At 45.6% G+C, this 72,089-nt stretch overlaps 2 protein-coding genes across 2 annotated transcripts in view; both read right to left on the reverse strand.

The window, feature by feature from the left end:
- Positions 1-17,440: 17,440 nt before the first annotated feature.
- On the reverse strand, positions 17,441-51,977 carry LOC136652324 (keratin, type I cytoskeletal 19-like). The gene is made up of 9 exons (XM_066629258.1): positions 51,890-51,977; positions 51,654-51,859; positions 50,259-50,341; positions 49,745-49,901; positions 49,423-49,584; positions 48,621-48,746; positions 46,907-47,133; positions 45,746-45,849; positions 17,441-17,652 (listed from the first exon to the last, which is right to left on the reverse strand). The coding sequence occupies exons 2-9, from the start codon at positions 51,831-51,833 to the stop codon at positions 17,441-17,443; spliced, it is 1,251 nt and encodes a 416-aa protein (XP_066485355.1). The 5' UTR covers positions 51,834-51,859; positions 51,890-51,977.
- Positions 51,978-65,789: 13,812 nt separating this feature from the next.
- The window catches only part of LOC136652325 (keratin, type I cytoskeletal 19-like), a 10,402-nt gene continuing 4,102 nt past the window's right edge, over positions 65,790-72,089 (reverse strand). Inside the window, exons 3-7 of the mRNA XM_066629259.1 lie at positions 70,793-70,949; positions 70,501-70,659; positions 70,039-70,164; positions 68,800-69,030; positions 65,790-65,891 (exon numbers count right to left, since the gene is read on the reverse strand). Coding sequence (XP_066485356.1) covers positions 65,790-65,891; positions 68,800-69,030; positions 70,039-70,164; positions 70,501-70,659; positions 70,793-70,949 — 775 coding nt within the window. The remainder of the gene's footprint in view (positions 65,892-68,799; positions 69,031-70,038; positions 70,165-70,500; positions 70,660-70,792; positions 70,950-72,089) is intronic.

The raw sequence follows: 72,089 nt of genomic DNA on the forward strand, positions 1-72,089 counted from the left end.
TGGGAACACAGCTCTCAAGGAAGCCCTGTCAAAATAAGTGTGCTCAGGAGCAGGCCACAGGTCTGCACCCATAACAGAACAGTCTGTGAGAATCTAGCATATCACCCTAAGAAGCTCTGATGACATCCCATCAGAAAAGCCAATTGCATGTGACATGGTTTAGTTTTACAGAGCTGCCCTACTGGCTTGTCACTCTGTCTTCCTAGTGCCTGCCACAACTTCTGCCACCAGTTATCATCTCCCCTGTCTCAAAATAGTAGTATCATGGATCATGGACTTCCTATTTTTCCATTTCCTGTTTCACCTTGGGACCAGCTTGCACGGGTATCGCACTGCTCTGATCTATTTTAGCACAAGGCAAGGGTATGGATTTGCACATGGCTCTTACGTATCCATGAGCTGTGGCGCTTCCAGATTACCCTCATAAGGCAAGATCCCAAATCTGAAAATGTACCAGTCTGCTTTCCCTCTCTCGCTGGTTCAACGAGGCCCAACGAGATTGTATTTTTGGTAAGACTGAAGCAATTGAGACTGAAGCAACTTAGCTACAGCTCCATTATCAGTCTTATTGGGTGTTACTCATTTGATGGGGGGAAAAAACAGCACCACGGTATCTCTTAATAAAATGGGCTGTACCATGGTAAGATCTAGCAGCTGATAACAGCAGCGGTATTTTCACCTCCTACAGTGAACACACCCAGAGTTTCCTCATCAATTGGTATTTCTTACTATGACGATCCATTTAGTAAGCTCTTCCTGGTTGCTCTGGATGTCTAAACAGCCAGGGCATGATCCTCAGATGTCACTTTTGTCAATTCAAACTACATGGTTACTCTAGCATAAATAATGCCCAGTTTTCTTTCCCTCTTTGTTCCTTCATTGATACTTTGGTCAACCAATTCAGAGATCCACATTTTTTGCTCGAGGCTAGTTGGGTTCCATCTTGGGAGTTGCCCAATCAAGTAAAGATATAATTTTAGGAGGATCTCCTGGGCTGATGGTTTTGCAACCTCTTTGAAGATTTTCTCTCTCCATGATGACTATCTTGTCATTTGCAGTGCACAGTCACCTTGTGGTGAGGAAATCCTTTTAACTCCTTTATGATCCAGTGAGCGCTTGCTCACAGTCCACAGTCCAGCTGTAAGGATGATATTGCTAACTGGTTTTTGGTCATCATCGGTTGCAGACCTACACCTGACATGATGATTCAGTTTAATAAATGCAAATAAATGGTTCTGTTTCCAATTTCCTCTCCTAAGGGCAACTTTAGATGTTCCAGCAAGTGTATGCAGGCTGTTTTAAAATTCTCCCTTACAGACCTGTCTTTTTGGAGCACAGCTACATGTTATGATGTAGGAAGCAGCCTAGATCTGCCTGTTTTGGAACTCTGAGCACTCTCCAAGGAAAAGAGCCCCCAGTCCCTTCAGGAAAAGAAAACTGATAGGCCCAAATGCTCACTAGTTCATTTTGTTTTCCTGTACTCCTAGAAAACAGTCATTTTCCCCAAAACATTATACTTAGCCAGGGTTGTTCAACTGTCATGCTGTATGTGTACTAATTTATGTACAAACAAAATTAGGCACCTGTAACAGAATTTGGATTCCTAATTACACTCTTTTTGTGTGCGTTTTCATTAACAGAAATAATCAAGTGCCTAGATCTCATGGTTGGGAGGATACCCTAGAACGTACCTAAGCGATGTCTGCAGCCCACTGTTCAGGGTATAGAAAATCTGTTATAAATCTATTGAATGACATTGAGCAGAGAGAATGGAGCTGGTGTCCACTTGGGAGTCAGCATTAGTGAAGTGAAGCTTCCCTCAGTTCATACAATGGCCTTAGTATCCAGATTCAAAATGATCTTGATAAACTCTGGTGCTACAGCCTGGTATGCCAGAACATGAAATCCAAGCTGAACAAACACTTGGGGCGGGGGGGGGGGGGGTCAGGACACACTAACAGCCTGATGCATACTTATTCAGAAATACATTCCACTTACAATAGGAAGTTACTATGCAACTTATAGCCTAATCCTAACCTCCCCCTCTTTTTCGTATGTGTGTATCAGTCTGCACTCCCAAGCAGCTGGCCACTAGACTATAACTCTGCTGAAGAAGGTCTAAGCATGGATCTTTATGGTAGATGGAAATGGCAGGGGGAGGCAGGCAGCCAGCCAGCCAGGCAATTTTTTTAAGGCTATCACAGATAGATCCACAGTACCAGTGAGAAAATGTTCATTGTTTGGCATGGCTTCATGCTACAACATGGCAGGGGCTAGGGTTTGGGCATGAGTTTCCTCCCAAGATTGATGTGAGCAAAAATGGGAGGAGAAAGAGCATGGTAGCTCTTTGGAGGAAGGGTTTAATTAAAGTACCAAATTACGCTAGTACCATGTTCTTTCTTCTGGGACTTGAATTGGCCTTTGTGATTGCTTACTGTTCCATACTGGAGAAGTTGGGTGCAATATCAGCACAACATCTCCTGACAAGCATGACCAAAAGGGATGCACCACTGAAAATGTGACACCTGTTTTGGGCAGAGAGCAAGAACAAATCTACACGTAGTGGGGTGGGGGGGCACAGAGGTATGAATATTTCAGGCTGCTGCTAGGAACAGATCCCCAAAGCAGCAAGTGTTAAAAGCCCATCCCATCTTTCCCTGTGGGAGTGGGTCCTATTTTGTACCACTGCTGCCTATTCAACAGCATTTTTTGGATTGTACTACACAGCTATAGCCATCACAAGAGCGCTAGAGATGAACAAACTTGTCATCGCCTGCTTCAAGGGCTGTGATGTTGGTTGGCATCTCAGGGCTGTGTGACAGCTGGTGCATGCGCCATCCAATCCCCTCCTGCTTATGTCACAGGCACACCTTGACTTACATCCACTTGACTTTCATCTCTTTGCTCTTTCAACTGCTTTCAGTTATAACTACATTCAAATTTCACCCACCTGCTTTCCTCTTTCATCCGATTTCATCCTGGTTGGTTGGCAACCTTCAGTCTCGAAAGACTATGGTATAAGCCCACAGCACCCGGTATTCCCAAGAGGTCTCCCATCCAAGTACTAACCAGGCCTGACCCTGCTTAGCTTCCAAGATCAGACAAGATCAGGGATGTGCAGGGAATATCTACAGGACCTTCATGAAATTCTTTTTTATCCAATTTCATCCAATTTCATGTCATTTGTTCTATGTTCTTAGGTTTATTTTTCTTTTGTTTCCGTTTATCTGAGATTTGCATGCATTCATAGGTGTAATACAGGCTCAAATCCTAACTAACTTGTCAGCACTGAAAAGGCGTATCAATGGGACTTGTGCTGCATCCTGCAGTTGGGGGACAGTCACGGAGGCCTCCTCAAGGTAAGGCAAGGTTTGTTCCCTTACCTCAGAGCTGCATTGCCCTTACCTTGGTGCTGGAAAGTTGGTTAGGATTGCACCCATAGTTAGATATTTGCACTTTTCACCCGCCAAAATAAATTTGCAAGCCGAATAAGGTTATGCCTTGACATTCATTTATTTTTGACTTTCATCCATGTTCTGGTCCCTAACCAGATGAAAGTGCAAGGCAATAGTGCACAAAGGACACAAGAAATAGCTACACAGAGGGCAGCAAGGAAGGCAGGAAAGGGCAGCAGCTCTAAGATCCAAAATAACACAAGGAGTCCTGGTTGTTAAGAATTAAAGATTCTCCTCACTCTCTTCCCCCCTTTCCTGTTCTGAAAGTTTTTGGTTCTCTTTCCATTCTAGTTCTTCCCAGTAAACCAACCAGCAAGCACTGACAAATTACTTACTCTTAAATGCTGCAATTACTGCTGCAATTAATTATCTGCACTCCTGAGCACTTTGATACTTGACCCTAAAATTAAACTTACTCTCTTTGCTTGCTCTGCTGTTGAGGCCTGCTCAGTGAATCGTGACACCCCAGACGGCAACAGAGCAGAGAGGTGAGATTTTCTTTGACCTGGGGACATTCCACAGCACTTGTACCAACCTGTGCATGCATGAGAAACCATGAAACTTCATGGAAACATCTGATAAGATCCAAAGGGTTGCACCATTTGATGCTCATTAAAATTAATGAGCTGTATGGCTGTATTTATTTTTTTGTTTGTATAGGAAGTTCTCCTTCCCCTCCATGATGGAGACACTCAATGGTAGACCCCACCCAGCACCAATGAGGGCTTTGACAGCTGCCTTCATGCTGCTGGGAAGATGGATCCAACTTCAACGTCCTTGGCCTGTGGTGAATTATTTATTCTTTATTTTTCACACTTTAATACCAGCATTTCTCCAAAGAGTTCGGAACGGTATATATGCCCTCCTTTTGTCCTCACAACAACCCTGTGAGGTAGGTGAGGCTGAGAGGAAGCTTCATGGCTGAGCAGGAATTTGAACCTGGGTCTTCCAGGTCTAAGTACAACTCCCAGACCACAACACTCATCCTGGCTCTCTCGAAGCTACCCTCAAGAACAATGAACATCTAGCCATTTCCAGAGAAAGAGGTAATTCCATGGACCAATCTGCAGTCTCTGGAAGACCAGCAGCAGACCAGTCCTCTTGGTCTTGGGGAGCAGCAGAGATGGGGGGGGGATGCATGAACCATATCTTTGGTCCAGTGAAGAAGTCCTGAGGACAGTTAACGCCCAGCCATTTGTGGCCATTTCTGAAGAGGGGTTGTATTTTCCTGAGCTGATCTAATGGCAGCAGGTTGCTCCTGATGGATCATCACTTAAGGAGTGACACCAAAGGAGGTGACTTCCTGGGGTCACCATGAGGGTCAGGTGACAGGTCACCATGAGGGTCTTACCCTTTGGTCCCAGACTCAGTGAGAGGGGGATTGGAAGACATATGGGGCAGTTCATGACATTGGGAATGGGATTGTGCTTTTAGACCCCAACCAAGCCTAGATAAGGGGTGGAAGCGTTCTTAGTTTCCACTTAATTCAAATTCTGCACTTCTTGGTGAATGCACATGGGGTGTGTAGTTATTCTCTGACAGTTGCTCTGTATTCTATTGGTTGGGGTGGATTCTGGTTTGAATTGCAAAATGGTAGGAAAGGGGAGAGAGGAGTAGGGTGCCACCATCAGCCAGGTGACAGGCAGGGGGAAGCAGGGCAGTAGGAGGTGGAAAGACCATTACAGGAGGAGACCTAGTCATGATTATCTTTCTTTCTTTCTTTCTTTCTTTCTTTCTTTCTTTCTTTCTTTCTTTCTTTCTTTCTTTCTATGCCACCTTTCTCATAGACTCAAGGTAGTTCACATAGGCAGAATGACCATAAACCCAATTTTTACAAAGGGGTTTTTTTTTTACAAGTGTTATCCTATGAGAGAAAATCATAAAACCCTCCCTTTCTCCAGATGTTTTCCTTCATAGTGCAGTTGTCATTCTGACTGAACAGCTCTTGCCTTCCACAAATCAAGCCTTAGACAGGTTCTCAAGATGTTCTCCATTTTCTGCCAGCTGACACCTCCACAGTCCACACTCCTCCATGGAATTCCATCAGCAGCATTCCAGTTGTCCATCCAAAGTGAAATCAGGGCTGGTCCTGCTTAGCTTCTTCAGGCATGGTGGCAGCTCAACTTCCAGATCACACCTCCTGCCCTTTTTCTGATTCCTCTTCTAGCCTACAGATCGCTAGTGGTACCAGCCACATTAGCATAAAGTTGCTGCTTTTAAATGCCAAGTCAGTTAACAACAAGACCACTCTCACCCACAACTGCCTATGTTACCACAGAACATGTTCCAAAATGCTGCTCCTGATCCCAGCCTACCTTGATGGACTCTGGCTGGCAGACCTGAGGCTGCCCCAGCTGCTGGAGATGTCTCCACTGCATTGCCTTGCATTTCCTGGTTTGGAGTGGCGGCATGGTAACTCTACTCACTGGGCCACACTCCCTTCGTCTGCTGAGCCAACACAGTGGCTTCTGAGGGGCTTCAGAGGCCCCACCAGGATGTGCTGTGGGGTTTGGCTGCTGGGGAGATGACTTGCTTCTTTGTCAAGTGGCACTTATCCATAGGTAAGTTGGAACCCAGACAATGTACTTTGCACATATGACCAGTGATCACACACATATGCTGCATGAACAGGGTCCTGTCTTAGGACCCGGCTGCTGATGAACAACTTTAGTAGAAAGTTGCTGATGAACAACTTACACCCAGCTTTGCACATTGGAGTTTTGCTACAGAGTTGCCAAAAACTGCGCTCAGAGAACAAAGGTTTGTTTTCAGTTTTATCTCAGTCTCCTCTGATCATGCCGATTGATTTAGGTAAGAATGGGTGTAACAGAGAACTCTGCATCCCCGAGGGGAGGTAGCCTTGCTTAGGAAGGTGCCAACTCAGCACCATGAGCTGAAAGGGCATTGCACCCAGCTTCTCCTGGGTGGGGTCAGGCTCAAAGCAGAGGATGCTTTTGCATAATCAAACCAGTGTAGGAGGATGAATCACAGACGTCACTTAGCAGACACCCACTCTTGTATTCCAAGTCGAAGTTTGGGGTTCCACATGGAATCAGTGCCAAGAAAGCCACAGATTAGCCACCCTCACCCCTACCCTCTCCAGCCAACACCTGATTTTCACTATTTTTTCATTTTCTTTTGCTAGTATCTGCAGTCAGATCTACTACCTGCATATCTACTACCTACCTGAGAACATTGTGGCACTCTCCAAATTATAAAGCAAGCAGTGCCTTTTGGTACCTTAAGCTACTCTGTCCTTGTTTTGATGTTTCTGGAGACTACATTTGGACAGTATTTAATATTTGACATGCAATATGGTATAGTATTTCACTACATTTGATAGGTAGCATGCAATGGGATATAGTATTTTTCAGCTCACAAAATTTCATATTGCATACAAAATCAACCAAGAGATTCCAAAAAGTCTAAAACACTTGAATGGAGAACTCTGTATTGGACTTGGACCAGGAAGATCTGAGGAGGAAGAAGGACCATTGTAGCGGCTGCTTTCTCTTTGTGTTGCCTGATAAGGGATGCTTACCAGGCAATGGGGGGGGGGGAGCAACTGCCACAACAGATTTTAATGGCAGCATGAAGGGGAAATCTGCCACTCTGCTGCCCAGAAACGTCCATCTAGAAAAGCAGTGAAGACTGAGCATAGGTGCAAACAGTAGGAAATAAATAATTTGGGGAAAATAATTCTGGGAAACCATCACTGAATTTCCCACCTTCCATCTGGCTCTTCCCCAGGACTGGAGATTTCATCAACGACTGCTTATAATCTTCTGTACCACAATGAGGGCTAGAAACTTGAATTTTATTTTAATGATCGAATAATGGGTTCTCTGTCAGGCACTAGGGTTCCATGTTTGCATATGGATATAAAGAAAAACAGTTGTAGCTGTAGGGCTTCAGCTTGCTCGTGCCTCTCTTCCTGACTTTAAAAATAGTTTCTTTATTTACAATACACATTAACATTATAACTTTTTAATTTATGTGATTAGTTTACAAGAGCACGTCTGCCATGGAATGCTACACTAATTCAGACCAGGAATGGATGGGGGTGTTGTTCTCTAGGTGTGGTTGAAGAATAATGTTTGCGTTCTTGCAATACGTCCCACCCAAAATGATCATGCAATGCTTTGCAAACTGTCTGTCATCAGACTTGTTGCTCAGTGCAGATTGTGTGTCAATACATTGTACTCTTACACAGTGCGCTCATCTGAATATTCATGATGAATCTCTGTTGTGCCAGTATAAAAATTGGATGCATCCTATAGACAAACATGAGAGTTAAGAGAGGTCGGGTGCCTGGCAGGTTGTTGCCCCATGATTTGGGGCTTTGCTTTCATTTTTCTTCACCTCCTTTGGGCTCGTCTCCTCTGCTGTTGCTCCTGAGGGTCTTTTGAAAGCAGCTTTGCTCTTGGCACTTAGCTCCTAGGAAGGTGTGACTTGTTTTTCATACACTGGAGAACTGAGTCAGAGAGTCTGAAGGGGTTATTATACTGCACTGGCTGCTGGTTGCAAAAACACCAGCCTCCTGGAGAGAGCTTTGAGATGGGGCCAGGATCAGCAGTGGAACCTGGTGGGTCAGAGATGAAGCCAGGAAGGAACAGGGTGAAACGAGACACACCCTAGTAGAGAGCTATTTATTGGATTTCTCTCCTATCATGTCTCCAAGGAACTCAGGGCAGCATAAATTGCTCTCCTTCCCTCCCTCATGCACATTTTACCCTCACAGCAACCTTGTGAGATTGGTTAGAGAGAGCTTCTGCCTTTTTATCTTCTCTTCCTGACTTAGAAAATGATTTCTTTACCATGCAGATTAACTGTACAACTTGTCGATTACATGATTACTTTACAAGAGTTTACAGGCTTTTACATGTTGTAAAAATAGCTTGGAGTTTGCCTCTGTTCCTGCCTTCCTTTTTAAATATTAATGCTAGTCTATAGGATTGAGTCAAAAACAAGCTGGTGGCAGTGAGTGTGTTGACCCTGAAGTGCTGAATTTAGGCTCCACACAACAATTAGTAACTTAACAGGTTTATTAAAGAGGTTATATACACCTTTTTGGCAGAGTTCTTGGCCCATTTTTGCCTGGCCCACAGGTGTACACATTTGGTCCCTATTGCGTATACACATTTGGTTCCTGTTATGTATATGTGACGTTGGGCAGGAATGGTAATGTAGGCCTGCAGCAGGGTTACTCCAAGAGATAAACATAGGAAGGGTCCAGAGCAGCCATTTTCAACCACTGTGCCGTGGCACACTGGTGTGCCGCAAGTGGTCCTCAGGTGTGCCACAGGAATTTGGGGAAAGGTCATTTATTAATAGGGCCAATGGGAGATGTGAGCCTCCACTGGCAGCATGGTGTGCCTTGTCAATTGTCAAAAACCTGGTGGTGAGCCTTGACCATTTTAGTGCCTTGACAGTGTGCTGTGAGATGAAAAAGGTTGAAAATCACTGGTCCAGAGGCTAGGTTTTTCTTAAGGACACAATGCACAGTGAATACCACACAAAAAGATCTTCCTTTCCTTTCACGGCCTTCTCCTTTCTACTTTCTGTCCAATTTATTATGTGGTGTCCTCTGTTGTGATTTAGAAGTGGCTGTGTAGGTAGAACATCTTAGATGTATGATTAGATGGGAAAATGCTACCCGTAATGATTGTGAATGAGCTTTCACAGGCAATTGTAGACTTGAAATAAACAAGTTCACTTTGCAGATAAAAACTACATTTTGGCCCTAGAAGTCTAACAGCCCAATCCTATGCATGTCTACTCAGAAGTAAGTCCCATTAGAGTCAATGGGGCTTACTCCCAGTAAAGTGTGGATAGAATTGGGGTGTTAGGGCTTAATCCTAACCTTTCCGGCACCAACATAAGGGCAATGCAGCTCCAAGGTAAGGGAACAAAACAGTCCCTTACTTTGAGGAGGCCTCCATGACTGCCACCCAACTGCAGGATGTGGCACACACCTCATTGGCACAGTTATGTCAGTGCTGGAAAGTTGGTTAGGATCTGGGCCTTGATTTGGGAAATAATCTTCAACTTTCATTTTTCACAATTCCCTTGATGTGGAAAAATGTTCTTGGTGCCAGCTAATGGTTCAACTATCTTACCTGAAGTACAAGCTAGCTTTGCTATGTTCCTTACACATAACTGGTGTATCCCATATGTGAAACCAACAGTGCATGAGCGTTCAGTGAGGATAAGACTATTCAGTGATGGCTTGATGGAGGAGAAAGCATGGGTGCTAATGATGGGTGAGGAATGGAATATCTACAAACCATGCCAACAAAGGACAAGACCCTAAAACTGTAACTCTGGAAGGAGGGGAAGTGATGGAAACTAACTTCCTCTCTCAAGGCAGGATCTTTTACGAATTAGCCCTCTACAACACCACACAGATCTAAGTAGGCCAGGTACAGAAAACAGCCATCATGCATCATGCACCTCCAAATCAGAGAGCCTCAGGTGACTGAGGGTACAACTTGATGCCCCTATGGGGTGCCAGCATGGTGGACAAGGACCAGGGAGCCTGAGGTTCAAACACCCACCTAGTGGTTGATGCTCTCAGTCTAGGTTTTTGTGAGGACAAAATGGGGACAGGTGAACCAGATATACCACCCTGAGCTTCTTAGAGCAGTGTTTCTCAAACTGTGGGTCAGGACCCACTAGCTGGGTCATGAGCAAATTTCAGGTGGGTCCCCATCCATTTCAATATTTTATTTTTAATATATTAGACTTGATGCTGCCATGATATGTGACTGCATTTGGGGAAATGTTACAGAACTATACTTTTAACAAGCTACTATGTATATTCTTTTAACAATGATTGTAAATGGTACTGACTCATGGGTAAGTGTGGGTAGGATTGCTAAAATTTTCCTGCTTGATGATGTCACTTCCAATCATGACATCACTTCAGGTGGGTCCTGACAGATTCTCATTCTAAAAAAGTGGGTCCCTGTGCTCAATGTGCGAGAACCACTGTCTTAGAGGAAGAAAGGAGGAAAAATAAATAAATAAGGGAAACACTGGGATTCCAGTTCTATGTGTACCTCATAAAGCTAGCATGGGGGGGGGAGTGAGATAATTGGCAGTGAGACAATGATCTTAATGGTTGTTTTTCATCTGTTCCCCAATGCTCCCCAGCTCTGACTGAGGAAAAATATTTTGGGAGGCATACACTTGCCAGTGGTATCCTACAATTGCCTCACTAAAGGGAACACATGTGGGCCAAGAAAACATGTCCCTCCAACCTCAGAATGCCAGAAAAGCTGTGGTGAAGTTTTGTGGCCCCTTCAGAGCAAGGCTAAAGAAAGCCCTGGGAAAGACATTTCAGTCAAGCTGGGAGCTTGTCTGAAGCACAAGGGTGTTGTGATTCAGGTCAGAGAAGCAGAGGCTGAAGAAGATGTGGAGCTAGATAAAGGAGGAGTCAAAGGGAGAGGCCAGTGAAGGATTTGGTAGATACAGGTGTGTGTCATTAGCATTAATTAGATAAGCTTAATTGCCAAATATGCAACCTTGTTCAAAGACTTCTTTGTAATCTGGAGCATCCTCCAGGATCTAAGATTTCTACTGTGGCTTCATTTCTCATAAGAACATGAGAACAGCCCCGCTGGATCAGGCCATAGGCCCATCTAGTCCAGCTTCCTGTATCTCACAGTGGCCCACCAAATGCCTCAGGGAGCACACCAGATAACAAGAGACCTGCATCCTGGTGCCCTCCTTTGCATCTGACATAGCCCATTTCTAAAAGCAGGAGGTTGCACATACACATCATGGCTTGTAACCCATAATGGATTTTTCCACCAGAAACTTGTCCAATCCCCTTTTAAAGGCATCCAGGCCAGATGCCATCACCACATCCTGTGGCAAGGAGTTCCACAGACCAACCACACGCTGAGTAAAGAAATATTTTCTTTTGTCTGACCTAACCCTCCCAACACTCAATTTTAGTGGATGTCCCCTGGTTCTGGCGTTTTGTGAGAGAGTAAAGAGCATCTCTCGATCCACTTTATTCTTCCCATGCATCTCATAAGGAGATGCCCCAGCCCAGTAATCATTTTAGTCGCTCTCTTTCACACCTTTTCCATTTCCACTATGTCCTTTTGGAGATGTGGTGACCAGAACTGGACACAATACTCCAGGTGTGGCCTTATCATAGATTTGTATTACAATATTAGCTGTTTTGTTCTCAATACCTTTTCTAATGATACCAAGCACAGAATTGGCCTTCTTTACTGCCGACGCACATTGGGTCAATACTTTCATCGACCTGTCCACCTCCCCCCCCCCAAGATCTCTCTCCTGATCTGTCACAGACAGCTCAGAACCCATTAGCATATATGTGAAGTTTTGATTTTTTGCCCCAATGTGCATGACTTTACACTTACTGACATTGAAGCGCATCTGCCATTTTGTTGCCCATTCTGCCAGTTTGGAGAGATCCTTCTGGAGCTCCTCACAATCACTTCTGATCTTCACCACTCGGAAAAGTTTGGTGTCGTCTGCAAACTTAGCCAGCTCACTGCTCAACCCTGTCTCCAGGTCATTTATGAAGAGGTTGAAAAGCATCGGTCCCAGGACAAGTCCTTGGGGCACACCGCTTTTCACCTCTCTCCATTGCAAAAATTGCCCGTTGACACCCACTCTCTGTTTCCTGGTCTTCAGCCAGGTCTCAATCCAGGAAAGGACCTGCCCTCTAATTCCGACTGTGGAGTTTTCTCAGTAGCCTTTGGTGAGGGACCGTGTTGAACGCCTTCTGAAAGTCCAGGTATATAACGTCCACGGGTTCTCCTGCTTCCACATGCCTGTTGACCTTTTCAAAGTATTCTAAAAGGTTCATGAGGCAAGACTTACCCTTACAGATGCCATGCTGATTCTCCCTCAGCAAGGCCTGTTCTCCCTCAGCAAGGTTCTCCTTCATCTTTCTCCCACCTATCCTAGATCCAATCACAGGGGTATGTTCAGAAGGAAAAGTTAGGGCCACTTTGTAACCAGAGAACCTGGCAATTGGCATTGTCCCTATCTGGGAGGTGGAGCAGCTACCCCTCCTATCAGTGAAAATCACAGCTGAAAAGATGACTTTAACAACCGGTTTGCAGAGCTTTAACCTATGGCCAGTCATGATTTCTCTTTTTAGAAAACTGATTTCTTTTGCAGGAGAAAGATTAATGTGAGGATTGGTGGGGAGGGGGGGGAGCATGTAAGCAAGCTCACTGTTGCGACCCACAATATCAAGACACAATGTATGACACTCCCCTTGAAGGAAACAGATTCACAATCTGTGAGAGCTTCTGAACTGAGCAACAGTTTGCCCCTGTACCTCAGTGGTTACAAGAGTTGCCGAAAAGGCTGTGGGCCAAAATGTTATTTTTTAAAAAGGAATCACTTGGAGACACAGGTTTCTAATTGCTTCTTGCAGAATTATAGTTTTATTGGAACAGCAGGTACAGAAAAGATCAGCTGCAGAGTAAAGACTAAACAGAAAAGGCAGATAATATCAGAGGCAGGAAGGGGTTCCATCTGCCTACTCTCCAAGTGTATATATTCCATATGGAAGAACATTAAAATGAATTTGGGTCAAGCCTTCTTAAGCAAATTTTGTTACTTTCAATGGGATTATGAACATTCGAATTTACATTCCCCTATGTTGATTTTTCAACATTCCCATTACGGGCATTACTCAAAGCCAGTATTTAAGGGACCAACCACCATGGGAAATGACAGAATATCACATTGATACAACATTTTTACCTCAACATTTATCCATAAGAAAGTTCAGGCTTGTATCTTTTTCTCTGTGTCTCTCAAGCTCAAATTTCAAAAATGAAATATGAGAATGTTTGAAATTCAAAAGGTCCACTTCTAATTCTGAAATTTGGCTGAATTTTGAACCGATGCACAATGTGGCCAAGAATAAGAAATTCAGGCTGCAATTTGATGCACCCTTTCTTGGGCGTAAGCCCTTTCCTAACTAGACTACCACTCCTGCTGATGCAGCCCTGCCAATGGAGCCAATAGGATGCCATAAGATTGTGCTGCTAGTCATAGCCAAGCTAGTCATAATGACTAATGAAACTTAGGGCGCAATCCAAACCTGCGCTGGAGCAGGCAAACCAGGAGGCTTGCGCTGCATCCAACGCAGGTTCGTTGGCTGCAGCGGCTCAGCCAGAGGCAAGGGGAAGCTCTTCCCTTTACCCCTGGGTAAGGGCTGTGCGCCCCAATGGGTCTCCTCGGACCTGCACCACCTCTGGAGTTGGCATAAGTCCGAGGAGAGCGGAGTGGCTTGAAGCCGCTCCGTTCTCCGCAGAAACAGGGATTGGGATCCGGCATAACTGCTGGGTCTCAGCCCCAGCCCCAGCTCTCCGTGCACCCGCTCCCAGGGCTGCCCATCGCCTGTCCTCCCCCTGCCCAGAAACACCCCCCTCCTGCCTACCTTTGCACTGACACAAGTGGCGAGGAGGAAGCCGCCATGTAGGCTTCTACTGGCCTCTGTGCATCGGCACATCTACATGCGCCGATGCAGCTTCCTCCCATGGAGGCGCAAACGTGCTTTCTGGCATGTTTGCGTCCGTCCCAGGGCACTTATGCCAGCCTATGTGCTGGTTAGGATTGCGTCCTTAGGACTTTAACAGACACACTAGTCTTTTGAGGCTGTATTTCTACGAAATATTGGAAGCATGTTCAGATGTGTAGTATCAAAATGGAAAATGCATGTTGTGTAAGCAAGGGGAAATGGAAATTTTTGATGTAAGAGGTCTCAAAAAGGCAGCACATTGGCCACTAGCTATTACTATAAGGCGGACCTCAACAGGTGGGAAACCCTGGCCTTTGAGCGGCCCGCTTGGAGGCAGGCTGTGCAGCATGGCCTTTCCCAGTTTGAAGAGACACTTGGCCAACAGTCTGAGGCAAAGAGGCAAAGAAAGAAGGCCCATAGCCAGGGAAACAGACCAGGGACAGACTGCACTTGCTCCTAGTGTGGAAGGGATTGTCACTCCTGGATCGGCCTTTTCAGCCACACTAGACGCTGTTCCAGAACCACCATTCAGAGCGCGATACCATAGTCTTTTGAGACTGAAGGTTGCCAACAATAACCAGAAAAAGGCCCTCAAACATTTATCTCCATGCTTGCAAACTGCAAGAGCTGAGCTCTTTGCAGGGTAATTACCAGCTAAAGTATTTGATTTTTGAATAGCCTCAGAACTTGAGGCAATTAGTTATCTAATCACCCTTTGGCAACCCACCAAAAACCACATTGTGACCCACCAGTGGGTCCCAACCCACAGTTTGGGAACCACTGCATAAGGTCTAAGCTTTGGTGCTTGGGCTCTGCCACACTGCCAAAACCTAGTGTGTTGCAACATGTAAAACAAGGAAACTGATTCCATCTTACCAATGCTGGAGGGAATGCATGTGGGACTGACCCCTTTGAATACGTGGTAGCAGTGGGATCAACAAACAGGAGGAAGTACAAATTGTATTTCTTGTCCTTTGCACAGTTCACTGTTGTGTTTCATCCATAGATCTCTTGGGCAGAATAGAGTGCTCCTGTCTGTGATGACTCAGCACTTCTGAGTATAACCTGTTGAAAGAGAGAGGAAAGTATTTCTGCATGTTGAATTTCAGGGATGCCATCAGGGATTGGCCAAGGTCCTAAGCCTATCAGAGCATCCACCAGGCTGGGCTGATCTTGGAACCATTACTACTTTTGGCAGTGGTAGTGCCTTATGTGCCATTGAGGCTGAAATCCTATACACACTTTCCTAGGAGTAAGTTCCACTGAACACAATGGGGCTCAGTTCTGATATGCATAGGCTTATGATGTGGGTCAGGTATATACAAATATTTCATTTAAAAAACCCAAAAGTTTCCTGAACCATTTCAGGAGGCACTTTGTGGAGACAGGGGATCATGGAGAGTTTTTTGGTCTAATTTTGTTTTTTTGTTTTTTTTTTTTGTTCTTAAATATATTTCATGTGAAACAAATGCTGCTTTTGTAGCATACCAAAGATGCAGGTATTAATTCCAAATCATTTTTATGCCTAACTCTAGCACAGGGGTTCTGACCTTGATGACCCACTGAGGCCAGGAAACTGCAGAATAAATTGTGTACAACCTGGAAGTCACTTCTGGGGCATGCCTGTGCACTTCCTGCGTCATCGGCTGTGCCACACCTCGTTGTACATGTCGCGACACAGAGGATACTGGGAGTTGCCAGGATATTGAGATACTGGGAGCTGCCAGCTTCAATTTCCTTTGAAGAAGGAGAAGTGAAGGAGGCAAGTCCCCCCTCCATCTGTCCTCATTCCCCCTCCAAGAACATGGATTGAGAAGAGGATGAAGCAGCAGCAGGTGGGGCAGCTGAACAGACAGCATGCCAAGGGAGGCAACAGGGAGGTGTGAGATGCAGGTCATACCCAGTCAGTACACCCAGCCCATCGCTTAAAGCAGTCACTTCACCCTTCCTCACTGGTGATCTGGCCCTGTTTGCTCACAGTAGTAAATATGAATGCAGGGTTAGAATTTGTCTTAACGCATTTGGAAGTAAGCTCTAACCATTTCAGTGGAACTAACCTTCAGCTAAATGTTGCATCACACTGTAGTCTTGAATACCTAGAATCTAGCTCCTAGCTCAAACTCCCAGCTAGAACCAACTGTGAAATAGCTCAGTCGTGGTTCTCTGTGGGGCCTGACCTTTGACAAGTTCTGCCACCTGAACCCTATAAATAATCACAACATTTTCTGGAGCATCAAAATATAAATGCTAGTTATACTATAGGTCTTACAGCTTCTCTTGAAACTCCTCAGGTGCTTCACCAGAGGAATTTTCAAATCCACCAGATTTTACAACCATTCATTGATTTGGTTTGCTGTATAAACCACTTTGTGAACAACCACTTTTGTTAATTATTATTATTATTATTATTATTATTATTATTATTATTATTATTATTATTTTGCAAAACCATTTTGCTTCTCTTGAAATTTGAAGTTCTCTTTAAATTCCTCAAGCTATTTTGCTTGAAGAGGAGCCTCAAATTCAAATTTTGTCAGAAGCAAAATCTCAGTGAGGAATCCATTACAAATACCACACATTTGCAATCACATTTAATTTGTCACCCTCCCCAGTGGCATAGCTAAGGTGGTGCAGGGGGTAGCAGTTGCACCGGGCATCAAGCTTTAGGGGGGCAACAAGCTGAGCTTGACACTAGTGACTAAAATTGTGAAAATTTTGGTATGTAAGACTAATACCATCATGCTATATATCATTGGAAAGGTAATTTTATCCTGAATGCAATGCAACAAACTGCACTGGAATATCTGTATTTTATCAAAAGTTATTCCTAATTAACAAGAAAATGAAAACATAACTGCCTTGTGGAACAAAAAGTCGATTTGCTTAACTCCAAACTGACCTATGAGACTTATTGTTCTGAGTGCCAATGAGATGTTATTATGATACAGCATGGAAGCAATAACATTTTATTTATTTAATTAAATTTGATTTTGTCATGGGGGGCTACAAAATCTTCTTTGACCTCAGGTAGCAGATATATGCCTTAGTTATGCCACTGACTGGGGGGAAGCAGCAGAGCAAGCAGGTGGTGAGCGGCTGGGGGGAAGAGGTGGGTTCCTCCCAGTGTGCACTTTTTAAAACGCCCGGGCATGATGTCACTTCTGGCACTGGGCTACATGATCATTAGCTACACCACTGACCCTCCCCCAATGGACAGTTTTTCCAGCAGCTAACAGTTTGATAATATCGCTAAAATGTAATGGGAATTTGGAGCTTGGTTTATTTTCAGGTGTCCATAGTTTACAAAAAAATAAGGAAAAGAATCAGCAGAAATCATGGGACTTTACCTTGCTGTCCACAGCAGCCACAAGATCCAGACTGAGTCTGGCATGAGGATTGGCATTGCCCAGCTTCTCCTTGTGATATTACACCATAGGACTGCCCTTCTCATGAAATTCCATCACATCACAGGATTGCCTTCCTCCTCCTTGTGGTATTCCACCGTAGGACTGACCCCCTGCTCTTCCTCCTCTTCCTTGCGATATTTCATCACAGGACTGCCTTCCTTGTGATATTCCACCATAGGATTGTTCTCCTTTATGTCCTCCTCCTCCTGAAATTCCACCAAATGATCCACTGCCTGAATCTCCACCACATCCTCTTTGAGGCGCGCTTTGATAAATGAAACAAAAGAGATCATGTTAGAAAAAACAGAGAGAAATAAACTGCACATTTTAAAAACAACCACAACCACACACCTATGTTTGTAGCAACATCCGTTCAGATATATCATGGTGCCCCACTGGACAAATTCATGGAGGCCAGATCTATCAATGGCAACAAGTTTTGATGGCTGTATGCTGCTTCCAAGTTCAGTGGCAATATGCCTCTGAATATCATTTGTAGGTGAGCAATGGCAGGAGAGAGGTGTGCTTTTCTCTTCTGCTTGAGGACTTCCCAGAGGCAGCTGGTCCATCATTGTGGAAAACAGGATGCTGGACTAGAGGGGCCCAGTAGCCTAGCTAGAGGGGGTACAAAGCACTAAGTTTTGCACAGTGCCTCACCGTGGTGTGCAAGCAGCCCTTTGGAGCCATTCCAGGCAACACGTTTGTTTTGTTCTAGCGCAGAGTTTCTCAAACTGTGTGTTGGGAACCACTAGGTGGGTCGCGAGCCAATTTCAGGTGGGTCCCCATTCATTTCAATATTTTATTTTTACTATACTAGACTTGATGCTCCCATGGTATGTGACTGCATTTGGAAAAATGTTACAGACCTGTACTTTTAACAGGCTACTATGTATATTCTTTTAACAATGACAGTAAATGGGACTTACTCCTGGGTAAGTGTGGGTAGGATTGTAGCCTAGGATTGTGAAAAAATTTTCCTGCTTCATGATGTCACATTCAGTCATGACATCACGTCTGGTAGGTCCTGACAGATTCTCATTATAAACAGTGGGTCCCGGTGCTAAATGTGTGGGAACCACTGCTCTAGCAGCCTGGAATGTCCCTTGACACCCAAAGGGGTAAAAGAGAAAGTAAAGAAGAAGAAAAAGGCCTGGAATGGCTCTGAAGGGGAAGGGCAGGGGCCGCTTGCATATCACAGTGAGGCACCCTGTAAAACTTAGTGCATTGCACCCCCTCTAGCTAAGCTACTGGATGGATCTTTGGCCTGATCCCGTAGAGTTGTTTATACATTCACCCTGGCTTTATCACTAGAGACAGATTTAAATATATATATATTATACTGAAACAGAGACGCCTGCGTTGGCTCGGTCATGTTGTGAGAATGGATGATGGCCGGATCCCAAAGGATCTCCTCTGTGGAGAACTCGTGCAGGGAAAGCGCCCTACAGGTAGACCACAGCTGCGATACATCTGCAAGAGGGATCTGAAGGCCTTAGGGGTGGACCTCAGCAGGTGGGAAACCCTGGCCTCTGAGCGGCCTGCTTGGAGGCAGGCTGTGCAGCATGGCCTTTCCCAGTTTGAAGAGACACTTGCCCAACAGACTGAGGCAAAGAGGCAAAGAAGGAAGGCCCATAGCCAGGGAGACAGACCAGGGACAGACTGCACTTGCTCCCAGTGTGGAAGGGATTGTCACTCCCGAATTGGCCTTTTTAGCCACACTAGATGCTGTTCCAGAACCACCATTCAGAGCACGATACCAGAGTCTTTCGAGACTGAAGGTTGTCAAACAGGCCTTGCTGAGGGAGAGTCAGCATGGCTTCTGTAAGGGTAAGTCTTGCCTCACAAACCTTATAGAATTCTTTGAAAAGGTCAACAGGCATGTGGATGCGGGAGAACCCGTGGACATTATATATCTGGACTTTCAGAAGGCGTTTGACACGGTCCCTCACCAAAGGCTACTGAAAAAACTCCACAGTCAGGGAATTAGAGGACAGGTCCTCTCCTGGACTGAGAACTGGTTGGAGGCCAGGAAGCAGAGAGTGGGTGTCAATGGGCAATTTTCACAATGGAGAGAGGGGAAAAGCGGTGTGCCCCAAGGATCTGTCCTGGGACCGGTGCTTTTCAACCTCTTCATAAATGACCTGGAGACAGGGTTGAGCAGTGAAGTGGCTAAGTTTGCAGATGACACCAAACTTTTCCGAGTGGTAAAGACCAGAAGTGATTGTGAGGAGCTCCAGAAGGATCTCTCCAGACTGGCAGAATGGGCAACAAAATGGCAGATGCGCTTCAATGTCAGTAAGTGTAAAGTCTTGCACATTGGGGCAAAAAATCAAAACTTTAGATATAGGCTGATGGGTTCTGAGCTGTCTGTGACAGATCAGGAGAGAGATCTTGGGGTGGTGGTGGACAGGTCGATGAAAGTGTCGACCCAATGTGCGACGGCAGTGAAGAAGGCCAATTCTATGCTTGGGATCATTAGGAAGGGTATTGAGAACAAAACGGCTAGTATTATAATGCCGTTGTACAAATCTATGGTAAGGCCACACCTGGAGTATTGTGTCCAGTTCTGGTCGCTGCATCTCAAAAAAGACATAGTGGAAATGGAAAAGGTGCAAAAGAGAGCGACTAAGATGATTACGGGGCTGGGGCACCTTCCTTATGAGGAAAGGCTAAGGCGTTTGGGCCTCTTCAGCCTAGAAAAGAGACGCTTGAGGGGGGACATGATTGAGACATACAAAATTATGCAGGGGATGGACAGAGTGGATAGGGAGATGCTCTTTACACTCTCACATAATACCAGAACCAGGGGACATCCACTAAAATTGAGTGTTGGGCGGGTTAGGACAGACAAAAGAAAATATTTCTTTACTCAGCGCGTGGTCGGTCTGTGGAACTCCTTGCCACAGGATGTGGTGCTGGCGTCTAGCCTAGACGCCTTTAAAAGGGGATTGGACGAGTTTCTGGAGGAAAAATCCATTATGGGGTACAAGCCATGATGAGTATGTGCAACCTCCTGATTTTAGGAATGGGTTAAGTCAGAATGCCAGATGTAGGGGAGGGCACCAGGATGAGGTCTCTTGTTATCTGGTGTGCTCCCTGGGGCATTTGGTGGGCCGCTGTGAGATACAGGAAGCTGGACTAGATGGGCCTATGGCCTGATCCAGTGGGGCTGTTCTTATGTTCTTATGTTCTTATGTCAACCGATAACATTCAAATTTTACCCACATACTTTCCTCTTTCATCCGATTTCATCCTACCTTCATGAAATTCTCTTTTATCCGATTTCATCCAATTTCATGTCATTTGTTCTGTGTTCTTAGGTTTATTTTTCTTTTGTTTCCGTTTATCTGAGATTTGCATGCATTCATAGGTGTAATACAGGCTCAAATCCTAACTAACTTGTCAGCACTGTCAGCACTGAAAAGGCGTATCTGACTGAGGCAAAGAGGCAAAGAAGGAAGGCCCATAGCTATAGCCTTTGGAAGGCCAAAGACTGAGGCAAAGAGGCAAAGAAGGAAGGCCCATAGCCAGGGAGACAGACCAGGGACAGACTGCACTTGCTCCCAGTGTGGAAGGGATTGTCATTCCTGAATTGGCCTTTTCAGCCACACTAGATGCTGTTCCAGAACCACCATTCAGAACGCGATACCATAGTCTTTCGAGACTGAAGCTTGCCAACAACGATTTGGGAAGAGGAATAAACCTCAGGTGACTTCTCCCCCATCATATACCATGCCATCAGTACCGAACTTGGTCAACCCCTGATGCTGCCGCAATTGTCATGAAGATGACTCAAAGGCTTGTCAAAGCCTTTGTACAATGACAACTGCTACAGATGCACCGTGCGACCTTGAAGCAGCTGACAAGCTGAGCTGAGTTATTCCATCTGCTCTGAGCATGGGAGGATGGAGGCCAGAATGTGAAACCAGATCACAAAGAAACATCTGAATGTTGTAGTTCTTGAAAGATAGAACCTTCTTTCAATTGTAAGAAGGATTTTACAAAAGATTTTACAAAATCCCTACAAGGATTTAAATAGCCTGCCTATGTAAACCGCCTTGAATAAAGTCTGAGGAGAAATCTGACGACCAAGAAAGGCGGTATATAAATACCTGTATTATTATTATTATTATTATTATTATTATTATTATTATTATTATTATTATTATTACAGATGTGACCCAAAATGATTACAAGATTTTAAAGAGTGGGAGACCTTTTCCGAGAAGTCACACTCCTAGAAACAGCAGATGTCTGTATTCAGCATACACAATGGGTGTAAACAGGTGTACATGAGCACCTTCACCATTTCAACATACACAAGGTGTTTCCCTTCCTCAAGCAACCGACAGTACTGGTGGATCTCTCGTCCCAGGAGGGTCTTGATGCCCACACAGTTCAAAAGTTAGTGATGTATACATCAAATGCAGGGACAAGGAACGTCCACACCCAAATTGGCATGCCATAGAGGGCAAGACATGATGTGGAACAGTGGGCAGATGGGGACAGGAGAAGAGGTGGCTAAGATGGAGGGAGGTTGAAGATCATTTCCAAGTCTGGCTTCCCTTCTCATGAGACCCGCTGAAGCTACCTAGTCTGGCCAGGCAACTGGCAGTAGCAGCAGTAGTGAGTACATGCACTACCTGATCCAATACAGCTCCTTCTCATCCTACCTTTTACACCCCACTCAGTCACACTGGAGAGTGTACCTCTGGAGAGTATACCTCAGCATTTGTAGGCCATCTGCCCTACTGCATCAGAAGCAATTCAGAAGTCCCTTGCGCAACTTCTAGCCTGGTTTGTGCCATTCTCTGCATGTTCTGAGAGTGCACTCCCAAATCCTGTGTATAACTGCAAAGGGTAATGAGGTGCACCTCTGAGCACACTGGGCATTGTTCATGCCACACTTTACTTTACATGGGACCCTCAAAAAACATTTAAAAAATCCAAAATCATTCTGCAACCCTAGATTTTCAAAGTGAACTTTTAGGTTGCCACATATCCTGTAGCAGCCATGGGGCAGATCAGCAAGAGCCCTTCAAGGGGGACAAACACTCTGGAATGTGCCCAGGGAAGTCTGTCCTCTGACACTGCCACAGACAGAACCAAAAGCTGGCACATACAATGCTGAGTTGAGACTGTAGCTCAATATGTTGCTGTTGGAGGTCCATCACTGACTTGTGGCTACAGTCTGTCTCTTGGCTAGTCAAATTCACTTGCTGATGAACTTCAGCTACCTGGAAAAGACAAATAGGGCTTTGCACACAAAGCACACACACTCCACAGTATGCATCCTGTAACACATTTTGCAAAACAGAGAACTGGCGCACCGGTTGACTTTTCTTTTCATTTCATTTTTGTTACCCATGTTATCCATTATACAGCGAGGGAAGATGCACTGCCCTTAGTTTAGTTGTCTTCAGCAGTAAGCTGCACGATGATGTACAGCAGCGTCATTCTGAACCAATGAGAGGGATGGAGCAGATTTTTGATCTCATTCTAGGACAGTGTTTCTCAATGTTTGTCCCCAGCCATACTTCTTTGCATGGTCCACCTATTGGAAGTACCACCAGAAGTAACTGGCAATGATATCATCGCCAGCTACTTCTGGATTGGGAGGCCAGACGCAACACAACCAACTCCTCTAAGAGGCTCAGGGCAGATAGGAGGGCCTTTTCAAGCACATGAAATGCATACTTTGGAGCCTCTTACTGCTGCTTATCATGTTTCATTGCTGGAATCACTGCCAGGTAGCAGGGTCTGGGGGGTCCCACAAGTACCACCAGACACCACCTCAAGTAACTCTGGTGGTACAAGTACCACTTGTTGAGAAACGCTGCTCTAGGGAATCATAGGACTTAAAAAATGGCCACCGCTAGCTGCCAGGGCACTGATGTTCCAGTAATTTTTGCCTCTGAATTCATACACACCCTCAATTCTCAAAAACAACCCCCCCCTAACTTTGCATCTTGTGAGTGGGATGGTGAAATGGGGGAAGGTTTATTTCAAATCAATCCTCTAAAACAGGGGTGCCCAAACCCCGGCCCGGGGGCCACATGCGGCCCTCAGGGAGCCCCCAGTCTCCAATGAGCCTCTGGTCCTCCGGAGATTTGCTGGAGCCTGCACTGGCCCGACTCAACTGCTCTCAGCGTGAGGGCAACTGTTTGACCTCTCGCATGAGCTGTGGGGTGAGGGCTCCCTCCACTGCTTGCTGTTTCATGTCTGTGATGCAGCAGAGGCAGCAAAGGAAAGGCCAGCCTTGCTTTGTGCAAGGCCTTTTATAGGCCTTGAGCTATTGAAAGACCTTCATTCATTCATATAAGTTCATCTTTAATATATTCATTTATGTAAACTTATACAAATTTATTCAAATTTTAAATGTAAATTAATTGTTTTTCCCCCCGGCCCCTGACACAGTGTCAGAGAGATGATGTGGCCCTCCAGCCAAAAACTTTGGACACCCCTGCTCTAAAACAAAAACCCATGCTTTTACATTGGCTCTAAAAAAAATGCTCCCAGAGTAACTCACCTTCATATCATATCATTGTTTAATCTCCTGATGATTCTTCCCAATTATCTGTTCATATTCATGCCTTGAGTCATTCAGTCTCTTTTTCAGATCCAGGCCAGGTCCAGAATTGATTTCAACAGTAACATCTCCACTGGACTGGTGTTGCAAGCTTGTCTTGCCTGCAGGTCCAAACAAAAGAAAATTAGCAAACATGCCCTGAGAGACACACCTGGACGTACCTGCCTAGCTGTAGTCATGTGCTGAACACTGAAAAAGCTGAGATAGCAGAAAAGATGTATGTACACATAAGTCTTACCTCTATGTGATATACTTATTTAAAAGGCCTCTGATTTCATTTCAGGCAAGGAGGAGGGAGAGTCATCATACCTCCTGCAAGTCCTTCTTGAGATGAATCAGCTCCTCCTTAAGTGACTCATGATGTATTTCCAGGTCTGATTTCTCCAGAGTCACCTTATCCAAAAGTGTATGCAAATTTTGAAGATCAGTCTCTACAGTTTGATGCAGAACACATTCAGCCTGATACCTAATGCATGGATGAGGAAGATGAGGAAGTTAATCCTAAAGCCTCCTAATATTTAATCTGGTCTTACCTATTTTTGTTTGCAGTAAGACCAATATATGTTTTTTAAACAAGGCACTAAATAATAATAATAAATAGTGAGGGTAGGTTTTCTAAGTTTTTCAATAGCTTGCTCTTTCATTTGTCATACTATGCTTACAGGGCTGGCCTAGAGCTCCCCCCCCCCATGTCAAAGGTGACAGAAGGAGCCACTGCCCCCCCACCCATGCACTGATTTGCTATACCAAAAGCTGCTGGCAGCATGCTGGCACTGCAGTTGCTACTTCTGCTCCCCGGATTTTAAAAGAAAGGTAGAAACGGAGTGGAAGAAAAGTGAATGGTGGGCTAGAGCAATTCAGCTTTAACCTCTCACTCACTTACACATTTCATCTTCCACTCCACTTCCCTCTTCTTTTTTTATAAGCCAGGGAGTAGGAAGAAGAGCATAAACTGTTGTGATGGTGTTGGGTAAGGCAGGTACTGGGTGGAGACTAAGCTGGAGATGCCAGCAAAGTCCTCCTCCTTGCAAGAGACCACCTAAGGCTGAGGTATTCAATCTGTGCGTCCTGCCTCACTAGTGATGCATGGCTAGCCTCCAGGGGCGTCACCAGGCATCTCGGGGAGAGAGGCGAGACTGCTCTGCTGCACATGCTGCCTGCTAACTTGCTGCTTTTCTGCAGCTGTGAACGAGGTGAGTGAGGCTGGGAGGGTGTGTGAAACATGGTGGGAGGAGGTGAGAGGGAAGGCTGGCTCGGCAGGCAGAGGTACCGCATCTCATCATGGAGCTCTTTCCATGTGCAACCTCACCCCAAGGACTACATTTCCCAGTATGCCCCTTGCCCTGGGCATCCTGGGATTGATCAAGGCTGGAGGAGAGAAGAGTGCGGAGGTGCTGCAGCTCATCAGCACAGGGCACGCTCCTGGCAGGCTTTAAAGTAAGTACAGGCAGTGCAGTGCTTTCCTCTGCTTGGGAAGGAAGGAGCCAGCCTGCTCCTAGTAGGGGGGGTGTCCAAATGCCCCAGCCTGCATCCCTCCATCTTGCCTGGAGGGAACGGGGGGGGGGGCATTTGCATGCTGGGTTTATGTGTGAGCAGCCCCCATCTACTTTAGAGTGAGTTGTAATCTTGCTGGGTGTGGCTGCAATCCTTTCCACACTTTCCTGGGAGTAAGCCCCATTGACTCAAATGGGGCTTACTTCTGAGTAGACCTACATAGGCTTGGGGTCTTAATGAAGGCTCCTCACCTTTCTCTTTTTCCTCCCCCTTTAAAAAAGAAAAAAAGCCACTCTTGATGGCTTTGTCTCCAAAAATTGATTAAAAATAAAAATCCCCATTCCTTTCTAGCCATTCCCCTTTTTCCTCCTGCCTCCTTTGGGGGGGGGGGGTTACTCTGTTGGCTGCTATTGTAAGACAAAAGGCACAATCCTAGCTAGGTTTACTCAGAAGTAAGTCCTCCTACTATATTCAATGGGACTTACTCCCAGGAAAGTGGGGTTAGGATTCCAGCCAAACAGTCTCTAGGTCTCAGTTTGCATCAGTTTGCAATTAGCAGATACACCCAAAACAAAGTCTTCCCTCCCCCAGCAAATTCATCACTTCCCCCCTCCCTTTCCAAAACCCTCTAGGTGTGCTGCTAACAAACTCAGGGCACAATCCTAACCAGGTCTACTCAGAAGTAAGTCCTATTTTGTTCAATGGGGCTTACTCTCAGGTGAGTGTGGTTAGGATTGCAGCCTCAGAGTGCTGGCAGCCTTGTTTCTAGTGTATAATTATAACACCTTCATCCCCATTTCAGGGGTAACTGGGGTGAGGTGCTGTAATGGGGAGCCGTGGCCAATGGCTACAAGGATCAGGGGAGGCGTGAGCCGGAAAAATTTGAGAACCACTGACCAAAGGTAATGGCCTCAGAGAACAAGTACCTCTGTTTACACGACTTCTCAGTTTTCTTTGGATGTATTTTGGATGGTCTTTTTCTATTAATCACTTTGGAGAATTAGCAAAGCAACTTTGCTCAACACCTCCATATATAAATGATTTACAAAGGTAGCTCCAGTTTAGCCTGCATACCTAGATCTTATGGGGGATCTTGGAGGTTGGGGGTGGGAGGAACCAGGACAAGAGAAGCAGCAAAAATGTACTTTATACTGGGATTCTTGTTTCATTGGCTTTAACGTCTTTTCCAAAATCATGCTTTAATCTCTATTGCAGAAACCTGGATCTCTTCTGAAAGATTTATACAATAACAGGAGTCCGCAAACATATTTTGGAGAAGCCATTTGATATTAGAAAAAGGGATATAGTAAAGCTTCAGTCTGTTCTATTGCCATGAAGCTAGAACTTTCTTTGACCAATCATCCTTCAATTACTTCTCTGCTCATTCCTTAGTCCATAGAAAAATGAAATAAGAAAATAAGTAGAAGAGAGTAAACCACTGAAAGATTACTTCAAGTTTGATGTCATCAGCAGTCATTTTTATGTTATGGAGGTCAAGGATGATCTTACCATCTGCCTTCTCAGAAATCAGCTGCAAAGTGAGAAAGTGTATAGATTATTATTTCTAATCCTCCTGCACTATTGTGTTATATTTTTTTCTCTGTGGAAAAGGAACAAAATGCTCACCCCAATAGCATTTTCTCTTTGAATCGTGTGTAGGAAGCTAACTAACATTCTGATGACTTCATAGGAAGCAACCAATTTTGCAGTGGAGGCTCTAGGTACCACTGTTTGGGCCAGGTTATAAATCTCTACACCTTCCAAGCAGAGCCAGGCACAATATCCTTAAGAACAAATCACTAGGAGCTGGCAGATTTTAAAAATGAAAAATGACTGTAGCAATCCAAAAGGACATTTCCATTTTGTATTTAATACAATAACAAATATAGAACCCATCCACTGCTAGTAGGGAAATAGTAGGTAGCTATTCTAATAACTGTATAGAATAGTATAATAGTTGTGATTGCTGGGTAAGGCTGATGGGTGGAGGCTGGCTGGGTGCCAGCAGAGACCTCCCCCTTACAATCCCCCCCCCCAGCTGCAGGGGATGCATTCTTCTGCTCCTCCCCACACATACAGGAAACAATGGATAAGGGGGACTCTATCTCCATGACACTCCATGCCCCCATCACCTGTACCCATTACATTCATTTATGTTGTTTATAGTCACACAAAGGAACTGTGTACAGTACTTGCTTTATTGTTGGCATCCTTCAGTCTTGGAAGACTATGGTGTCACGCTCTGAATGGTGGTTCTGGAAAAGAGTGTCCTCTCCAGTGCGTGAAGCCTGGGTAAAGTAGGTATGGAGGATAGGCTGTTACCCATGCACCAAATCCTCCCTCTCCACGTCGCTGAAATGGTCCAATGGAAAGGCAGAGGCCAATACGGTTGGTTCCAGCGGCGTCGCAGGAGTTGCCAGAACGTGACTGTGTTCAGCCATGAACTGCCTCAGGGACTCCGGCTCTGGATTTTGCCTCGAGGTTGACTCCTGAAGCCTTTTCCATAACTGGATGTAGCCACAAGGCAGTGGCGGTTTGGGATCAGTTTTCCTTCTCTCAGATGAGCTGCCTTCCCAGGCTGACGAGTCCCATCTACCCGGTGGCTGATGCTATAAGCAGAAAGTTTATAGCAAGACAAGCAAGCAGGAAACCTGCAGCTAGAAGGGATGACTCAGCTGACTTTTAATATGAAACACAAAGCACATTTGCTGCTAATATTTGCCAGCTTATATTAACATTTGCCAGCTAATATTATAAATGCTGTTGTACAAATCAGTGTTAAGGCCACATCTGGAGTATTGCGTCCAGTTCTGGTCTCCACATCTGAAAAAGGATATAGTGGAAATGGAAAAGATGCAGAAGAGAGCAACCAAAATGATTAATGGGCTGGAGCACCTCTCTCATGAGAAAAGGCTACAGCGTTGAGGGCTCTTCAGTCTAGAAAAGAGGTGCTTGAGGGGGGACAGGACATGATTGAGACATACAAAATCATGCAGGGGATAAATGATGTTCTTATACCTTTTACACAACACCAAAATCAGGGAATGTCCACTAAAATTGAGTGTTGGGAGAGTTAGGACAAACAAAAGAAAATATTTCTTTACCCAGCATGTAATTAGTCTGTGGAATTCTTTGCCACAGGATGTGGTGATGGCATCTGGCCGAATGCCTTTAAATGGGGATGGCATCTGGCCTAGGTGCCTAGGCATCTGGCCTAGGATGGGCAGGAGGTCTGGTCTAGAGGATAGAGCTTCCATTTGCCTGAAGATATCCACAGGTCGCCAGTTCGAGGCCACCGGCACCATGCGACCTTAAAGCAGCTGACAAGCTGAGCCGAGTTATTCCATCTGCTCTGAGCATGGGAGGATGGAGGCCAGAATGTGAAACCAGATTAGAGTGAAACATCTGGACTGTTGTGGTTCTTGAAAGATAGAACCTTCTTTCAAAAAAATCCCTACGGGGATTTAATCAGCCTGCCTATGTAAACTGCCTTGAATAAAGTCTGAGGAGAAATCTGACGACCAAGAAAGGAGGTATATAAATACCTGTATTATTATTATTATTATTATTATTATTATTATTATTATTATTAAAAGGGAACTGGACAAATTTCTGGAGGAAAAGTCCATCATGGGTTACAAGCAATGATGGATATGTGCAACCTCCTGGTTTTAGAAGTCGGCTACCTCAGAATGACAGATGCAAGGGAGGGCACCAGGATAAGGTCTCCTGTTGTCTTGTGTGTTCCCTGAGGCATTTGGTGGGTCACTGTGAGATACAGGAAGTTGGACTAGATGGACCTTTGGCCTGATCCAGCTGGGCTCTTCTCATGTGCTTATGTCATTATGCTGAGTCATCTCCTCTAGCTGAAGACTTCCTGCATGCTTGCCTTGCTGTTAGATTTCTGTATGTAGTGTTTAGTTAATGCATGATGCCTTTGGGTAATTGTAAACAACATAAACGAAGGCAGTGGGAATGGGCGGCAGGGAACCAGATCTGCGGATACAGGGGGATGCCTGTAGTATTGTTCTGAAATTAGTTAATGAGTAAAGAGTTATAATTAAAATTACTGTATTAGCTGTAATCTGGTTTCTTAAAAACTGGCTAACAACAACATGAAGAGTCTGGCCTAGTAGTTGGAAAATCACAGACAGGTGTGTGAACAATCCAGGATATTTCTTACTGGGAAGGTTCCCTAGAAGAATGAAGCTTTACTGACCTCAAAGAATCTGAGAGGACTAAAGATAAAAGTGTAGGATGACCCCTTCTCCCAGTCAATGGCTTGGTTGGACAGGGAATGAACAAAGAAAAAGCAACATACTGACAGTTTCTGAGACAGCGCATAATCTGAGTGAGATTAGGACTAGGGTTCACTCTGTGAAAGAGAGATGGTGGATCAGAAGCTAAAGGAGAAAGCCAGCCTAAGCTCAAGGCACTGAATGGGACTGCTGAGCCTAGGAGGGACTACATTACAAAAGAACACTTCAAAGTGCTTTCACTGAAATGTTCCATTGTGGAAAATCTGTAGATCAATGCACCATAGGGGCGTTAAGGAGGACACTATTTCTAGTGTGCCCAGAGGCATTGATAGGGTTGGTGTAACCCAGTGCAAGAAATCATGGTGTCATGTGAGCCCCCATTCCAGACCATACAGAATCCTTAGTAATATTTTTTTTGTGCTAATGTTACTCAGAAATTGCAATTCCCATAGATCACTGAATGCAATGGCAAAAGTAGTGACAAACAACTAGCAAAATTAAAATGACACCTTTAAATTGCAATATCATGGACTCATTTAGGATCAAGCTGCACGTGTATCCTGACTTGTGGGGGGGGGGGGGAGAGAGAGATTTCCTTGCTACATTTATTTCACATGCCCAATGGATTGCTTTGAGAAAACACCAGCTCAGTGATGCAAAATTCTTTGCTAAATTTAAAAACAACAACAACCCACTTGTTATAAACTATCCTGTGCCTTTAATCATTAATGGTGGACCCTCCTTATCTGCAGGTTTGGCATCCATAATAATAATAATAATAATAAAACTTTATTTTTATCCCGCCCTTCTCCCTAACGGGACCCAGGGATAATTTGAATATCTGCGGATGCCGAGCTGGAGGGCCTCAGTGGACCTCCCAGGCTCAACCAGAAGTGACTTCCAGTTGCATCTGGGGGGTGTTAGAGGTGCAGGGAGGCTGCTGTTACCCACTCACCCATCCTGTAATCCCCATTTTTATTGCGTTTGTGAAATGCAACTGTCAGATTCATGAAGCATTAGCCCATGCTACCTTCTTAAACCCATGCTACCCAAAGAGAGGCCCTTCTCAGAGCTGGAACAAGGATGAAAATGATGTCTTACCTCACCAATGAATTTCTCAATTTCTTGGTTATAAAGACTATAGTCCTTTGGCACGCAGCTCTGACCCTGTTTGCTGTACCACGCTCCGATGACAGTCTCAAGTTTAGCATTTTCTTTTTCCAGGGACCACACCTTCTCCAGTTAAGTGGCCAGGTGGTCATTAAGGTTCTGCATAGTACTCTTCTCCTTGTTGAAGAGGAATCCAGCATCATCATCACCAAAACTACCCCCTCCAAAACCAAGTAATCCTCCACCTACAGTATGACATATTCCCCCACCAGAATTGTGTCTGGGTCTTCCTCCACAATAACGTCCACCAGAAAACACTTGGTTGCTTCTCACAGGGGAGAGGCTGCCACCACCATTGCTGCTGCCACCACAAGCACCACTACTGATCTTCGAGCTCTGCTGGAAGTTAGAGCTGGAGCTCATGATGATAACTGTGTAGGAATTCTGCTCAAAATGTAGTAGAAGGAAGAGTATGGGATCACATCTCCACTTTTTTCTCACCAGTGATCTTTACTTATATCCTCTAGTCTGGGTGTTCCTCTGCTCCATGTGGGTTTGCCTAGGTTTCTTTGCTGATTCCAGTAAAGCTTTGCCAAAAGGAATTATTACTACTACTATTATACTACTATTATAGTAGTAATTATTGTTACTCTTTAGTAATGGTAATTATTAGTACTATTATTTAACAATGCCAGACAGTCACATCCATGGTCATTTTTGCTGGGGGCATATGTGTCTATTTATTGAAAATACCAACTGTGTAATTTTCGCTTGGGTGGCTCTGCGTTTCATTTGGTACACTTCTGTGACCTCGTCGACAAGAATCTGTGCATCAGGCAAACTTACACTTACCTACAGCACTGCGATAAAATTTAAATTGCAACAAAATTAATTAATGCTAACATGCTTTTTTAATATCTTAGGGGACAAATAAACCATACAAGCTACTGCCTTATCTGTATTGAGGTTTTCTCTGCAGGCAGCTGCTAGAAATAGACTCATAAACATGTACAGGGACCAAAGTGAGAGATGAAATGCATGTTAAGAATGTTTTCCAAACTCTGTTCTGTACGGTAGTTCCTTGGAAGCCTGGCAGGACAAAGTTCCAAACAACACAGTCCTGGAACGAGCTGGAATCCCTAGCATGTATGCACTGCTGAAACAGAGACGCCTGCGTTGGCTCGGTCATGTCGTGAGAATGGATGATGGCCGGATCCCAAAGGATCTCCTCTATGGAGAACTCGTGCAAGGAAAGCGCCCTACAGGTAGACCACAGCTGCGATACAAGGACATCTGCAAGAGGGATCTGAAGGCCTTAGGAGTGGACCTCAACAGGTGGGAAACCCTGGCCTCTGAGCAGCCCACTTGGAGGCAGGCTGTGCAGCATGGCCTTTCCCAGTTTGAAGAGACACTTGGCCAACAGTCTGAGGCAAAGAGGCAAAGAAGGAAGGCCCATAGCCAGGGAGACAGACCAGGGACACACTATACTTGCTCCCGGTGTGGAAGGAATTGTCACTCCCAAATCGGCCTTTTCAGCCACACTAGACGCTGTGCCAGAACCACCATCCAGAGCGCGATACCATAGTCTTCCGAGACTGAAGGTTGCCAACATATATGAGTACCTCCACCAGAAATCCATTAATGGTAAGCATTATGTACCAGTGCTGATCTTCCCATGCAATTCATGGCTTCAAGAAAGCATTAGGTGTGTTCCAGGGTGTGCTTGCAACTCCTAAAGGAAGACACTGTGGTCAGTAGTCCTTACCAACAGCCCCCCCCCCCCAATCAACTGACAGTGCATCCTAGAACTTGCCCCAGGGTCTTCTACAGAGGTTTGGCAACCAACCCACAAGGGTTTCTCAGTCAATGTGGAAATGGTCGCTTGAAGGCAGAAAATGTGAAAAATACTGATATAGAATAAACTGAGTTTAAAAAACAACCAGTTAAAGAGATATTGGATTGTAGTTTATTTGTTTCGCCTTCCATCTTCCCTCACATAAGCAAATATGCAAATGAGTTCCCGGTTCCACACAAGGGCAGTGAGTCTCAAACATAACAAGTTTTGCATTGCTAATGGCAAGATTACAGGTTTGGGATCTGTAGGAAGTAGACATCATTAAGCAGATGATAGTGAAATAAAAATAAGTACTTTGTTCTCACATAGAAACTCATTAGCTGCAAATGACAGAAGTGAAAATTTGCAAATCTTGTTCATAATTTCCAGGAGATAACCGAATTATCACACTGGGAGAGCCCAATTATAATGGAGGCCGGAGAAATTGTTTTCAGGGGCCACATCCAACCCTTGGGCCTTATGTTTGACACCCCTGCCTTAGAGAGTCACTACTTATCTGTGCAAACAGTACTGGCCAGATGGACTGATGATCTGGTTCAGCACAAGGCAGATTCAGTGACTCCCTATGGAGTGTTGTTCATGCGTGGTTCTCTGCTGCCAGCAGATACTGTAGATACATGCCTATAAGGGGAGAAATTTCTGCCAATAAATCAAGTGTAAATCATCTTATCTGTGGGTCACTTGGGAGTTAGGGCTGTTCAAGCACATCCAGCAGCCAGGAGAAGCCCAGAGGAGGACAAAGCAGAGATAATTACATGACAATTAGTCTCCAGGGCAGGGGTGCCCAAACCCAGCCCTGGGGCCACATGCAGCCCTTGAGGCCTCTCAATGTGGCCCTCAGGGAGCCCCCAGTCTCCAATGAGCCTCTGGCCCTCCGGAGATTTGTTGGAGCCCGCCCTGGCCCGACGCAACTGCTCTCAGCGTGAGGGCGACTGTTTGACCTTTCACCTGAGCTGTGGGATGAGGGCTCCCTCCACTGCTTGCTGTTTCACGTCTGTGATGCAGTAGCGGCAGCAAAGGAAGGCCAGCCTTGCTTTGTGCAAGGTCTTTTATAGGCCTTGAGCTATTGCAAGACCTTCATTCATTCATATAAGTTCTACCTCTAGTATATTAATTTATGTAAACTTATGTAAATTTATTCAAATTTTAAATGTAAATTAATTCTTTTTTTCCCCTGGCCCCCAACACAGTGTCAGAGAGATGATGCGGCCCTCCTGCCAAAAACTTTGAACATCCCTGCTCCAGGGCAACAAGACTGAAAGTTGCAGCCCACCTTTTCACTCCTCCTGAGAAAAAAGTAAGCCGGGCTCAACACTTCCATTGGCAGGATCACGCTAGACCATTCTGCACACTTGTTCCCTTTTGCAAATGTTTGGCAGAGGTCTGGTTTTTAAAACACCAGGATGTAATCCTCATTTCCATATGAAACAAAGTCCGAGACTACAATTCAGTGTACCATTACTTAAGAACAGGGGTGTCCAAACATTTTGGCAGGAGGGTCACATCATCTCTCTGACACTGTGTCGGGGACCGGGGGAAAAAAAGAATTAATTTACATTAAAAATTTGAATAAATTTACATAAATGAATTTATTACAGATGGAACTTATATGAATGAATGAAAGGTCTTGCAGTAGCTCAAGGCCTATAAAAGACCTTGCACAAAGCAAGGCCAGCCTTTCCTTCTCTGCCACTGCTGAATCACAGATGGGAAACAGCAAGTAATGGAGGGAGCCCTCGTCCCACAGCTCAGGTGAGAGGTTGAACAGTTGTCATGCTGAGAGCAGTTGCATTGGGCCAGCATGGGCTCCATTAAGTCTCTGGAGGGCCAATTGCAGACTGGGGGCTGCCCGAGGGCCTGATTGGGAGCCCCTGAGGGCCGCAAGTGGCCCCCGGGCCGGGGTTTGGGCACCCCTGCTTAAGAATAACACCCATAGAGAGCAATGGGTATGCTTCTGAGTAAATTGGGTTGCAAATATGTGTGGCTGTGCTTGTTTATACTCATTCTTTGTTGCTTGTCTCTCCACTGTGAATTGAATTGCTAACTCCCAGTTATGTGTTATAAGTTGTATGCTATATGTTGAGCCTCTGGTTTAACACACCAGGCACCTTAAAGAAGGATTTGATTAATGGTTCTACTGGAATGTGGTTTACAGTGCACTTACTCTGATAGTGTTTACAAAAGGTTGTGAAAACCAGAATTTAAAAAGTTAATGAATAAAAATGTATCTTAATGATCTTTTACTATATTTTTTCATAAGAGACTGTACAGTTCTTAGGTAACAATTACTGGTAGGTTATTTTTCAGGATCTGGCACTAGCCTATCTACCCCGAGAGTGGCGCGAAAGTGCTTTATGGCACTTTTGCAACACTCTTCAGCTGGCGCAAGGGACTTGCGCCAGCCGAAAAGTTGCTCTGGATTATGCCCTAAAGTGCGTTACCTCTTGTCCTGTTTGTATGATGTATCAGAGTGGTAATGTTGTGCAAACCGGCCCAATTACTACACAGATGTAATATTTGTCCACCGATTTTCTGTATGTAGGAGGTGCCACTGGGTCGGTTGCTTGACAATTAAATGCATTAATTTACTCCAGCCTAGAACATGTTGAGCTTCACCCATCTCTGCAGTCTTCTCCAATGAACTGTCAGCACACAAAGTTAGTCTGTTAGTCTATTGGCTAACAGCACAACTGTTAGTCTATTCACCAGAGCCTAGCAACCTGCAGTCCTTTTTGTTCTGAAATAACTGTTGCATTGCCTTTCCTCATACAATCATTTATTTCCCTTTGTGCTTTTGATTCATGCTAAGTCACAGCCCAATCCTGAGCTGCCTGGAGCTGCAGGACCCGGCGGCTCCCTGACAGGCTCCCGCTGGATCCAGAGCCTCCCGCGCCACCATGGGAGGATCCTCGGGAGAAGGGGACATTCATTCCCTTTCCCCGGGTTAGGGAAGCAGCCCCGCAATGGAGCTACTCACGTTACCGGTGACTGTTTGGTCGCTGCTAAAGTGAAGGCGCTCGTGAAGGGCGCACAGCCCTCCACGAGCGCCTAGGATTGTGCGGAGCTCGGCTCCACGGATCCGCTTCTCCCCCGCTCCCGGAACACCCCCGACCACGCCTCCCCAGAACGCAACCCCCACGCCCCCATTCCCCGTTCCGCAGCCCAGCGGTTACAGGCGCCGCTGAGTCGCGGAACGCAGGCATCCACCGGGCGGTGGCTCAGCGCCAGCCAGAGCTGAGCCCCCTCCGGCGGGAGCCCGGCAATAAGCCCTGCAAACGTGCCTTATGGCACGTTTGCGACTGTGGTCTGCGGTGTGGACCACAGGTTTGGGTCCTTAGATGGCTGTGCTATTACCAAAAAATTTAGCAACGTTTGTGTAGAAGCACAATTCTTTTTCTCCATCTCCTGAGTGCCCAACCCAACAGTGCCATCAGCCTCACCCACACAGTCTAACACACCCAAAGTGTCATCACCGGTGATTGTAGTTAGAAGATGAAAAGTGAGGCTAATACCATGTGTGGCTCATTTCAGCTAAAGCTAATCATGAGCAACATCTTTTGAAAGCAATGATGTGACTAAGGACGCAATCCTAACCCACTTAGTAGCACCAACTTAAGAACAACGCAGCTCTGAGGTAAGGGAACAAGCATTTGCTTACTTTGAGGAGGCCGTCGTGAGTGCCCCCCAATTGCAGGATGCAGCACATGTCCCATTGGCACCGCTATGCCAGTGCTGGAATGTTGGTTAGGATTTGGGCCTAAAGGCCCAATCCTATGCAGGGATTGCACCGGCAGAACACATGCGATCAGCATTAGGCTCTCTGCCAGTGCCGGACCATCCATGCAACCACTTGATCAGTGATGGATTGCGAGGGGTTTGAAGGGGCAGCACATCTGGGGTGGCTTTCATCCCATGTCTGCCACCACAGCCTCCTTCCAAACTGCTGCCAATACAAGCTACACTGATCAGTATCCCACTTGCTCAGGCAAGAAGCAGATAATTCCCTTCCTTATTGTGCTCCTTGCAAATTGCCATGAAATCCAGAAGTGCAGGTCTTCAGTTTCCCTTCCAGTTTCCTAAAGGGTACAATGAGCTTATACACAGATCTAACCTTTTATAATGGTGTGAAAAAACTCACCACTTTGCTCTGGAATCCTACACCAAACTACATCCTCTCCTTTGTGTGTCTGTGTGTGCGCACTCCCTTTTCCTTTTCCTATCACACAACAAGCCTGTGGCATGTGTCTTCTTGATGTAAAACAAAATAAAACAGTGGTGTAACTAGGATTTGCATCATCTGGGCAGGAGTCCAGTGCGTCACCCTGTGATGGACCTCCTCCCATGCAGTGGCAATCCTGGGTGACTTGGGTGGTCACAATGGGTGGGTGGAGACAATGACCTGGGTGGTGGGCCTGGTAATGTACCATCACCCTGCCCCCACTGTTTCTTTGGCTATAGCATTTTATAGAATAGAGATATCTGAACATGATTTGTTTCATTGCATTCTACGTGAAATTAAGCACTGATTGATATATAACAGGATGGCATTATTTAAAAATACCAAGATTTTAAAAATTTTGGCGAGTAATGGTGTCACACACCCCCATTGCTCGTCACCTAATATGGCCCACACACCCCCACACCTCCTAGCAACTCTACTGAAATAAAGGCATCTGTCCTGAAGTTTATAATATAAAGAAAGCTACTTCTGGCATTCTAAAAAGTCAGAGGAACTTTGCTCCACCCCAGGAAATGGGAGCACAGCAATATTCCCATGTTGTATGCACATAAAAGAGACAGAGGAGCGCTCCCTGCTGTCTCAGGTGGAGATGAATGAGGGCACCTCCAGCTGCCAGGGAAACCCAAGAATGCCACTCTTGCGTGGTAAGGAAATAATAGCTCTCCCCTTGGGTGCTGTGATTCACACCAGCAAAGATATCATTGTGTCATTTTACCAACTTGCATAGCTCAGCTTTGCATCCTCCTACCCATGCTTTTTGGACTGTGACAGGACCAGACCATGATGCCCTCAGAGAGCTCTCATGCATTCAAAAGATGTACAGAACAGAGCCGCCTTTCACCAGCCACCTTCCCATCACAACAGTTGGAAAAACTACATCTTACCATTTCCTTTCCATAGGCAGTCCATAAAGGCCTCTCTCACTGTGCAATCCTATGTGTGTCTCCTTGAAAGTAAGGCCCGTTGTGTTCAATGGCACTTCCTCCCTGGGGAGTGGGTACAGGATTGGAGCCTCACAGCCCAATCCTGAGCTGCCCGGTGCGCGGGGCTGCAGCGGTGCCGAAAATTGTTGCCGCTGCATCCAGCACACCCCAGGCAGCCGCTGCCACCTCCTTGGGAGAAGGGGGCTTTCATCCCCTTCCCCCAGGTAAAGCGAGTAGCCCTGCAATGGGGCTACTTGATTCTACGCCAACCTTCAGGTTGATGTAGAGCCTCCGTGTTGGGCAGACAGCTCGACAAGGAGGCTCAGGAGGTTGGGAAGTAGAGAGGTAGGTGGCGGCATGGGGGAGGCGGGGAGGAAGCGTTTCGGGCAGGGGGAGGCAGAGGGAGGGCGGGGAGAGGGCAGGGAGGAGACATGCGAAGCTCCACCAGTCCCACTTCCCTCCCTCCCCGCTCCCTCCCCAGCATGCCTCCTTCCTGCTCTCTCCCCGCCCTCCCTCCGCCTCCCCCTGCCCCAGAATGCCTCCTCCCATGTCCCCACCTACCTCTCCACTGCCCGGAAGTCCGTGCAAGTGACGGAGCTCTGCTGCTCTGCTGGCACTAGCCCAGTGTCTGCTAGGACTGGGCTAGCACTGGCGCTCCACTGGCACTAGGGCCCGCAAATGTGCCTTATGACACATTTGCAACAGTGCGCACTGGCAGTGAGCTGGCGTGCACGCGTTAGAATTGGGCCCTCCGTGTCTTGACTTGGTATCTTCATATACAGAAAACAAAATATAAACAAATGCAATACAAAGGACAAAACGTATACTAAAAACTTAAGGGGTTATACGTGCCTATATTTCAATTCTCCAACCTCTACCTTTCCTCCCCCCCCCCCCAAACACATAAAGTAGCATCAGATACCTGATGAAACAAATCATTTAGTTGGAATTTTCAGGATTTTAAACCTAGCTGCTGACATAGTAAATTTGTGATATGCCTTGCGGGCTTCTTTTCAAATGATTCCCCACCATAAAATAAAAAAGAGTACAAATTATTGTGCCGCTCAAATACAGTATAGACTGGTTTGCAGTAAGGCACATTTTTGTTACACAGCCAAAACCTGAGGAAAAACCCATAATGAGCGAAGTAAGCACATTTCAAAGCCAACTGATTCCACAGAACATTGTTTGAGGCCATCAGGAAGTCTGGCAGGTTCAGAAGACTAGCAGTGGAGCACCCCCTAAAGGGAAAATTGAGAATTGCAGCACCATGCCCATGCGTGAATATCTTATTAAAATGAGCTTAAAACTGGCATTGAACACTTACCTACTAAGGCTCAAGATACACAGCATGAAGGTTTGGGCGGAAAAAAATGTGTAGGAAAAAAACTTGTGCAAGTGAACCACTGGATCTAAATTTGTGGGGCTTTGTGTAAACTGCCCCAGTTTCTTCACTACCAGAAAATCTACACTGCAGACATGGATCATTTCCTGAAACTGAAACCTATGACCCCATGGAATTCATGTTGCAACAGGCTACTGGTCTTCCCAGGGTGACACTAGCTTCCTATGCAATAACAGTGACATACATGCTAATTGGAGAACCTGAGTCTTCTTGAAACTCAATGGAACTTGCATTTGAGCAGACTTGCAAGTCAAGATTAAGGTTGGACTGTAAGAGCATGTGTCAGGTTCTTTATAGAGAACTTGCATGTTCCAATCATGAAAACAGAGCAGTAAGCCCAGAGTCATAGATTATTGTTATCAATAAATATTTAAATTTATATTATGTTGTATTAAATTTTGGTTTTTCGACATGCCAGAATTTCCCGAACTGGCAAAATTGCAAAAGTCATCTGAAACGATTCCCTGTCCAAAATGGACTCTCAATCTAAAAAAAAAGATGCAAAAGAGACACCAATAAATGGCCACTAGAAAAAAATGTGCTTGAGTGAAGAGGGACAATTAGATAGCGCCATCAAAAGAAAAGTTTGAGATGAGTGCTGCACCACATGATCCTGAAGTTCAGTTTTTGCTGTGAAGTTCCTGGTTTAGATGTTACATGAACATGTGTGTGTGGGGGGGGGGGGCGTGGAGTTCATTTTCCACTCCTATATGCTTTTTAAAAAATTACTTGAAAAGCCTTCTTCATTGTTTCCTTTCCCTGTAGTAAACGGAGCCAGTCCACTGGGTCTATTTGAAAAGACCCAGATCCAGGGATCGAGGCCAGGAAGGTGGATAGGATATTGGTGGCACCACTGCTGCAAATACCAGCCCCTTCCCTGCCTCGATATGCAGTCTTCTCCATCCCCTTCTCCACCCCATTCATCCCCCTCCATATCCCATTCCACCATCTCCCTGCCTCCCTCCCATCCCCTATGCTAGCTTACTAGGTCTGGCACACCTGGCTATTTGCCATTTATGGCAGTGGCCAGGCTGTTCTGAATGGCATGTCGCATTCTGTGGCAGCCATAAATGGCCTTATGCCACCTGAACTGTTGCACCTGTTCTGGAAGTGTAAAGTCCTAATAGGAGTGGGCCATAAGTCCCCAACAATCCTGGCTCCGTTCTAGAGGTTTGTCTGGAAGTCAGAATGGAAAGTCAGAAGTCACTATTGCACCTGTGTTGCACAAGAACAGATAGACTATACTTGTGAAAACGTGCTGAAGCAGACTGCTGGCTCAGCACTATCACACCTGCACAAAAGTGCAAGAATAGATGGACTAGTGCACCTGTGCAAAAGTCCCAACATGGTCTCTGTAACTCAGACATCCATAAATTGGATGTCCATCATTCCATATGGATGTCCATAAAGGGGGAACATGCCCCTTGAACCTGGTGTCCCCAGTTCCTGGGGAGGGGACTCCTCCCAACAGTCTTACCAATGGCAACCCATTTGTTTTGTCCAAGAGAACTTAAGTGGACCCATGGAAAATTGACCCCTCCATCTCCATTGTTCTGCCCCTTCATTTGTAGAGACCCTCCCACATTGCTGTTAGTGGGAGATGGAAAGAAAGAACCCAGGGACTATTCTGTATATGATGGTCACTCCTTGGAGAAATCACTCCTGTGTGACAAACAACTGTGTGCTTTTTAAGTGTGGCTTTTTCAACCCTTCATTTGGAGATATGGATGTCAACTGTCCCTCTGTATAGCAATATCTTCAAAATTAGCAAACACTCAGAAACAGGAAAAAAAAACTGGTTAGGATAACTGGTTACCCCCTGATAGACGTTGTGTTTACAAATGAACCCCAAGAAAATTGAATGATACCGGCACCCGCCGCTTAACAACCTTCTTCTTAACGATGGACTGCATATATGATGGTGGTCAAAGCACAACAAGGAGACTCTTGATGAGGCAATCAGGTCTCCCATAGCCTGCAGCAGAGTGTCTGTTTACACAACAAAGAGGCCCTTAATGCAAAGAAGAGTCAATCTATCTCCAGTAGCCTGTACCTGCTAGGTAGTTTCTTGCAGGGAGTGTCTGTTTACACAACAAAGGCACTAGATTGGGCTGAATGTTCACTTTACAACCTAATCGCATAACAATGGAGATTGTCGAATGTATCCCCATCATTAAGTGGCACACACTTGTATGTGACAGCAGAAGTCACGATACACACTGTACACCACAACTCACACAGATACATATAAGCCCTTGTGCATTAGAATTGTTTGTATTCCATGTGCAGATTCACAGTACAGTTCTATGCATGACTGCTCAGAAATAAGTCTTGTTGATTTCAGAGGGATTTACTTCCAGGTGTGTTTCAGTAATTCTGTAAGGTTTACTCCCCCTTTTCCATAGATAACTTTTGGCCGTCCATTCACATAGCTTATGTGAAGAGCAGTAAGAAGCCATTCATGGACCAATCCAATCTTGGGGCTTTATGACAGTGGAAGTTCAAGAGAAGTTCAAGGAGGTTCAAGAGAAGAGCCAGTAGCATAGCTAGAGGGGGTGCAAAACACTAAGTTTTGCATGGCGCCTCACTGCTGCATGCAAGCAGCCCCTCCCCTTTGGAGCCATCCCAAGGCTGCTAGAGCAAAATGGAGGTGTTTGCTTTAGTGGCTTGGAATGGCTATGAAGGAGAGGGGGAGGGGCTCACTGAATGCTGCGGTGTTGTAATGAAAGTTGACTTGAGAATTTCCTCCCCTAATTTGAGAAGGAAATTCTCAAGCCAACTTTTATTACTAGAATCTGCTAGTAAAATACAGGTCCAGCCTTTTTATACACGGATTTGACTCAACACGAATGGCCACTGCAAATGAGAAGGAATGTGCTGATCCCTGGAAAAGGGGAAAAATGCACTCCTTTAAAATCAGTTTAAAAAACTGAACAGTCCTTTAACAATAGCCTCCTTAATGAGAGAGAGAGAGAGAGAGGGCAGCTGGTTGACAATCCATCAGTCCTTCTCTCTCCAGGCGACCCCTCCCTTCCCCCTGAGTACTTGAAAGAAAGGTGATCACTTTGCATTGGTGAAAGGAGGGGCTGAGCAAATCGCTTTGTAAGTACTTGGAGGACAACTGATTGATGGGTTGTCTTCTTAATGACTCTTATCTTACATCTCAAAGATCAGCAAGGCTGTTTTGAAATCACCAGAGCAAAGAAACTTTGTTTTTTAAATTGATTTGCTATAGTGCGTTTTTTTGTGAGTGCTTGGAACGGAACCCATGCGAATAATGAGGCTCAACCTGTATCCCCTCATTAGGCCAAGGATAGCCAAATTGAGTCATGGGACCAGTCTCCTGTTGGATCATGTAGAGACGAAAGAACTTTCTGGTTCCTGCTAGCATTTACTGACCTTTTGTGGGATTTGGAAACTGATTTTTGATGATTCCATTGAATGTTGCAGCTGTCTTTCTAGAGTGGATTCAAGTCTTCAATCTCTGCACGTGTAGCTTTTTTGGGCCTTTCTATCTTTCCACATACATCTTAAGTATTTCTGGACCTTTATGAATATCTTCTTTAGGTTCTGTTTATTAATGATTCAAATAATGTTTTGGCCTACTTTAACCAATCATAACCAACCAAGGAGATGATTGAGTAGCAATTATGGCTGCAATCTTATCTACACTTACCTGGGAGTAAGCCCCTTTGGCTATAATGGGACTTTTGAGTAAATGTGCATAGGAGTGGGCTCTGTGTCACATTGTCCCTCATGCTAAGTTCTAAGGTCCTTAAAATCAGATTCAAGGACTTCTTGAATCCTACCATAGCTCTTGGACTTGCTCTCTCTCTCTTTGTACGGTGCTTTTGGGTCCAATCCTATCCAACTTTACAGTGCTGATGTAGCCATGCCAACAGGGTGTGCACTGCATCCTGTAGTGATGGTGGCAATCACTGAGGCATCCTCAAGGATAGGGAATGTTTGTTCCCTTATCTCATGGCTGCATTGGCGCTGAAAAGTTGAGTAGGATTGGACCCTGTGTCTTTTGAAATGCCTCTCTGACTGGCAGAACAATCTATCACCCACTTTACATGCCATGGAAATGGAGCTCAGAAGCCTGTAGTTTCTCTGAAAATGCATCTTTTTAATTTTTTTATACTCTCGAAGCATGCAGTGTTTTGGTGTGCCATGGCAATGCTTGCCAGTGTTTACTACTAGTAGTACAACTACTACAACTACAGTAGTAGTAGTTTTTCCTATAACCTAATCCTGACTGGGGCCATCATACTGCCCATGATGACAGTGTAACACTGTTCTGCTATTTCAAAATGGTTTTCGGTGCCAAGCGCAGTGCACCCAACAGCAGACATTTTGGGAGTGCAACCAGAAATGGCAACAGCACCTGAGGCCTGCTCTTGCAGCCAGCTACCTCTGGCAGGACAGGTAAGCCTGCAGCAGGGTTGGGGGATGAGAGAATAGGGCAGGAAAGGGCAGGCAAGAGGCAGAATAGGGAGGGAGGGGTGCTGGTATCCTAACCCTGGATATTCACATGTGCTGGTATCCTAACCCTGTTCCTTCTCCCTTATGCTCCTCAAACTTGTACCAGCAAAAAAGCTGGCACAGATCCAAGGGGACCCATTGGAGTAGCAGAGGCTTACCCAGTGGTAAGGAAACGAATGCTGATGTGGCTGAAGCGAGGGGAGCAATGTTCTCTTGCCCTGATGAGGCCTCCAGAAGCCAAAACTCCCCCATGGAATGCAACGGGTGCCACACTAGCATTGCTGTGTGGGGAGTTACAGTGAACTGGACTGCCCATAATTCAACAACTCAACAATTTCACGGCCTTGATGAGCTGTCACATCAGGGCCTACTGCATCTGAAGGGGGGACCATGGTAACTCCCTACAATCAGCTGTCATTTCATGACACAGCTTGACACAATTGACACGGATACAAGGAATTTTCATTTGCAGCAGGCAGAAGCATAGCTTTATTAAAGACCCATGTTCAGGAGAATGCCCAAGACCACCTCGTGATGTCAGTTCACCAACACACAAGGCAGTGGTAGGATACCCCAAGCTTCATAGACAAAGGGATGAACAGGGCAAACCGGAGGCTGCCCAGAGATTGACAGTTGTGTAAATAGGGCTTAGTTGCGAGAAGGGACATTCCCCTTGCTTGTTGACATCAGCCCAGAAAGTGTATAGATGAGAGGCGCCGTGGCTGTATGTCTGGAAGTGCTGATTTGCACATCTATCTGCTGTACCCTGGAGGGAGAAAAAAGAGCGAGTGAAACCTCACTTTTGGAAAAGGAAAGGCTACTTTAGGGCAATGGATGTGACTTGCTACCTCTCATGATGGGGGTTGCTGAAGAGTTTAGGAGAAGAGAAGACAGACTCCCATGTACTGCAAACACGGGTCAGATGACAACTGACTAGGGAATCTTTTTGATTATATTGAAATGAAATTTTAGATTTAAACTTGAAATATTAAAAAATATTTTATGGATGTAAAGCAGTGCTTCCCAAACCCCTACAAGGGAGTTGGGAGCATTGTAGGTGCGTGTGGGAGAGGGGCTATGGCAGTAACACGATCCCCAGGATTGTACTGCTGCTGCGGGGGGGGGGGGGATTTTTACACTTACCTGAGGGACTGCTTGCCTCTAGGGGTGTGGGGAGCCCTGCAGAGGCCTTTGGCACAAAGATGCCTCTGCAGATGCCTCTGCAGGGCTCCCCAAGTCTCTGTTACAGTTAATATAAAAAAAAAGATTGAAAACCACTTTCTTTCTTTTTTTTTTGTTCAGAAACCGGAAGTGATTTTTGAATGTGTTTTTTACTATTACAGAGGCTTGGAAAGCCCTGCAGAGGCATCTGACCTTACCTTTGTGTTTTAAAAATTAAAAAATACATCTAATATAAATATTCATACACTGGACAGGTGTTCCCTGTATCCGCAGTTCCTATATTTGTGGTTTGCTGCTATCTGTGGTTTTGGGTATCCATGATAGCAGAGGAACCTCCCTCCCCCCCTCCGGAAACTGGGGGACACCTGGATTGGGACAGAAAGGTCCAGGACACCAAAAGAACAGACACAAATGTCCAATACTGGGATGCATTTGACTGGGACATGATTGCCCAGGATGAAATGGTCCTGTCACTAATATTAAAAGGTAAAATTATGCTGAGCCTTATGGAATCTGGCTGGATAGAAGTATAAAAACATTAATTAAATCTGAATAGACTGAGGGCTATAAGGATGGGACAAGAATTCCCCAGGGGAGGCCCGCAACTCTGTCTCTTTGACTAATCATGCATTACATGCCTTTAGGTCAAATGGCCCCTGCTATTCATGGTTCATTTTTCAGACTGCGCCCCATTCCATCTTCATATACCTCCCCAAGAAAGGCCCATTTCCCGCTTTAGAACAAAAGAGCAAGAACAATTTTTGAAACGATGCACAAGACCCTCTTTTGCATGGGCGCACCTAATGCCCTGCTTACCTTTGACATCACAAGACTGACCCTGGGAAGTCGAGGTAGTGTAAGTGGTTCTCACCACACCCCCTCCTTGCCGGCAAGCTCCACCTCCTGAACCGCTCTGGCCACTGTTAGAGAGAGGAAGAAAAAAACAATTCAGGACAGTGGCAAAATGTTGGAAATGCACCATTTGTTGCACACCTGGACGAACATTAATATACGTTGCATTGAGACAACCTTGTGGTCCATGCTTTGCTTGTCAACCTGACCGCCAATGGAAATCATGTGATGCATTCTTAAACAGAGACTGGTATGTTCCTCCAGAATTTGGACTTCAGAGCTTGACAACTGAAAGAGCTCTCAGCAATGTGTGCTGATGGAAGATTACCCTTTGAACAGCCTGCCCATTCACAGAATGATAGAGCTGAAATTTTAGAGTGGGATGAGAGGGCTCCACCACAAGGTAAGACCATCAACATATCAATATATCAACTGTCCTACAGATGATCAAGCGACACAGTCTATGGCTGGCAGTGCACACAGGCTCACTTGAAGCCAGTAAGCCAAGCCCCATGCCGCAAAGGAAGATGATCAGTCCCAGAGTTACTCGCTGATTAGATCTTGGAGGTGGTAAGAGTAGCAACAGTATCAAAACTAGAGCTGAAATGAATGCGCTCCTCCAAAAGCTCCTCACAAAATGTTTGTATGCCAGATATTCACTGTAATTGTGGAGATCTGCGTTTGATATCCACTGACATTTTAATTCAACATTTGGCATTTGACAGCTGACTGTCATAGGGTAATAGTATTTTGTATTTTGATAAGGGTATCATTCCTGTTTCTAGAATAAATGGAGCCTGCCCATTTGTCTTGGAATCCAGAACAAACTTGATGGTGTATAAATGGGCACAAAGGGTATGAACAGGATTTGTTTTTACAACCCATTCTTTGCCCATTTGCTTTCAGGTGGAGTTAGTAAAGAATCCTTTCTTTGAACTGCTCTTTGCCACCTCCAGTGGTAGTAACAGAGGATGACTTGCAGAGCTGCCTTCCAGCAGACGCCATCTTGAATGCCCAGAATTGTACCAGAATTGTACCATGACAGCTTGGGCCAAAACCATAACAAATCAATAATGAATTATCAGGGTGAATCCCAGTTTTTACAGATCTCTCTGGTCTACCTACATAATGCAATGCTGTCCTCCCTCTAGCAGGGTGCGGTACGTCTGAATCTCCTGTTCCAGGCGGCACTTGACATCCAGGAGCTCCCTGTACTCTCGGTTCTGACACTCCGTTTCTGCCCTCAGCTCCGACAGCTGCTGCTCAACGCAAGAGATCTGGTTCTGTATTTCCGCCAAGTGGTTGTTGTAGCGGCATTCCGTCTCCGCCAGAGAGCCCTGCAGTGTGTCCCGCTGAAGGATTCAAAAATAAGACTTGAAGAACTGAAAAGAGCACTGATATTGTCAAAGACAAATACAGCCAACAGGTTCTTTTAGAAAGGCGTTCTGTGGGGCCACTGTGGAGGAGGCCCAGCTCTGCCCTGCACTAGATTTTACCAAGTGGATAGATTGCATCTGAAACTAAACTTTCTTTCCCATGATATCATAATGCATTTGAAGGCTCATATGTACTCGCTAAGACAGTCTTAAACTGGTCTTTGGCAGAAACCATAAGTATTTCCTCACAATATGCCTGACGGTCAAAGCTAAGGCTTCCATGTTTTCTTCGTGCTCTAGCCATAGTTGGCCTCCATCTTCCTGTCACTCCCCCAGTTTTTACTGTCCCTCTTTTCTTCTCATCTGTCCCGAAGTTCCCCTTAATGCACTCAAAAGTCCCTCTTGGCCAGACACTATCTCTCAGTCTCACCTACATCACAGGGTTGTGGTGAGGACAAAAGGAGGGAAGGAACGATACACACCACCCTGAGGTCCTTGGAGGAAGGAGGGTATAAAAATGTGAGAAATAAATAAAAATACTAGCTGCATTTGAACTGAGATATGCTGGGTCCAGGCAATGGGGATGTGAAGGTAGAATTGTCTAGATAAAAAAAAAATGAAATGGGCCCTTATTTGTACTTCTCTAAGGTGTAACCTCTGGAATTTTATAGTTGTAGAAGCTGCCTCTCAGCTCCTTTGATTTATCATTTCTGCCTGGCCCACAGGTGTACACATTTGGTCCCAGTTGCGTATATGCAATGTTCAGCAGAAATGGCTTAACTTGGTGAACTGCACTGCTAATGGGGTTATCTGATAGCCCAGTTCTGAGCTGCCTAGAGTGTGGGGCTGCCACAGTGCCAAAAATGGCTGTCACAGTATCCAGCACGCCCTGGGCAGCCACCACCGGCTCCTTGGGAGAAGGGGACTTTCGTACCCTTCCCCCAGGTAAGGGAAGTAGCCCCACAATGGGGCTACTTGATTCTGTGGTGGCTCTTGAGCCAGTGCAGACTCAAGGAGTTCCGAATCGGGCCACACAGCCTGACATGGGGCTCCGGATCTGGTGAAGCTGAGCTCTGCCGGTATCGCTCCCCTCCCACCCTGCTCCCTCCCTCCGCCATGCCTCCTCCCCACCCTCCCCCCACCTCCCCCCACTCCAGAACACCTCCTCCCTGTGTCACCCCACGTCCCCACTCACCTCTCCCCCACCTGGCAGTCCAAGCGAGCGCAGAGCGGCAGACTGCTGGTCTCTCACCAGCGCTGACGGGCTCATACTGGGCCAGCTCTGGCGCTTGGCCAGTGCTAACCCTCACAACCGTGCTTTACAGCACATTTGCAACGGTGCACACTGGTGGTAAGCTGGCACATTGAGCTCAGGATTAGGCTCTCAGTCAGTTGCAAGAACAAGACCAGAAGCTAAGATTTACAGGTGCCAAGAGGCAGGATTTGCTGAGATACATACTTACCAGGCTAAGCTGAGCCTGCAGATCAATTTCCAAGGTCTGGAGCTGGCGTTTCAGATCAACGACTTGGCTGTTCAAATCTTCAACCTCTTTGCTGCTGCTGCAGACCTCCCGATTCACTTCCTCCATCTGAAAAAATGGCAGATGCAACATTGGAATGGGTGTTTTTAGGGGGCAGGTTGGTGATAACTGGGGAAGTCACCAAGTCTAAACAGAGTATTCCAGATCGGGCCTTCACCTGGTTACCATATCCAGTCATCGCTCCATGGCAGAGCTATTGGAATGTTGTGAACTACTGTCAGCCCCCACAGGTGTTTGAAGACAAAATGACCCTGGGCATGGTCTGAGGGTGTATAATATATCAGTCTTTCTGAAGTGAGGCAAATTTATATCTGGTCAATTCCTGGATGGGTGACCACCTGGGAAATCTGTATGTCCTCTCCTTAATTATAAGACTGACATTTTTGAAACTTAGAATTTACTATGAAGAACAATTACCTTATCATGCCCATAAGCTTAAGTTTGCTGCCAGGCCATTTTGGATGAAGGATGGTGGACCAAACAAATGGTTCAGGGGGATTCACGGGGCAGGAAAAAGGACTGTCTTTCCTTATTTATTCTCTCTTCCACCTGCCCCTTTAGCTCTAATTTCCCCCAAAAAATGGAGAGGAAAGAGGGTCAAGGAGAACCTCCTCCTTCAAGTGGCTTGACTTGAGGCAAACACATGCCAGCATCCATCATGTACACCTGAAAAACTTAGTTTTTTCCCCCAACAGTCCCTGGTTGGGTACAGTACATAACCTACCTTGCATTCATACCACTGCTCAACTTCTCTGCGGTTGTTTTCAATCATGGTTTCATACTGGCATCTCATTTCTTCCAGAATCTTCTTCAGGTCAGGGCCTGGGCAAGAGTTGACTTCCACGCTGACATCCCCGGTTGCCTGATTCTTCAGAGCCTTCACTTCCTGCAAAAGAAGTCCCAAATCATTGGGGTGTGATCTTTGTAAAATAGTCACCAGCAAGGGATGTTTTAAGGTCCCTTCTATTGCTGGAATGGGGGGGGGGAGGAATTCTTTTTGTACGTTATCCTCTTTGTAAAGATCTTGCAACGGGGGTGGGGCTGACCTCATCATGGTTCTTCTTGAGGCAACACAGCTCTTCCCGGAGGTTTTCCAGTTGGGCCTCCAAGTCAGACCTGCAAAGGGTCAGTTGATCCAGGACCTGGCGTAAGCCATTGATGTCAGCTTCCACATTCTGGCAGAGGGCCAGCTCAGTATCATATCTGCACCAGAGGCAAGAAAGAAAAAAATGAAACCACTAATGCCCAGATAAACCACTAGTAAAAATGTTTTTTTAATTTATTTTTTTCACATTCTTATACTACCCTTTCTCCAAGAAGATCACATGTAGATTTGAACCTGGATTTTCCAGATCTAAGTCCAAATCTTGAACCACTACACCATCCTGAATATATGATCCTAGCAGATTTATCTTTCTATGCATAGCTTTATCTTCTGCTCTGCATAGCATCTAGGTGCTCACCTGTGGACTCTTCAAGAGTTCTCTTGTTATGAATGGACAAATGTGGGGGGGGGGGAGGGAGATACAAAGAAAAAGTGGGTTTGAAAATGGGACTCACTTCAGTCTGAAGTCATCTGCAGTCATCCGGTTATTGTCAATATCCAAGACAAGTTTGCTGTTGTCCACAGTGGCACAAATAATCTGCGGGGGGGGGGGGGAGAATAACACCATTTGAGCTTTCCCCCATGTCTTTTCCATGTGCCCCATTTCAGTTCTTGGTTTTGCTTTCCAGTCTCATGTTCTTTGATTTATTTTCAGGACCTTCTCCAGTGAGAAGGACTGTACCGGATCTACCTCCCTTTGTGCTCCTGTCAACCTGCAACTCTGAGTACCCATGAGATTCCTAGTCAGGCCATGTGACCCAATGCCTCCTGTGCCACAACCCCCATCCTCCATACTGCTCAATCACTCTTTGTTTACACCTCAGTTCCTATCACCTGTACTACCACAGCAACCAGTGAAGGTAGGAATCCTTGGGATAATTAGCCCACTTATTAGTAAGCTTTTTAAAAATGATATTTTTATCCATTGTTCCAATGAATAGCCCTACATTGTTTCTTTTCAATTTTAATAGTTTTTAATCCTAGCATTTCATTTTTCTAATTACTCAAGGTCTCTCCTCCCTTGTTTCCATTTGAAAGGTTAGCATGGGGGCAAACTTGCAAACTCTCTCATGAAAGATAAGGCATATCATTTATGAAAGCTACTGAGGCGGTTCATTGGTCTATGTAGTCTCAGTGTTACCTACACTGAGGCTGAAATCCTAAACACACTTTCATGGGAGTAAGTCCCACTGAATATAATGGAATACACTTGCAAGTAAACATGCATAAGATTGTGCTATGACAGTAGTTCTCCAGGGTTTCAGACAAAGGTCTTTCCCAGCCCTACTTGGAGGTGGCAGGGATTGATCTTTCTGCGTGCAAGCATCCTAAGATATATCTCCCTGCTGAATTACACATGGATTGATCATTTCCTTTTAATGGTATTAAATATCCCCATTTACCATTACAAACTGCAACATAACCTTAACTCCTCAGCCCAAAAGAATCTGGAAGCATTTGGAAAAATTATACATTTGAGTATGTAATTTTTTTATAGTGTTTGGTACACCTCAAACTTTAGCTCACTCTCTTTGCTATTTCTAGAATGTTTGAAATCATGATTTGTTTTGCTCTGCATTGTATAGTTACTTCCTGCACCCTATTGTTTCAGGTCCTATTCCAAAGCATCGTTTGCAAAACCCAAGGAACATAAATCCATTTCTCTCCCGTTAAGTGAAAATAAAATGACACTCAGTTATAAAATAAAATAACTGTAGGGGTTTTCTTTTGAATGGAGCAATAATGGAATAATGGACCAGCCCTCAGATAATTACACCAGAGCATGGGATGCTACAGCTTACTCAGTTTGATCAATCTGGCTTTGCACTGTGGAAGCTCAGTTTTCCTACCTGGTTCTTAAGGTCTTCAATTTGGTGATAGTAACTACTGTAATCCTTCATATCAATCAGCGAACCTTGCCGGTCATACCAATCCCGAATTTTGCACTCCAGTTCAGAGTTTTCCTCCTCCAGGCATCGCACTTTGTCCAGGTAAGAAGCCAAGCGGTCGTTGAGGTTCTGCATGGTCATCTTCTCATCACAGGAGATCAAGGGTGCTTCATTGCAAAGGCCAAATCCACCCATACCGAAGCGGGCACTGCCACCGCTGAACCCGGCACCAGATGCACACCCAAAACCACCACCTAAGGCACCTCCTGCGACCCCCCCTCCAAAGCCACCATCACCATAGCTAACTCCACCACAGTAGCTCCTTCCAGACATGTTGCATCTAGCACTACCTACAGCAGGGGAGGGGCATCTCCCAGAGACTCCTGGGCCAAGCCTTATGCCGCTACTCCCAGTACCACAGCTACCACTGCTGCTTCTCACTCTGGTGGTGTACACAGTTGTGGTACTGTGTTTGGTGGTGCTCATGGTGAGAAAAGTTTAGATTCAAAAGTAAGCCCAAACACCAAGAAAAGGCCTAAGACATACAGCAAAAAAGAAAACCAGACTGCAGATATTTGCATCCACAGAGGACTCCGTTTATATACCTTCCACAGTGAGGGTGTCACCACACAAAGGGTGTTCCTTTTTCTTTCTCATCATCTTCCCCAGAACTGGCTCACCTGGGCGTCTCCGCCAAGAAAAAATTGTCCCTAAGGCAAACCTGCCTCCAGGAATCTCGGCTACACGAGGAAGGCATTTCACGGTGTCAGCACCTGTCCTCCAACACCTACCATGAGCAGCAGTGTAACCTGAATCATTGGCTTTGCCCCAAACTTTACAGGAAAGAATCCTAAAATAACACAGCCCTAAACTATGAGCCGGGAAGAAGTAATTACAGCTTGTCACAACAAAATCATCTTCCTCCATCATTAGCTTGATTTCATTTTGATTTCATTTTGATTTTCTCAAGATTGGGGATTTTCTTTGCCTAGCCAGAGCCGAGATACACCTGCTGTTCAGGGGACTGAAAACACTGAAATAAATGAGGAGCAAGAAACACACACTTGGGCCAGAAGAAAAAATATTGGGCAAGGGGTTACAGCAGGGGTCTCCAAACCCTGACCCGGGGGCCAGATGCAGCCCATGGCGAACCTCTATCTGGCCTGCGGCAAGCCTCTATCTTGCCTGCAGCCAACCTCTGATCCCCTGTGAGTCTTTGGCCCAGATGACCAAACACAACTGGAGCTGTGCTTGTGGGGTGGGGGAATGGGGGTCTATTTAAGTGTGTGCTTTTTTTTTCTTTCTGTGGTGTGTGTTGGTGCTTGGAGAAATCCTGGAAATTTGAGCCAATTTCTTCATTTATTCATTCATCTAAGTTCCATCTCTAATGTATTTATTTACTATTTAATATATTTAACATTATTTTTTCTGGCCCTTGACACTGTGCCAGATATTTGATGCGGCCCTTTGGCCAAAACCTTTGGAGACTCCTGAGTTACAGCCTTTCAATTTTACCCTCACGCACTTGGCATCTTGGCACAACCAAGTGGTCAGATCAACCCCAGATTAGCAGGGCTGCTTTATGACTGCCGTGGGTCCTCAGCGCTTTTGCCTTTGTGGGCTCCTTCCACTATATGCTATCAATATTAAAAATTATTTTTGATACACAGTAACCTTAAATACTCCAGCATTTCTTTCTGTTTTAGGTAAGCTTTAATAGATTTTCATGGGCCCTAAAAGTTTCATTTTTTTCTGATGTATAAGAAAAAATTAAAATATTTTCTTCAACCTTAAACTTTTTTTTTTCTTCTGATTAAAAAAAAAAAATCAAAACATTTTTCATGGGCCCTAGGCACTGTCCTAAAGTCAGCAATGCAAATAAGGCTAGAATAATTCAAATACTGGTTGCCAGGAATTCAATCAGGAATAATTCAGATACTGGTTGCCAGTGTTCCATGAAAGGGAAGCAGGAAGAGACTTCTAAGAGGCTGGTCAAGGAGCATATAATTGTACCTCATAAGGACCCTTTCCCCTGAGGCAATTAATTGCCTGGTCCAAGATTCTATTCCCTTCTTATCAACCTGGTCTGTCTTGTCCAACTGGCCTAATAGCCCTCATTCTGATTGATTATTTTCCTATAACACCATGAGTACGAATGGCACTTTTGATTGAGGAAGCAGGTCCTTACACCGAGGGCCTCATAGTATAAAAACTGATACCAGGGAAAACAGGAAGGAGAGCAGAGTGGTGCCAGCGTAAATGGAGAACAGATAGGCAGTCATTTAATGTATATGTATTTAGGCCTAGTAGCAGAACAGTAAAGAGACTGGGGGCCCAATCCTATCCAAGAGGTGATCCCACAGGTGATCTGGGAAGGAGTTCCAGGTGCAGAGGGCAGCAAGGAGGAAGGAGGAATGCCATTTGAGGTGTACCCGTAGACCATTCTGGTATTCTTCAACCTGATTCTGCCAAGATTCCCCAAAACCAAGATTTACTGATGTTATCCTTGACCCAAGGGCAGGGAATCTGGAATTATACATGGCTGTAATCATACCACTGAGAAACATCTCATGCAGGCTCAGGTAGCCACTGTGCTGTTCTTAAAATTCAACCTCTCATTGCTTTTGAAGCTTTAAAGAAGAGCAGGAAAATATGTAGGCAGGCTTTTGTGGAAGACTTAACAATCACCGTGTCACTGGAATTGATACAGACATTCCATTTAGTTAAAGACATTACCCTTCTCTTTGTATCTAGGGGCATCTTCCATTTTACATAGAGGAAAGCCCAGCTGTCCAGAAAGTTGCAACCAATCAACTCACTGATCAGTGTACCTGTATTATACCAGTTGTTGCAAACGCATGTTTGTGACATTCACACATTACATATTTAGATGTATCCTTACACCATCATAGATGTGAGCTAAAGAGTTGAACGAGAAGCTCTTAGGTGGCCAGTGGTCACTTGAAAAAATCCCAGAATCTCAGAGAATTGCACTACAGGGACAGGATAAGGAGGTTCAGAAAGCCAAAGGCACACCCAGAATAACACTACCTTTTGCTCCAATGTCAGTCTTAAGGAACATAGTGAATTCTTCCCCTCCCAACTGCACAAAAAGGCACTTTCTTGTGTGGGCTGGAATTAGCTATTAGCACTAATTGGCTGTTGAGTTTGGCCTAGCAGATCGCCGTCACAGCTTTAGGCAAACTTGAGTTGAACCTTCTTATTATAAATGTAGCATTACTGTGTGTGGGACTAAGAGATAACAACAAAATACTGTGGGAAAGGAAACAGTAGGTGTGGTATGTTTCTTCTGAAGGCAAATTCACAACATATCAATTGACAACAGACTGGACAAATTCGTAGTGCCAGGCAAGAGGAGGTCATTGTTGTAAAATGTAGTATGCTGTCCCTTCAGGAGGAGTTAGGTTAACAGTTGCTAGGGGAGGCCTTGACAATTTCCACAAACTGACCCCCCCCCCCGATTTTAGTGTAATAAAACAGACTTAGGATCAAGTCATATGATATTTAAAGACAGAAAAGTTCCATTGTACATGTGAGAAAACTGTGAGAAAACACTGAACGTACCAGTTCCCAGAACATGACCCACTGGTATCGTATACCTATTGCTGCATGATTTTGGCATAGCACTCAGTGTCAGTAACAGTATTAGAAACAGGCCTTGGGGCATATCCTTCTAATGAGTCCTCTGAAGTGGCCCCTTCCTGCACCTGATGGCACTATTGGGTACTATCTCTGACACTGATCCAGAGGTTGGAGCAGCCAAGTGGGATCTCTGATGGGTATGGGACCTCAGACCAGAGCCTGGCCTGGCAGACCTCTACACTACACCGACATCACTGTAAATGTATTTCATGAGCATTTGTCAACACTTGCTGGAAGCTTTTGTCCCGAGGAGGCCTGGGTCAAGACCTCCTGTGGTGTGCCAAACTATGCCCCCTTATCTGCTGATCACCAGCCTCTGATCCTCCAACACTTTAGCCCAGTGATTTTCAACTCTTTTCATCTCACAGCTCACTGACAAGGTGCTAAATTTTCAGGGCACACCATCAGTTTTTTCTGGCAATTGATAAGGCACACCACACTGCCAGTGTGGGGTTTACCATCCCCCAATGGCCCTACTAATAAATAACCCTTTCCCAAACTCCTGAGGCACACCTGCAGATCATTCAAGGCACATCAGTGTGCCATGGCACACGTGTTGAAAATCACGGCTCTGACCCTACACTGCCCTTTCCTCCACATTTACTCCGTCCTGCTCTTCCTTTTCCAATCTTGTGAATGAGACAAGAAGAGTCAGTGGAGGTGGACATCCCTTGGAGGTGGGTTGCCTGAGGTAACTTTTTCAGTTGGCTTTATGGCTGGGCCTTGGTCCAGAGCAGCCATTTTCAACCACTGTGCCGTGGCACACTGGTGTGCCGCGAATGGTCTGCAGGTGTGCTGCGTGAGTTTGGGGGAGGGTAATTTATTAGTAGGGCCAATGGCCACCAGCAGCACGGTGTGCCTTGCCAATGGTCAAAAAACTGATGGTGTGCCTTGACAATTATAGCACCTTGTCAGTGTGCCATGAGATGGAAAAGGTTGAAAATCACTGGTTCAGAGGCTCTCAGAACGCTTTCCACATGTTTTCATATGTATTTCCCTTCCAATGTTTTAGAAGATGCACTTGACACATGGTGGAAATGTGGGAACCTGCCTGTCCCTATAGTATGTGAAGTGGAACACAGTCTCAATCCTTTGCGTATTTGTTTCTAGAACCATCTTGCCTGAATCCACTAGGTGATGGCTGGGGAACTAATAAGACTATCTCCGAGTCAAATCACACATGATGCTAAACATATTTTTGCCTTTCCATCTGTTGTTCTAATTTAGAGTCATGGGTACCCTGACCCGAGTTGAAACCATGATACAGGGGAGGGGGGTTACCCTTTCCATGTGTTACTTTCCCAACAAAATTAGCCCCTTCCAAGGATTCTGTTTACCCCAGGAAGGAAGCTACTACAGGCAAACTTTGCAACTTTTCTCCTATAACAAATTGCTGAATCAAGGGAGGTTTTTGTCAAAGCTGTGCCACAAGAAGGAAGGGTTTAAAAAAAACAAACCCTCCTGAATCATGGTCATAATTCAGATTGTAGGATCAATAGCTACGAAGAGATGGAGGGAGGGGGAAGATGAAAAGATCCATTTAATATTTTATGTTGCTGGATCCACAGTAATAAGCCCTTGGGCTGCCTAGGCCTGGTTCCACATCCACAAACACTAACTTCTGTAACATATAATGATAGCTATGACTAACCTCTGACCACATGCAAAGTACATTTCTCACAACCTGCCTTCATCAACCTGTGATCAGGGTGTCAGCCCTCTAGATGGGTCTGAAATCCCTTTTGTTTTTACACCTGGGACAACAGACTCATTTGTGTAACAAGCAGGTCAGCTTGGTGTTTTTAGGTTTACCACAGAAGATCACACACAAAGCATTACAGGTCTTCAATTCACATTTAATGGCTTCCAAAATGATTTGGTGGCTTCTATGCCTTCCCACAAGGGAAGCTCCAACCAAGGTCGGGACAGAAACTCAGATCTACAGACAGTTCCTCAAACCTGCCTTCGCATATCCTTACCCTCAGGAATGCTCTGTTGTCATTCCCCAAATACAAGCTCAGCAGAGATCAGCAATCACTGAAAATGAAATTATGGATGGAAAGGTCCTCTGGGCAAGGAGGGGAGACTCTGAGAACTATAATTGGTAGAGGGGAGTGGCTGTCAGGGAAGGCAGATGTTAGCATAATGTCTTTTATTGCACTTTGTCACCTTGGTGAAATTGCCTAACAAACTGCCTGCAACAAACCATTTCTCCCACACCACATTCCAGTCATACACATCCCACCTGCAATGTAGGATCCATTTTCAGTTTTCAGTCCTATGTCTGGTTCCTTCTCTCCTTCACTTTATTATCCTTTCTCTGTATCTCTTGCTCCCTTTCTTTCTAAGCATCCATTTTCATTACACTCATATTTCTCCTCTCCTTTTTGCTTCTCTCTCTGTGTTTCATCTTTCTCCTCTTCATTACTCTCTATGTGTCTGTCACTTCCATCCATCCATCCATCCATCCATCCTTCACTTACAGTACTTCACCCTTTGCAACACAATTTGGAAGCAAATAACCTGGGGGGGTGGTTGGCAGGAAAATTGCACAGAAGGAAAAATTAATCTCCCTTCTCATGTACCACAGTCCTCAATTACATACACACACGTGTGTACAAGTGTGTGAGTGTATATATGTGTGTCTGTTTTTTTTGTCTAAAAGTGACTCTGCTAGATTTCAACCCATTGCTAAATGGTGGCCTTAATGTAAAGGCTCATTTGGCCCTAGTTGCTCACAGATGCTCCGGCCAAGGCAAAGACTTCTCAACATGCCTAATTCTGCCCTCTGACATCTGGTTATAAGCCAGCCTTTGCTTCTTCTGGCTTCCTGCCTCCAGCCTTCTGGCTTCAAAGAGGAAGACAGAGGTAGAACAGGAAACATGGAAGAGTGGTGGGCTACAGCATCAGATACACCTCTCTTCTCTTCCACACACTTCTTCTTCTACTCCATCCCCTTCTTCCTTTTAAAATCCAGGGAATGGGAGGAGGGGGAAGCGGAGCAGTAGAGGCAAGTTGGTGGACAAAAGTGGCTGTTGCTGTGTGTGAGTTTCTGCAGCCTTCTCCTCAAGAAGCCTAAGGGGAAAACCAGATCTTCCATTAAATGCCTGTTTGCGCTCTCTCTCTCTCTCTCTCTCTCTCTCTCTCTCTCTCCTCTGCAAGCCTTTTTCTCCTTTCATCAGATGCAAGATGTTTCAGTAGCACTGCATTCAGTATCAGGTTCCCAGCTGCTGTCAGCTGTCAATTAAATTAACATTTACACCTGGGGCAATTCTTATATCCCAGCAGCGGTGCATATCTTTAAGTCCAAGGTTCTGGCATGATTGCTGTTTGGTACCCCTATCTGGATTTCAGCCATTTCCACTCTAGTAGAACGTGTTCAATCCAGATTCCTCTATAAGATCTTTGCAGTACCTCACTGCGTCCCTTACGCAGCATTGTGCCTCGAAGCTGGTCTGCATAAAATTGAAACACTGGCCTGGCTGAGATTTTGGCTAAGGGTCGGTTGTGAGGCAAATCAGAACATCATGCTCTCCAATATTCTTGCTGATGTTTCTTTTACCCCTGGTCTAACCTTATTTTACAAAAGACTCCAGCTCCTAGGTTTATCAACTGATCTGATAGGAGGATTACCCATGTCTGCGGCTTACAATCTTATTCGGACCCGACCATTCGATATAGAGAAACAGGATTTGCAAGCTGCAGCCCATAAGTCTTGTTTGCCTCTATATATTGTCTTTCATGGCCCTCTGATTTGGGTTCAAGCTATCTATCGTTCATGTGTTCACCTCAGATTTGTAGAGCCTTTACACTGGGTAGGTTTAATATCTTACCTACAAATGTACTAAGAGCAAGATTTAATAGACCATTGGAGAGTCCCCAGTCATGTTCTTGCGACCTGACCTCAAAAGAGTCCTTGACCCATGCACTTTTGTATTGTACCCACTATATCGATTTACGCCATCGATTTCTATATCCATTCCTGGAAAACTTTCATGGTTCAGATACAGACTTGATTCGGTACTTGTTGGACGGGAGAAATGAGGACCACTCATCAAATGTAGCAAAATATTTATTTAAGGCACTGTCGAGGCGTAAATTCCTTTGTATTTCTTTGCCTGATCAATGATTGGTGGCTACCTTGAATGTTTTAATCTTGTTTTCTTGTTGGATTGTTTATGCCAATAAAGGTGGAATGAATGAACATTTAAACTCAGAAACTAGTGTGTATAGAGATGCGGAAGAATAGAACAACTGTGGCCTGGGCAAAGCAGCAAAGGTGTGATCGTTCTTGTCATACACCCAGGCCACCCAGAAGGGGACAGATCACACATATAGAAATGTAGAGGCACACAAAACAAGAGATCCAAATTCATACCCATAAGTAGAGTTGCAACTAATGTCACATCTGGTTTGACCCTACAGAAGTGGTTAGTTTCTTGAGGTATGAGCATTGTCTTATATTTTACATAGAATCTATAGCATCCAAAAAAACATATAATATGCTCCTTATGTCCTGCCTCTGTTGGGAGGAGGCCTTCTGCATGCTGTACCTCCTGTCATCTATGTTCAAAGGAGCCCCCGCTTTCATTGACCCAGCGTCTGCAGGTGAATCTCTCCTAAAACTAGTCAGGAACTGCCTTGTGGCAGTCAGGAAACAATTCCCCTCAAGATCCAATGGACTAGAAACTTGGGGGAGCTTTCATCTTCACTTGGAATGTGTGGCTTGGCTGACTTGCAAAGCCCTCAGAAGCAATTAGCCCCGTTGGCACCTTTTGGGCAGTGTGCCTCCTCTCTGCTCATCGCAAACTGGAGCCTGGATTGCTTAGGTTGGTTGGTGGGGGGAAGGAGGCCCTTCTTTTGGGCAAGGGGCTGAACAGATGGTTTGGAGTGGCTCCCAGCTGTGCATAAATTAATGGCAATCAGATCAACTTTCCAACAAGACAGCTTTGCGCCATTGCAGCATGTAGCCACAGGGGACCGTTGGGTGTGTTTGAGGGTAGAGAAGTATCTGGGATGAACTACTTCAATGGATGGGGGTTACTCGCATCGCTGGATACTACTCCATGGTAAAAGTTTCCTGCACATGAAGAAGAATGCTTAACGCTTCCATGGACAGGGATTCTAAGGCATGGATTCTGCAGTGGTGCAGCTCAAACACACCTTTCTCAGAGAAAAATAAGGGTGTGTGTGTGTGTGTGTGTGTGTGAGAGAGAGAGAGAGAGAGAGAGAGAGAGAAGAGAGAGAGAGAGAGAGAGAGATTTATGCCCTCTCTGCTCTCCCCTCCATGTAAGCCTACAGGCTGCCTTTAGGTCTCTTGGACATATGCCAGTCACTTTGGTGGCATATGTCAGAGGAAAGAAAAAAGGAAGGGCAATTTTGAAAAGAGCAGATAAGATCCAACGTGCACAACTGCTGCCGGATCTACCCGCTCCCTCCTCCTCCCTGCCCCAGTTCCTTCTCCTAAATGCCTCATTACTCCCACTCTCCCACCTGAGGCCTGTGCTGGCTTAGCCTGTGGAGGCTCCTGGCTGTGTCAGCTGGCCTCTGATGCTGCCAGTACTTTGCAGCACGAATCATCAGCGGCCATTTTATGTGCTCCACATAACGTCAGCAGCCATTTTACAAAAGCGGAACTGTTTCCCCGCTGCCCTAAATCCGATGATAGGATTGGTCTGTAATTATCCTTGGGACAAGTTGCAACCTCAGTGTTAAATGCGTAAATGTTCTCTAGAACCTCTTCTGAATTCTTGGTGACTTGACAATATGCTGCAAATATGTGTGCTAGACTTGTGACGGCCTTGCGAATACGTGTGCAAATATGTGTGCTAGACTTGCGATGGGCTCTCTTGCTTGAGTTGACTGCTTGTCATGCACTGTAAGTTCTTGCTCTGCGCTTGTGGCACTGTCGTAAACTGGATTGTGTTGGGTTGATCTGTGGCAACCTGATATCACATGTGAGCACAATTGCTTTCGTGGCAAGGTAATTGTAAGCCCATGTGATAGATGTACAGTACAACAGACCAGAACATATTCTGTAGGCTCCACCCATTGACAACCTCATGAGTTCATGAGATCAACTGGTGGATTCAAGTGCCCTGATTTTTAAAAAGGTGATAATAGAAGTCTGAAATCTGCCCTAAATGTAGGGTACACCTTCGGTTCATGTGGGGGAACGATAAGGACCAATAGACCTAGTCAACGTGAACATAGTATGACTGGTCGTCCTAGAATATGGCCTTGAATCTTCTTCAGTATAGCAGAGTTCCCATGGCTTCCATGCAAAGGTTCCTCAACAGACAGGTTGGTATGGCAAGGGTTCCCCAAACATAAAAAGTGACGTGTACTGCTTCTTTAACAGCCAGGCACAGATTGCCTCAGGAGGAGAAAAGCCATGTGAGAGAACTGGAGAAACAATTTCAGTTTTGCAGCAGAAGCCCCTGTCAGTGGTTGATACAATCTGCATGATCCCCTTGGCCTCAGGCTCCTGAGGTAACCTAGAAAGTAAAATGGTGATCCGCGAACCTATTATATTTGTTTCTATACATCTGCTTTTCTAGTATATGGTTCGCAATAAATAGTTGAGATATTAAGAGATTTCTGGTGTGTGCTACTGTTCTCACATGTTTATCTTGAAAAACACCGCCCTAGCTGGCAAGAAAGGATACCATACAAAAGGTGTCACTTTGAGACCTCCCTTAGAACATAAGAACATAAGAACAGCCCCACTGGATCAGGCCATAGGCCCATCTAGTCCAGCTTCCTGTATCTCACAGCGGCCCACCAAATGCCTCAGGGAGCACACCAAGATAACAAGAGACCTCATCCTGGTGCCCTCCCCTACATCTGGCATTCTGACTTAACCCATTCCTAAAATCAGGAGGTTGCGCATACACATCATGGCTTGTACCCCATAATGGATTTTTCCTCCAGAAACTTGTCCAATCCCCTTTTAAAGGTGTCTAGGCTAGACGCCAGCACCACATCCTGTGGCAAGGAGTTCCACAGACCAACCACATGCTGAGTAAAGAAATATTTTCTTTTGTCTGTCCTAACCCACCCAACACTCAATTTTAGTGGATGTCCCCTGGTTCTGGTATTATGTGAGAGTGTAAAGAGCATCTCCCTATCCACTCTGTCCGTCCCCTGCATAATTTTGTATGTCTCAATCATGTCCCCCCTCAAGCGTCTCTTTTCTAGGCTGAAGAGGCCCAAACGCCGTAGCCTTTCCTCATAAGGAAGGTGCCCCAGCCCCGAAATCATCTTAGTCGCTCTCTTTTGCACCTTTTCCATTTCCACTATGTCTTTTTTGAGATGCGGCGACCAGAACTGGACACAATACTCCAGGTGTGGCCTTACCATTGATTTGTACAACGGCATTATAATACTAGCCGTTTTGTTCTCAATACCCTTCCTAATGATCCCAAGCATAGAATTGGCCTTCTTCACTGCCGCCGCACATTGGGTCGACACTTTCATTGACCTGTCCACCACCACCCCAAGATCTCTCTCCTGATCTGTCACAGACAGCTCAGAACCCATCAGCCTATATCTAAAGTTTTGATTTTTTGCCTCAATGTGCATGACTTTACACTTACTGACATTGAAGCGCATCTGCCATTTTGCTGCCCATTCTGCCAGTCTGGAGAGATCCTTCTGGAGCTCCTCACAATCACTTCTGGTCTTCACCACTCGGAAAAGTTTGGTGTCGTCTGCAAACTTAGCCACTTCACTGCTCAACCCTGTCTCCAGGTCATTTATGAAGAGGTTGAAAAGTACCGGTCCCAGGACAGATCCTTGGGGCACACCGCTTTTCACCTCTCTCCAATGTGAAAATTGCCCATTGACACCCACTCTCTGCTTCCTGGCCTCCAACCAGTTCTCAATCCACGAGAGGACCTGTCCTCTAATTCCCTGACTGTTGAGTTTTTTCAGTAGCCTTTGGTGAGGGACCGTGTCAAATGCCTTCTGAAAGTCCAGATATATAATGTCCACGGGTTCTCCCGCATCCACATGCCTGTTGACCTTTTCAAAGGATTCTATAAGGTTCGTGAGGCAAGACTTACCCTTACAGAAGCCATGCTGACTCTCCCTCAGCAAGGCCTGTTCGTCTATGTGTTTTGAGATCACCTTGAAAGGAAGGTGTGTCACCCTTCCTCAGCCTCGGCCATTTTTGACCCTAAGCCTGCCCAATGGCCTGAAGTGCTTCTCTCCAGAGCGGAGCTGCCACCTTGGCTGGGCCTCGGGTGGCACCCCCTCCTGGCCTGGCACCCGCGGTAAACCGCCCACCCTACACCCTGCTTGCTACACCACTAAGCCCTCTTACTCTTGTTTTGTTCCACCCACCATCTCTTCCTTTGCATCGCTCATCTCCAAACTAGGCTTCCATAAATATCTCAAGCAATGGACCTGCAAAAGGTGGGCTTCTTTCTCCCTGTAATAGCTGGTGCCTGATCTGCCATGTTTGCCCTCAGTCCCTTTTGCTTGATTCCATCCTTTGACTGTCTGGGTGAGTTTGTCATACATGAGTATCCAGGAATTCCTGCCATCCCTGGAGGAAAAAGGGGTGTGTTCTTTCACTGAGAAGTGCTTGTCTGTCATATTGGTGTGGCTTCACCGACAATGGTGCAAAGCTTGTTCAACATCATTTTTATCTTGTTGCCTGTCGTAATTATTCTGCAAGATTTGTATAATGCCTGCCAGGCGCCCTCTGACAAACACTTCGCTGTGCCTTTGATGTGTCAGGCAGATAATGACTTGGAGGGAATTCGTGCAGGGAAAATAATGAATGTGGACTTTTAATTTGTTTGCATGTTAGGGGAGCACACAGAACACATTAAGTTTTAATTCTATATTATACACTCGATTAATTCATGTATTCATTACAGACTGAAATGTGCAGCTACCGCCTGGGAAGTATTAAGGGCTCCAATGTTTTTTTTTAATAATGGGGTGGCCCCATACTTCTTTAATAAATATTCAGCTCTGAGATGTTTGCTGCCAAAGTGTCTCAGGCACATATTCCAAGTATCTGGGAACTTAAAGCAGGATATCTTGCTCCCAAAGTAAAACTCATACCACTAGAAAAATAATTTGGAAGAGTCTCCAGTGCAGGGATCAATTAAATTCTGCTGCCTCAGTGTCTGGCGATTCAGGACCCAATCCTATCCAACTTTCCAGCTCTGGTGTAGCCACAATGCAGCCCTGTGGTATGGGAACACATGTTCCCATACCTTGAGAAGGCCCCAGTGCCTGCCCCTCCACCATAGGATGCAGCTCACACCCTGCTGGCACAACTGCACCGGATGGTTGGCAACCTTCAATCTCGAAAGACTATGGTATAAGCCTACAGCACCCGGTATTCCCAGGCGGTCTCCCATCCAAGTACTAACCAGGCCTGAACCTGCTCAGCTTCCGAGATCATACAAGATCAGGCATGTGCAGGGTTGCACCAGCACTGGAAAATTGGGTAGGATTGGGCCCTCAAGACATCACTTACCCTCACCTGGATTCAAATTTCAACCTGCAAAATTCAGCTCTCACTCTCAAACATGCTACACTCTCTAGTGCAGTGCTTCCCAAACTTTTGAGCACCAGGACCCACTTTTTACAGTGATGCTCTGTTGGGACCCACCTAGCTTTATGAGACTTTTTTAAAAAGTGTTTCACTTTACCAGCAGCTCCTTCCCAGGACATGTACAACATTCACAGTCTGAGGTGTATTCATGTTTGGGTGTGAATTATTGAACAATGTCAACAAGGTGTGACGTTTCATTTTTAACATCATTTCTCAGATCCGTATTTAAATTTGAGTTGTCCTGGTTTTGAATATTTATCTTTCTCACTCAAGAAGGACTTGCTGCTTCCTCTTTTGATTATCCTGTGTTCCTCTCACAGTCTGGTGGTCAATATGCTGCAATCTCCCTTGATTCAGATGCACTCAGCAATGGGCCAGAAGACTTCCTTTTTTCACTGGAGGTGTCAAGGGTTCAACTGAGGACTTTAGATATGCAAAACATGAACTTCATAGCTGTGCAGACTTGGCTCTAGCCTGAGTTGGATATGGTGGATGGCTGGAATCCCAGGGCCACTAGCTGCCTACTAGGTGTCCAGGGGGACTTGAAAGCACTAGGGTTGGTGTTACCCAGTGCAGGGCAGGGGAAGGGTGGTGATGGGGGTGGAAGGAATGGGGACATGGAAGGATGAAATGGAGCGGGGGAAGGGTGGCAATGGCTGGAAAAGTCTCCAGAGACCAGGTCTACCAGGCTTCCTGATGCAGAGCCATGATCTCCCCACCTAGCCGGTCTAGCCAAACATTTCTGGCTCCCCTCCTTTGGGGTAAACCCTCCCATGGTGTGACCCAGTGTGGTCCACACACACCCCAACACCTAGTAATGCCACTGCTTAGAAGCTATGGTTTCCGGTGGGACTGCTTTACGTGCTGCAGTTAGTTTGGAAGAACTTCACAACATCCACAGATGCCAGGACAATGCTGGGTTTCCAGTGAATCAGCTGGTATTTGAAGCCCTTAGACACCTGATAGGTGAACACCTGTTAGGAGCCTAGGGGAACAAAGCTTGGATCATGTGCATCCGCAACACATCCCAAAACCTGCTTGTATATTACTAGTAGTAGTATATTAGTAGAAGTATGAATCATAGTTTCTCTGAGTGTATTGTTCAGCATGTTGGAGCTAGCCTTGCCTGAGACAGTTTTGTAGGGCTATCTTGCATGGGGGACATCATCCTAAAGTGGAGAGTGAATGCAAACTGTCATTGTGCAATGCCTGTGAAATGTGGTTTCTCAGACGGTTGTCACTGTCACTTTGTCAGAACTGACCAACCTGCGTTTCAGGCTCAGGTGCAACCAGTAAAGCCTTTATTAAGTGAGTTTAATAAGTAAAGCCTTTATTAAGTGAGTTGATTAGTCAACAATGGGCAAGGTTAACATGAACAAGCATTTTGGATTAGTTCAAAGAAGCTGCCAGAAGTAAGATGCAAGCCAAAGGTTCGCCGGAGTAGGGGCAGGCAGTTTGAGCAGATCCACCACCAGTTCTGCTGCCCTCACCACAGTGTATCTCACCACCACCACCCTAGTTTAACTGGTGCCTGTGGCAGCAGCCTAATTTGGACTTTTTGGGGGAAGCTGCATATGCGCCCACCATTGCTACTGCTAATGCTGCCACCTCCTCCTCATCCTCCCGGCTGTTTAAAAAAAGACAGGCGCTAAGCAGAGGGTGTGCTCCAGGGCCCCCTACCACAGCCTCCTGACCTTTATCTCTACCACTTCCCACTTGCTCCTACCTGGTTATGTTCAAACAAACCAGCTGGGCAGAGCATGCTGGGAGGAGTGTTTTTTCTGGTCCTGGCCTACTCCATCCAGCCTATTTGTTTGAAGACATGGTTGGATGGGAACGTGTGGGACAGGGTGAAGGTAAAGGTAAGAGGCTTGCTCACCTCTGCTTTCTTCTTGCCTGATTGGTTCCAGCCAATCAATAGAGGCGGAATGATCCTGCTTTGATCACTGTCGTGGAAGGGGAGTGTCAGAAAAGGATTGCTGTGGTGTCTGACTGTCGTCGTCCCCAAGCATTGCCACCTCAATTTCTTGTGGAAGCACTGCTAGAGGAAAAGGTGAGTTACTACTACCCCGATCCTCTTCTCCTTACTCTTAATAAGAAAAGGATTGAAGCATAGAGTGAAGCAGCTGGGTGGGCAGCAGACCAGGGGGAGGTGGCAGGCAGTCGCATGGTTCATGGTTTTTTCCGGTCTGCCACCTGACATGAGCACCTCAGTTCCCCTCATGGCTGATCCAGCCCTGATCTAGGCAGACTCACAAGGGAACACCAACTACCTGACATCTGAGTACACAAGTTAGGGTTAGAGTTGGGACAAGGGTTAAGAACAAACTGCATAAGCCGTGCTGTCAGCTTTCCCAGGTAGCCATGGACCTGGATAATATTGGACTGCCTTGACCAGTTGTATGCTTTTCTGGAGTACACTGTTGAGACAGAAAGAGAAAGAAGGTATTAGGATGCGTTGAAAAGGAGAGCAGCAAAATAGTTTTCTCTTTCATTTCATGAAATGTTCATCACCTGGCACATACATTGGCTGGCATGGCTAATGGCAATAGGCTTCTTATTGGGTTGGATGGCCACCAATTCCTCCCACTCTTCCAGCTGAAGGTGGACGGCGGGCTCCGCCTCCTCTGTTACAAAAAGAAAACCAGATTAATTAGAACCTTGTGTAGATCTGGTCTTTCTCTGAAACTGATCTTAGCTAGCAACAGTCTCCATCAACTTCAGTTAGCTTTGTTTGCAAGGATACTATCAGATCCACAGCCCAGTCCTGTTCATAGTATAGCATGCAGCCACATCAATGGAGCCTACCCTGCATTTTATGGGGGACGAGATTAGACAGCCTGCAGAAGGTAAATAAAGCTGACCGACTATCTATGGGTTTTCTCAGACTTGCACCAGCAATTATGCTCAGGCATGTCCAAGTAAAGCCAGGTGGTGTGTCAGGTTGCAAAATGGGGTGTAGGATCCAGGAGAGGCCACCAGATCCATCTCCTGCTGCCCTCGCCTGGCACCCTGACTCCTCCTCCTCCCCACCCAGTCACTCCCCCTGCCCTCCTCACGAACCCTCCCCCCCACACCAGTCTACCTGCCTCAGCATCCTTCAGGGATCTGCCATTGGTACTGCCTTGCAGCAGCAGCCTCAAATGACCCAGCAGCAGCGTAATCTTCATGCCATCACAGAGCATTTCACGAACTGGAAAACTAATTCTGCTGTCATTAAAGGTTTATAGGATCGGACCACCAGTCAGAATAATGTTCATCTATCCCATTTTCATTTTCCATTCTGTGCAGGACCAGTCAGCTTTACGCTACAGAGCTAGTGCAGGTAGTGGCTGGAGAGGTTCAGAAGTAAGAGCATTCAGCCTCAGTTATATATCTTAGCCTCAGCTATGGATGGGAGTGTGCTCTGTATTTGAATGCCATGGAAAGACTATGTTCAGTTGATAGGGAGAGGGTACCTCTGGCTAATGGGGAAGAGAAGAAATGGTGGTTCTAGGAGCCTGCAGGGCCTACTAGATGTTTTCACTGGACCTTCGCACTACAAATAGACCTGCCAACAAACAACTGGATTTGGGAGCTACACATTATATCCACCACATCAGGGCCGGCCCATTTATGAGGACAACTGAAATGGCTGCCTCAGGCAGCACACTGGTGGGGGCACCCACTTCTGTCTGCCACTTCCCTCCATTGATCCTCCTTCTCCTACTCCCTGGGTTGGTAAAGGAAGAGAGGGACAGAGAAGATGTGTGGAGGAAAGGAAAGCAGTGGGCTGGAGTGTCAATGGAACATGAGCTGGTGCATCAGTTGATAAGGGGGTAGCATTTGGCAAGATGCTGAAAATTTTTGACCCACTTCTGTAATTACGCACACATGATCTGGCTGCCCTCCCTCCAGCAGGCTGCGGTATGTCTGGATCTCTTGCTCCAGCCGGGTTTTGACATCCAGGAGCTCTTTGTAATCTTGGTCCTGATCCTCCATTTCCAAGCGCAGCTCTGTCAGCTGCTGTTCCATGCAGGAGATGTGATCTTGTATTTCAGCTAGCTGGGTATTGTAGCAATGTTCTATCTCAGCTAAAGACACTTGCAGCGAATCCTTCTAGAAGACAAAACAGAAACCAAAATCTTCAGTACTTTAAGGGTGTATGATGAATGAAGTGTTTGTTGGATGAGGAGCAATGAAAAAAGCAGAGGGAAATTACATAAAAGGGGAGTGTCATTTATTCAGCCTAGTCCTCACTTTGCACCTGTATCAGAGAGGAAAGCATGGATACTGCTTCTTGTGTAATACTGCAGACTCCAGGGTCTACAAATCTCTGCAGCAAAATTGTGCAAGCTCAGATCCAAAGTTCCATCCCAAAGTATATTTCTTCACCAGTGGGACCAAAGGGACAAAGATGAGTGGGAAAGCAAATCACAATGTGCAGGATTTTTTATTCTGGTGCCATTATTTTTTGTCCTTTTCTAAGATGATTAGGGCGCAGTCCTAACCCACTTTCTAGCACTGAGATAAGGACAATGCAGCTCCAAGGTAAGGGAACAAACATTCCCTTACTTTGAGGAGGCCTCCATGAGTGACACCCAACTGCAGGATGCAGCATATGCCCCACCGGCACAGCTATGCCAGTGCTGGGAAGTTGGCTAGGATTTGGGCCTTAGTGAGACAAGAATTTTCTACAGCAAGGGTTGCAGTAGGTCTCTCTACTGTCCCTCAGCAAGGCTGTCGAGTGAATTTGAGATAGGATATGATCCTTCAGAGGATCCTGAAGGATAGGGTTGATCGTTAGAAAGGGGAATATGCCATTCTGTTGGAAAACACATAACATGGATGGTCAATCATCTTGGGATTGAACCGATGGCCATAAGCAAGTCATTGTACTGCCTGTCCTAGCCCTTTCCTGGTGGTGTTCCCTTGTGGCTCTTAACTGAATGCCCTGATAACTGAGAATCATCACCCTGGGTGCCAATTATATTCAGTAAATGGTCAAGAAGCATCCAGTTGCATAGGGACCTGGACCTGATCAATACTAGAATGGGAAATCACCATAACCTTCTCAAGGAAGAGCAGGTAGTGCAATAAGGGGCTGGCCATTCCCACTGCCCTTACCAGATTGCACTGGGTCTGAAGATCAATCTCGAAGGCCTGCAATTGGCGTCTCAGATCAACCACTTTGCGGCGGCCATCCTCAGCTTCCTTGCTGCGGGTGTAGACTTTCTGGTTCACTTCCTCAAGCTGAAACAGACATGGGCAAAGTATCCGCAGTTTTATTTAATATTCAATGGGCAAGAGAAGAATGGGCAAAATAGCATTGGGTATGGTGGGCAAGAACAAAAAGAGTTCATAGCCAGAATTGTGTGTGCCCTGCTCTTAAAAATAACACACAGAAGCCTCCAGGTTCTGCAACCTGAATTATGTACATTGGTACACACATGCACCCTGTGTTTTGTTTCCGCTGACCATGGAGAAGGGCAGGGAGCTATGAGGAACAAAGAACCACTGCCATCCTGGGACCCCTGCAGGTCTCCATCCTTTTAATTTTGATTCCTTAAAGGGGCAGCCATTCTCTACCTTGCTTTCATACCACTGCACCACCTCCTTGCGGTTGGAGTTGATCATTGCTTCATACTTGTGTCTCATCTCCTCCAGCAGTCTTTTCAGATCAGGCCCAGGAGTGGTACTAACTTGTACAGTGACATCACTTGTCCACTTTTGCAGGCGATTTACTTCCTGAAAGGACAGCCCCTTTCATTATACGTACATTAGACCTTTATTGGCATAGACAATACACATATTCCATTACAATACACATATTATCTTTTGAGAAAGGAGGAGAGCATGTTTTGGTGAGCCAATAGTGTACCTCTGCATGGGTCTTCTTGAGATGACACAGTTCCTCCTCCAAGGACTCACGCTTAGCCTCCAAGTCAGTCACAGAGCTGGTCAGTTGAGTCAAAATGAGATGTAATCCATTCAGGTCAGCCTCCACATTCTGACGAATACTACATTCACATTCAAGCCTAAATCCAGAAGAGATTAAAGAACCCTGAAGACTAGCCAACCGCTAGCTGCACTCAACTCACAGTACAATTCTATGCATGTCTACTCAAGAGTAAGTCCCATTGTGCTCAGTGGGGTTTACTTCCAGGAGAGTGTGTAAAGAATTGCAGCCTTATTTGGGAAACATGCTTATTCCTGCACACCATGATCAGATCCAATGATGGACAGAGTGCCTATACTTTTAACCATTGTATAGAAGAGAGGATTTTGGAAGGTGTAGCTTTTAAAGCCCTTCCTTATTGAGCTGCACCTGTCAAAATTCCCTCTTCTATACAATGGTTAACAGTATAGGCACTCTGTCCTCCACTGTATTTGGTCACCCTGTTCCTGCAGTATTAGCCTTAAACATCTTTGCACCTGAAGCATTTACGGACACACACATGCTTCTCAGTTGGGACTTGATCTTTAATGACACACAACAACAGAGGGTAGAAGCAGGAAAATGGTGGCCTTCCCAGAACAAACAGCCCAAAGAAGATTTGCTTTGTGTCATTTCATAGTAAGGCCCAGCCCTGTGTTACTGGCTGATGTCCATACCAAATGAAAATTGGTAGGTGTCCATCACAGACGGAAATGACTACAGTCTGATTTTAGAGTGATTTGCACTAGAAAAGAACTTGTGGATCCTTACATCTTGTTCCTCTTAGCACACCACCTCCAAGTTCATGAACATCAAATTGGGCAGAACAAGCCATTTCAAGAGGCACGTGGCTGTTGCCCAAACCAGTAATTAGAATGACACCAACGGTGTCTCTCCCTCTTCCTCTCCCTCCATAATGTCTCATCAGTAAATTTGCGTGACGCCATTACACTTCAGGTTCTGTGCAAGTTCTCACTGGGAAGAACTTGTAAGGATAAGGAAACTCACAGTATAGCGACGTCATTGTCAACATGTATTTACTTACAGCAATACCTTGCACTTTCGTCTGAGCAGAGACCAGAGCATGGATGAAAGTCCAAAATGGATGAATGTCAAACATAGCCTTATTTCACTTGAAAATTTATCTTGGCTGTCAAAAAATGCATGTAACTAACTATACAACACATAGGAATGTGTGCAAAACCTAAATAAACAGAAACAGAAGAATATCAGTAGCTGT

Source organism: Tiliqua scincoides, chromosome 5 (genome assembly GCF_035046505.1).
Source record: "Tiliqua scincoides isolate rTilSci1 chromosome 5, rTilSci1.hap2, whole genome shotgun sequence".
Taxonomy (NCBI): Eukaryota; Metazoa; Chordata; class Lepidosauria; order Squamata; family Scincidae; genus Tiliqua; species Tiliqua scincoides.

Bases quoted from the DNA above. Each gene is read 5' to 3' on its own strand.
- LOC136652324 (XM_066629258.1), bottom strand. From the start codon at position 51,833: ATGACCATGCAGAACCTCAACGACCGCTTGGCTTCTTACCTGGACAAA. The intron at 50,342-51,653 runs GTAGGAAAACTG...CCCCCCCCGCAG, and splicing joins TTGAAGACCTTAAGAACCAG to ATTATTTGTGCCACTGTGGA. The intron at 17,653-45,745 runs GTAAGCAGGGCA...CATTTATCAAAG, and splicing joins TCAGTCTTGTGATGTCAAAG to CGCGCCTCAAAGAGGATGTG.